The sequence below is a fragment of the Bos mutus genome, chromosome 21 (assembly GCF_027580195.1).
Source record: "Bos mutus isolate GX-2022 chromosome 21, NWIPB_WYAK_1.1, whole genome shotgun sequence".
NCBI lineage: Eukaryota > Metazoa > Chordata > Mammalia > Artiodactyla > Bovidae > Bos > Bos mutus.
The window spans coordinates 163,941-236,029 of NC_091637.1; the positions used below are offsets into that span (position 1 = coordinate 163,941).

Consider the following 72,089-nt stretch of genomic DNA (forward strand, 5'->3'; position numbering starts at 1 on the left):
AGAGGGAAGAGGGAATGAAGGATGAGAGAGGCAGAGGGTACAGGGAAGAAATGAAGAAAAGGAAGCACAGGTCTGTGGGGGAAGGGGGAAATAAGTAATGAAGGTCTTTAGATAAAGCAAGAGTATTTGACATGGATGGTGAATGTGAAGTGAGCTTCTGGCACCAAAACTTGTCAAAGAAAAACAGCAAAGTTCTCGCCTCTTCCTGTTTACTCGTTATTAGGAAGACGTTCAGAACTGTGGTCCCTGGGCATGCAGAGTGGTGTGTCATCCTCTGGGGGAGCGTGGGCATAGGTACTCAGCTGTAATGTGTGCAAATTGGTGTCCTATGAAATGTTGCTGCTTTCCAGCATGGTGTCACATGGGGCAAAACAAGAGAACTGAAAGGAGGATAGAGCAGGGGGTGTGATGGGGAGACTAAGGAACCCACAGCCTCATAGAGAGTCCACTGGAAGGTTTCCAACTTCTAATGCCATTTCAGTTTAGGGGGACATGTTCACGTGAGGAAACGGAGGCTGAGATTTCCAGAGAATGAATTAAATTGAAGTCATGTAGAAGTAGACTCCGTGTAAACCAGAGTTTCTCAAAATTTAATTAGTCACTTGGGGACCATGTGTGAAGTGCACATGCTGAGCAGGAGGTCTGAGATTCTGTGTTTCTAACAGGCTCTCTGAGTAGCAAGGGTGTAGCCTTGCATATAGAGAAATCTGGAAGAAGAGCATTGGATAGTGCAGGACATAACAGGATCAAGAAAAAGCATCATTTTGTGTTTCTTTCTGAGCGTGTTTATAGCCAGAGGGAAGCAAAGAGTTGAAGTAGCAGTTATAGGTGTAAGATACCATTGCTAAGCAAAGAGGGAGAAAGAAATTGTAGGTGTCAGGGAATGTTTAAGTTTAGGACTCCTGTGTGTTGTTTTCTGTTTCTCATGAACCCTCTGTTCCTTATCAGTTCCTGGTATACAAGAACAAGTGGAGCTGTATGCTGTTCCCAGGACTGAGGTCATGGGACAGAACATATACATGGATTTCCTTCAGTAACTTTTACCCTACAGTAAAACCGTTTAGTCACGACACTCTTACTCAAGATATGGATTGTCTTCTGGCCTTGTGGCGATTGTTATTCCTTGTTATTCCCTTGGTGACCGTTGTTATACATCTGGCTTTTGTTCTTTTCTTAACTTTATTTTTTTGCCTAAAGCTCCCTTGTATAACAATATATAAATTCACACAAACATGAAAAATGTACCCTTGTTCCACTAGAGACTTGGGTCTCCCATGTCCTTCTTTGTCTCTCTGGCTAGTTCTTTGGAGCATGGAGGCCTGCCGAACTCACTTTCCTGCCTGGGCTTCCAAGACCTCTTTGAGAGGATACCCTGTGCCTTAGTGAGCGGTACAAGCCCTATTCTAGGGCTTTATTGGTTTTCCATGTAACCCAGGGAATATGAGTCTCTCTCTTTTGCTTTCTTTTCTTCGACTCCGGTCCACCAGGCCCCAGTCTGTTAAGAAGACCACAGGTAGGGGTGATCCATAAAAGGATGTCAAGGGGGAAGATTTAAGTCCAAAGATCCAGAGATTATTACCCTTTGGATAGGAGAGAATCTAATGAAAGGACAAAGGCAGGAAAGGAAGGCCTTAGGGAGGTGAGTTTGGAGTTGATGAGGACACTTAAGAGAACTCCTTCTAGATGACTTCAGTGTATTTGCCCTGAAAAGAGATAAGATCATTATTGCTCCAGATAATCCTGGAGGTGGGAGGGGGTGCTAGAAGTGGGGAAACCACAACCCCTCCGAGTAACTCTTAGGCATCAAAGATATATGTTGTGCTGGTATTTGTTATTCAAATTAGATTAATTTGTAAAAGGAGGTATTGACTTTTTTTTAAAGATAGCTAATTCTTTGAAAGTTGTTTCATAGAAATCCTTTGAAGCATTAGCATGATGTACCAAACCAAACTAAATTTTGAGGCCAAACAGATTAATAGGGTTCATTCCCTAAATTCTAGAAATACTTTTAATAAATACTACACTGAATTTGAAATATGCAAGATTTTTAATTTCTAATAATTCTGTGGCAATTAAATGTAGTATTTCCTTTTCACTATCTTTAGTGGATTCCTATGTCTGTCTTACCAGTGTCCTAAGATCCCCCTAAAAACAAGACACTAAAACTGAATATATTCAGTGCCAAGGCTGAATGCGAGGATTCTGCTCAGTACCAACTCTGCATGAATGTACAACTGGCTTTCATATTTACATGTAATTAATTTTATGGCCCTTTTTCCTTTGAGATTCTCCTGGGAAATATCCTAACGTGAAGATAAACACGTTCATGATTTTACCCTGAATTCTGAACTGTGGATCGTCTCCTATGTATATTATTTAGTAATCAACTTGTTTCTAAACCCCATTCAGCCAGCAGTCAGAATGAAAGAGTCTGTTGCTAGTAAAACAGTTGGAATGAAGGATTTACAAACATCCAGTTCAGGTAAATTTTGCAATACACAGTTAACTCTGGAAAGAGGGACACTGAACTATTTGAAATGCTCAGTCTTCATACTTCTAATATTTTCTTTCCAATTTTAATTGAAGAATTGGACATACATAAAGCAAATGCTATTGTTGATACCTGTGTTTTTGAAACAAAAGATATTTACAAGCATAAGAACAAGAAAATTTTAAATTGTAGCTTAAACTCAACATGTTTCTGCATATGCTTTGACACTCTGAAGTTCTCACTTTGGAATCTCTATACTTCTCAGGAACACTCTGAGATTAAATTTTAGACTCTAAGTTTTTTCCAATGTCCAAAAGTGCTTGTTTGAACTCTAACCTTTCCTTAGAGTAAAACTTCACTTGCTAATGTGTCAGTTGTATTTCAGCTTATAATTGTTTCATTATAGTATTGTTACACAGATGAATGTAGGCCAATCAGGTGTTTTGATGAGCAGGCTGTGTGTGTGTGTGTGTGTGTGTGTGTGTGTTTGTGTGTGTGTGTTTGTATGTGCGTGTGTTTGTGTGTGTGTGTGAGTTTGTGATGTCTTTGATTATTAGAAGTAGGGGAAGTAATCATACTTTAATGACTATTGGATAGACCTAATCTTTTGAAACAGTGATTCTGAAAGTTGTTGGCTTTAGGATCTTATTATACTTCTAAAAATTACTGAGAATTCCAAGGAACTTTTGTTTATGTCTATTGATGTTTACTATATGGAAGTTCAGTTGAGTACAGTCGCTCAGTTGTGTCCGACTCTTTGCGACCCCATGGACTGCAGCACACCAGGCTTCACTGTCCATCAGAACTTCCAGAGTTTACTCAGACTCAAGTCCATCGAGTTGGTGATACCATCCAACCATCTCATCCTTTGTCTTCCCCTTCTCCTCCTGCCTTCAGTCTTTGCCAGCATCAGGGTCTTTTCCAGTGAGTCAGTTCTTCACATCAGGTTCCCAAAGTATTGGAGTTTCAGCTTCAGCATCAGTCCTTTCAATGAATATTCAGGACTGAATTCCCTTTGGATGAGTGGTTGGATATCCTTGCAGTCCAAGGGACTCTCAAGAGTCTTCTCCAACTGTACAATTCAAAACCATCAATTCTTCAGTGTGCAGATTTATGTACTGTCCAACTCTCACATCCATACATGACTACTGGAAAAACCATAGCTTGGACGAGACAGACTGATGTTGGCAGACTAATGTCTCTGCTTTTTAATATGCTGTCAATGTCAGTCACAGCTTTTCTTCCAAGCAGCAAACGTCTTTTAATTTCATGGGTGCAGTCACCATCTGCAGTGATTTTGGAGCCCCCCCAAATAAAGTATGTCAGTGTTTCTTTTCTTTCCCCTTCTATTTACATGAAGGGATGGGGCCGGATGCCATGATCTGAGTTTTTTGAATGTTGAATTTTAAACCAACCTTTTCATTCTCCTCTTTCACTTTTATCCAAAGGCTCTTTAGTTCTTCTTTGATTTCTGCTATAAGGGTGGTGTCATCTGCATATCTGTGGTTATTGATATTTCTTCCAGTTATCTTGATTTCAGCTTGTGCTTCATCCAGCCCGGAATTTTGCATGACGTACTCTGCATATAAGTTAAATAAGCAGGGTGACAATATACAGCCTTGACATACTCCTTTCACTATTTGAAATCAGTCTGTTATTCCATGTCCATTTCTAAGTGTTGCTTCTTGACCTGCATACAGATTTCTTAGGTCAGGTGGTCTGGTATTCCCGTGTCTTTAAGTATTTTCCAGTTTGTTGTGATCCACACAGTTAAAAGCTTTGCAGTGGTCAATAAAGCAGAAGTAGATATTTTGTCTGGAACTCCCTTGCTTTTTCGATGATCCAGTGGATGTTGTCACTTTGATCTCCGGTTCCTCTGCCTTTTCTAAGTCCACCTTAATGTCTGGAAGTTCACGTTTCATATTCTGTTGAGGCCTGGCCTGGAGAATTTTGAGTATTACTTTGCTAACGTGTGAGATGAGTGCAATTGTGCGGTAGTTTGAACATTCTTTGGCATTGCATTTCGTTGGGATTGGAATGAAAACTGACCATTTCCAGTCTTGTAGCCACTGCTGAGATTTCCAGATTTGCTGGCATATTGAGGGCAGCACTTTCATAGCATCATCTGTTAGGATTTGAAATAGCTCAACTGTAATTCCGTCACCTCCACTAGCTTTGTTCATAGTGATGCTTCCTGAGGCCCACTTGACTTCACACTCCAGAATGTCTGGCTCTAAGTAAAGGATTACACCATCATGCTTATCTGGATCATGAAGCTCTTTTCTATATAGTTTTTATGTGTGTGTTCTTACCACCTCTTCTTAATACCTTCTGCATCTGTTAGGTCCATACTATTTATCTCCTTTATTGTGTCCACTTTTGCATGAAATGGTCCCTTGGTATCTCTCACTCTCTTGAGGAGATCTCTAGTCTTTCCCGTTCTATTATTTTCCTCAATTTCTTTGCATTGACCACTGAGAAAGGCTTTCTTATCTCTCCTTGCTATTCTTTGGAACTCTCCATTCAAATGGGTATATCTTTCCTGTTCTCCCTTGCCTTTAGCTTCTCTTCTTTTCTCAGCTATTTGTAAGGCCTCGTCAGACAATCATTTTGCCTCTTTGAATTTCTTTTTCTCTGGGATGTTCTTTATCAATGTCTCCTGTACAATGTCACGAATCTCCGTCCATAGTTCTTCAGGCACCCTGTCTATCAAAACTAATCCCTTGAATCTATTTGTCACATCCACTGTATAATCCTAAGGGATTTGATTTAGGTCATACCTGGAAGGTCTAGTGGTTTTCCCTACTTTCTTCAATTTAAGTCTGAATTTGGCAATCAGGAGTTCATGATCTGAGCCACAGTCAGCTCCTGGTCTTGTCTTTGCTGACTGTATAGAGTGTCTTCATCTTTGGCTGCAAAGAATAGAATCATTCTGATTTCATCATTGACCATCTTGTGATGTCCATGTGTAGTAGAGTCTACTACACGTGTAGTAGAGTTTACTACTCTCTAAAAATAATTACTCTTGTGTTGTTGGAAGAGGGTGTTTGCTATGAAAAGTATGTTCTCTTGGCAAAGCTCTGTTTGCCTTTGTCCTGCTTCATTTTGTACTCCAAGGTCAAATTTACCTGTTACTCCAGGTATCTCGTGAATTCCTTCTTGTGCATTCCAGTCCCCTATATTGAAAAGAACATCTTTTTTTCAGTGTTAGTTCTAGAAGGTCTTGTAGGTCATCATAGAACTGTTCAACTTCAGCTTGTTCAGCATTACTGGTCAGAGCATAGACTTGCAATATTGTGATATTGAATGGTTTGCCATGGAAACGAACAGAGATCATTCTGTCATTTTTGAGATTGAATCCAAGTACTGCATTTGGGACTCTTGTTGACTGTGATGGCTACACCATTTGTTCTAAGGGGTTCTTGCCCACAGTGGTAGACATAATGGTCATCTGAGTTAAATTCACCCATTCCAGTCTGCCGGGAGCCAGCGTGAGTAACTCCTCCCATGGCAAAGCTCATGAGGAAGGAGGCTCGACATACGCAAAGGCGGGATTGAGCCTCAGGAGTCCTCCTGGAAATTCTTGAGCATCTACCCCCAAAACCAGAGTCTGCCTACTTTACTGCTTTGTGCTCTCACCTACACCTCTGACTTTACGGGGGGCTGTCCCCCACCACCATCTCTGTCTCTGAAAAAGAGTTAACTTACAGCTCCAGTTAATAAAGTTCCTGGGCGTGACAGGAGTGTTTTGGTTGACAGACCCCTCAGATGGCTCTCTAACTTGCCTGACAGGTTTACCCGGACTCCTACAGCTATGTATATGATTGTTTACAGTCTCCCAGCTGCGAAAGGCATGGGAAGCTTAAGATATTCAAATAGTATAGAGCCTCTCGGAGAGTTAGAAATTGTTAGGATAGAACTAGTAGAAGATTTCATTGTTGAGCCAATGCTTGCTGCCAAGTTTCCACATCCCCTTTATTGTATCCTTGGAAGTGTATTAATTAATATAGTTGGTATGCAGGAAAAATAAGTAGTAGCCTTGGTGTTAACAACTTTAGACCCTTAAGGTAATAAATTCTTTCCTTTGTTGTACACCCACTGCACCTTTGCCCTATAGGAATGCAACTTTATCAAACACCTTTGGAGGATGGTGCCAAACTTTAAAATAATTACTCTTAGAGAAAATAAGTCTTATGGTTGACAAACCTTTGTCAGAGTCATAAAATGTTAACAGGCCTTCTGGCCAGAAGATGATGTAAATCACTTAAACCATTTGTATACGATAAGTTTGCAGAAAAGAAACCCTGGTTTCGATAAGGATCAAAGACTGCTGACTTTTCATGATTTCACACCCCCTATTATCCTCTATGTGCAACTTACGGTATAAAAGCCCCTGTTGAAAATAAAGCTACGGGCCTTGCTCACCGAACTTGGTCTCCCCGTGTCGTGTTTTCTTGTTTCCTTTTCCTCCTTTTCTCTTCTGTTCTTCCTTCATGCCAAAATAATTTGGAGTGCAGGGTCCTCTGTGACCACTTGTTTGCCTGGGCTTCTAAGACCCACTTGAGAAGGTGCCTAAGGTAGGGCACCTTCTGCTGTTCGAGAGGGCGCCTGTGGCCTCCTTGGTCAGAGCAAGTTTGGTGTCATGAACTTTATTGATTTCCCATGTAAACCAGTTATTATTGAGAGTCTAATAAATCTCTCAGCCTTTGCTATCCCTTAATCACAATGCCATCATCCTGAGGGAATCCCTGGATCCAACCGGGGCTGGACCCTGGTAAGTGGCGCCCAAACCAGGCTTTCAGTCAGTTAATCCCCCTAATTGTGCAGTTTTTGGATGGCTAGGACCCCACTCAAGGGTGCCTGGGACCCCCTGCATAAGGTAGGGTAAAGAAGGGTGGGAAGTAGTGAAATCTTTTCAAAGAGAAAAGTAGAAAAGATGGCACACTTTCTGACATGGGTAACACTGAAACTAAAGAACGGCAACTCTATACGAGTAATCTTGAAGTTGTTAAGTAAAAAGAGGAATTAAGGTTAAGGAAACTAATACTCAATCCTTCTTTACATTTGTACAAGAGCAATGCCCTTGGTTTCCACAAGAGGGCACTGTTAACCTAGATATCTGGGAAAAAGTAGGTACACAGCTAAGAGCTTCTTGTGCTTAGCACGGCCCAGAGAAAATTTCTACTAACACCTTTCTCTGTGGAATATGATTAGAGATGCTTTAGATTCTGCTTTTGAATCTGGAAAGGGACTCACTAAAAAGGAAACTAAAAATGAAAAATACCAGATAGAAAAGAAAGTGGGCTTGAAAAGGTACCTGTAGAAAAAGGCAATGAAAATGAAACAGTACCTGATAAAAAAGAAAATGAAAATAAAGAGTCCATACATACCTATCAAGAACTAAGGACTGTATTAGCTGCTATGAAAACCAGCAGTCATAAAGATGAAAAGAAAGATCAGCTTTCCCCTCAAGATGAAACATCTTTAGAGTAGGCAGCAGCTCAGTATCATTCTGATGAGGATCAGCCTCTCCTAGCAGAAAACATCCCTGAAGAAGTAAGAGAAATATCCCCAGTCAGGCCATCCGCTTCTGAGAACTTTGGAAAAACATTCCCAATTAGGCCATCTGTAAGATCTGGGTATCAGACAGTCAGGGGATCTCCAGAACAGGAGAGGAGACGCTCCTGCTCTCCCATTCCTCCCCACCCTTATGGGAATAAAAGGCCCCTATCAGGAGTTCCCCAGAGGAGGGTCCTCTCGGGCCCTGACGAGGAGATTAATCCCTACATCGAAGCCTGTTTTCCAATAGTGTATGATGCACATGGTACGGGAAAATCCCCTTACTGGGAACACATTCCAGTGAAAATGATAAAAGAGCTTAAACAAGCTTGTGCTACATATGGGCCTACAGCCCCCTATACTATAACACTGTTAGAGGCCTTAGCGGCCAAATGGATGACACCTCATGATTGGAAATCAGTTGCTAAGGCTTGCCTATCTGGAGGGCAATTTATGCTTTGGAAAGCTGAATATTCTGATGCTTCCCAACAGCAGGCTGATGCCAACTGCAGACATGACCTGAGTCATATTACCAAAGATATGATAGCAGGAACTAATGCATTTGGAACACTGGGAGATCAAATGGCTCTAGACACAAGGATTCTAGATCAAGCGACAGGCTGTGCCCTTAAGTCCTGGCGATCACTGTATCAAGGAAAGGAATCAACATCTTCCTTTTCAAACATCAAACAAAAACCAGAGGAGCCATATGAGGACTTTGTAGCACGGCTTATGGAAGGAATTCACAGAGTAATTTCTAGTAATGAGGCAGCTGACATACTGATAAAACAATTAGCATTCGAAAGTGCTAACTCTACTTGCCAGGCTATCCTATGTCCTATAAAAAATATGGAACACTGTCAGATTTCATCAAGCAATGTGCAGATGTAGGGCCAGCAATGATGCAGGGTGCTGCCATAGCAGCAGCCATAAAAGGAGATTCTTATCAGCAAGCAGTTCAATCTTTTCTTACAGGCAGGAATTCCAATAATCAAGGCTGGAATGCTGGCTCGTCCAGAGCCTGCTTTTCTTGTGGTCAGGAGGGGCACTTTACACGTGCCTGCCCCTAAAGAACAGCTAACTCTTCTCAGCCACACCCTGCCTCCATGGCTATGACTCCTAATCTCCCTAAATCACTTTGTCCTCATTGCCAGAAGGGATATCATTGGGCTAAAGCCTGTAGATCAAGATTCCATAAAAACAGAACCTCGCTAGTTCCTGACCAGCAGTCGGGAAATGGGTTGAGGGGCCAGCCTCAGGCCCTGATAACGACTGGGGCAATGGCAACAACAATGAACCCATTCATACCTTTCGTCCCATCACAGAGCTCAACAGAGCAACCCCAGGCAGCGGAGGATTGGACCTCAGTTCCACCACCTCAGCAATATTGACACCAGATAGTCTCACTATAAAAATCCCTACTGGGATTAGAGGCCCATTACCGACAGGCTTGGTAGGAATCATAGTAGGCAGAAGCTCTTTAGCCATGCAAGGACTTACAATTGTCCCTGGAGTAATTGATTCAGACTCTACAGGAGAGGAGAAGGCGTTGGCACTCTTGCCTGGAAAATCCCATGGATGGAGGAGCCTGGTGGGCTGCAGTCCATGGGGTCGCAAAGAGTCGGACATGACTGAGCGACTTCATTTTCACTTTTCACTTTCATGCATTGGAGAAGGCAATGGCAACCCACTCCAGTGTTCTTACCTGGAGAATCCCAGGGACGGGGGAGCCTGGTGGGCTGCCATCTATGGGGTCGCACAGAGTCAGACACGACTGAAGCGACTTAGCAGCAGTAGCAGCTACAGGAGAAATTCAAATAATGATTTCACCCCCAACTAAAACTATACAAATTCATAAAGGACAAAGAATAGCTCAGCTTTTACTTTTACCTTATCACACTGCCATAGGGCATGCTGCTACTCAAAGTGAGAGACAAGAAAGAGGGTTTGGGTCTAGTGATATGGTCTTTTGGGTAACAGAGATTACTCAGAAATGCCCTATGAAAACTATCTTGGTTTATGGCAAGTCTGTTGTGGGGCTGTTAGATACAGGGGCAGATGTTTCCTGCATTGCTGGGAAAGACTAGCCTAGTTCCTGGCCAATGCATACAACTGAAAATGACTTGGTGGGAATAGGGAGAGCCCAGGCGGTAGCTAAAAGTGCAAAAATATTAGATTGGCAGTTTGAGAATACCTGTGGAACTTTCCAGCCTTATGTAGTTCCTTCACTCCCCTTTACTCTATGGGGGAGGGATGTGTTATCTCAAATAGGAGTGCTACTTTTCAGTCCCGATGAAAAAGTGACCTCTCAAATGCTCCATATGGGCTATGATCCATCCAAAGGATTAGGTAAACAACAGGAAGGAATAATTGAGCCAATTTGTCCAACCCCTCGACAGCTACATACTGGATTGGGATATCCTAATTTATAATGGAGGCCATTGTTTTTGCTGCTGATCCCATTACATGGAAATCTCAAGACCCAGTGTGGGTAGAACAATGGCCTCTGCCTCAGGAAAAATTACTGACAGCTAAAATGTTAATTTCTGAACAACTGCAACTGGGACATATTGAGCCCTCCACTAGTCCCTGGAACACTCCTATTTTTGTTATTAAGAAAAAATCTGGCAAGTGGCGACTTTTACAAGATTTAAGAGCTATTAATGCCACTATGGAAGATATCAGGGCCTTACAACCTGGGCTTCCTTCCCCAGTAGCCATCCCAGAAGGATATAATATTATTGTAATTGATTTGCGAGACTGTTTTTTCACCATCCCCTTAAATGCTGAGGATAAAAAGCGATTTGCCTTTAGTGTACCAGCAGAAAATTTTAAACAGCCTCATTTAAGGTTTCAATGGAAAGTGTTGCCCCAGGGAATGAAAAATAGCCCAACTTTGTGTCAAAAATTTGTTAATGCAGCTATAGAAGATATTAGGGCTAAATATGAACAACTGTATATGATTCACTATATGGATGATATTTTAATAGCTCATCCTGATAGAGCTCATTTACAAACTGTCCTCCAAGATTTGACCCAGGCATTGACAGCCAGAGGCTTAAAAATTGCCCCAGAAAAATTCAGGTCAATCCGCCTATAACTTACTTAGGCAGGGTTATCAACTCAGAAACAGTGACTCATGCTCCTTTACAATTAAGAAAAGATCACCTTGTTACTTTCAATGATTATCAAAAACTTTTAGGTGATATTAATTGGATTAGACCCTATTTAAAACTAACCACTGCTGAATTAAAGCCTCTTTTTAACATTTTACATGGGGATCCTGATCCAACTTCTAAAAGACAATTAACTGCTGAGGCTCAGGAGGCCTTAGACAAAGTAGAAGCAGGTTTATCTGATAGCTATGTAAAAAGAATTGATTTACAAACAAACTGGCAACTCCTCTGCCTGGCTACTCCAACAGCACCTACGGGAGTTTTATGGCAAAACGGCCCCCTAGAGTGGATCCATCTTCCTGCTCAAGTTAAAAAGATAGTGGCTTCTTATCCAGGTTTAGTGGCTACTTTAATATTAAAGGGAGAAAGCAGAGTATTGAATTATTTGGTAAAGAGCCAGAAGAAATTGTAATTCCATATAATAAAGAACAGCTTGATGTTCTTCTAATGTTTGATGAAAATTGGCAGATTGCTATAGGAAATTATTTTGGCCAAATTCTGCATCATTTACCTTCACATGTTTTGCTAAATTTTATGTCTGAACATCCAGTTATTTTCCCTGTTAGATGTAAATACTCCCCCATCTCAGACGCTCAAATGGATTTTATTGACGGGTCAGCTAACGGCAGAGCTTCTATAGTTACAAGAGATCAGCATAAAGTTTTCCATATGCAGGAGACTTTGGCCCAGAGAGCTGAATTCACAGCTGTTATAGAGGCTTTTGTTATATTTGCAGAGGAGGAATTTAAAGAAAATGAAAGTGGAGAGTGAAAAAGTTGGCTTAAAGCTCAACATTCAGAAAACATAGATCATGGCATCTGGCCCTATCACATCATGGGAAATAGATGGGGAAACAGTGGAAACAGTGTCAGACTTTATTTTTCTGGGCCCCCAAATCACTGCAGATGGTGACTGCAGCCATGAAATTAAAAGACGCTTACTCCTTGGAAGGAAAGTTATAACCAACCTAGATAGCATATTCAAAAGCAGAGACATTACTTTGCCAACAAAGGTCCATCTAGTCAAGGCTATGGTTTTTCCTGTGGTCATGTATGAATGTGAGAGTTGGACTATGAAGAAGGCTGAGCACCGAAGAATTGATGCTTTTGAACTGTGGTGTTGGAGAAGACTCTTGAGAGTCCCTTGGACTGCAAGGAGATCCAACCAGTCCATTCTGAAGGAGATCAGCCCTGGGATTTCTTTGGAAGGAATGATGCTAAAGCTGAAACACCAGTACCTTGGCCACCTCATGCACAGTTGACTCATTGTAAAAGACTCTAATGCTGGGAGGGATTGGGGGCAGGAGGAGAAGGGGAAGACAGAGGATGAGATGGCTGGATGGCATCACTGACTCGATGGACGTGAGTTTGAGTGAACTGAGGAAGTTGGTGATGGACAGGGAGGCCTGGCGTGCTGCGATTCATGGGGTCACAAAGAGTCAGACACGACTGAGTGACTGAACTGAACTGAACTGACTCTCAGTATGTGGTCAGGCTGTTTCCACACATTGAGACTGCGGTTCTGCCCAAGAACAAAACTGCAATATTTCACTTGTTAACTAAACTGCAGCAGCAAATTTGGAAACGAATTATTGGCCATATTCAGGCTCATTCTGGATTGCCTGGACCTTTAAATGCCTTAAATGATCTGGAAGATTCACTAACTAAAGTCACAGTGGCTTCTGCTTTTGAAGAAGCCCGAGCTTCTCATTCACTCCACCATCAAAATGCTACTGTGCTAAGATATCAATTTAAGATTCCTCAAGAATCTGCTCGGGAGATTGTTTGTTCTTGTTCTCATTGTCCCACTGCTTTGAATAGTTTACCTATGGGAGTTAACCCTCGTGGTCTTAAACCTAATGCACTCTGGCAGATGGATGTAACTCACATCTCTTCATTTGCAAAATTGGCTTTTGTTCATGTAACTGTGGATACCTTTTCTCATGTTATTATTGCAACTGCTCGTACAGGGGAAGCAGTTAAAGATGTAATACAACATCTCTTTACTTGTTTTTCATATTTGGGCCTGCCAAAAACTTTGAAAACTGACAATGCTCCTGCTTACACTTCTAAGTCTTTTCAGGAATTTTGTATAAAGTTTCAAATTAAACATAATACAGGCATCCCTTATAATCCACAGGACAAGCCATTGTGGAACAAGCACATCAAATATTAAAAATCCAAATTCAAAAAGTAAAAGAAGGGGAGTTTAAGTACAGCTCTCCCCATCAAATCTTGCAACATGCTCTTTTCGTAATAAATATTTTAAATGCTGATTCAGCCGGAACTACAGCAATGCTTCGCCATTGGTGCTGGGAGCAATTGAATGCAAAACCATTAGTTAAATGGAAGGACCTCCTCTCCGGACTATGGAAAGGTCCCAACCCATTGTTAACCAGCGGTCGAGGATATGCTTGTATTTTTCCACAGGACGCAGATTCTCCGATTTGGATACCGGACAGACTGATTCGTCATGTCACAGCTCCCCAGGCATCTCGTCCCTCCGCTGCCACGACCACAAAAAGGAAGGGACCTCCTCTACCTCCACTCCCTCCGCCAACACAGGAAGCCCAGTTGGTGTCCAGACGAATGACACCAGAGATTCCGGATGAACAGGAAGAGGAACCACCCACCAGACAGACGTCACAACTCCGTATAAGAGATATTGTTCCCCCTAATTCTTTACCCCGCAGGAAATGACCGGGATGTCCTACAAGGGGAAACTCAACAAGCTTCCATACCTACCTGGGGACAGATTAAGATGCTCTGTCACCAGGCACAAGGGATAGCTTCCCCGCAGGGCTCTCCTGCCTCCCCTGAGAAGGTGTTTATTGCTATGTTTGCCTTATTATCTTGCCAGGTAAGCACCTCCTCCCCCACTCCCGAAAAGTATTGGGCTTACTTCCCAGATCCTCCAACCTTTCAAGTAGTTACTTGGAACAGTGACCCCTTTTGGGTCCGCACAAACCGGCCTCAGTTACTAGAAGGGTCATATACTTCCCATACAACAGATAAATATCCTATTAATTTCGATTTTACCTTCAGGTGATTAACAGACGATCCTCCTGTTTGCTTCAACTTCCCCAACAATATAGAAAGCTTTATTACTCCCCCTAAGGAGGGATGTATTGGAGCCTCTAAAAAAGCAATTCTGACCCATTCTCCAGCCTCAAGTATTGAACTTAGAGGGCGTCTAGCGGTTTGGATGTTACAGGCTTGTATGCCCGGGGCCCTTGATCCCCACAAAACTGTATTCCATAGACCCCCTCCTGGATATCCAAGTTGTTATAATACCGAGCCTTCAGATATCATATGGAACACCATAGATGATTGTACAGGGTATCTGATTTGGAAATATTGTACTTATGATTCGAGAATTGATTATAGAATACCAGGAGGAGGAAATTACATGATTCAAGACTGGAGTAACCCAGACCCAGGTACAAGCCCATTGTTCCTTGGTGACTTTCTCAATAGATATTATAATTGGAAGAAAGACTTGGTTCCTTGGCCATTAAACATCACTAGATGGCATAATAATCAATTTGTTCCCCTACATTGTCTTATACAACTAAGAACAGAACCTTGTGGCAGCCAGAAATTTGGAGGGCCCTTGCTGTCACTGCTCCCATTTCCTTATTCCATCCAGATAGCAATTCTACTTATTCTGTTTTAGCTTGTCTACCCTCACTTTATGCTTTTTCTCTTTACTAATGACTCCAAGAGACTAAATGTATACAAGAATTATTCAGGTGAACTTAATATAGTAACTTGTGAACGATGTATGCTTTCATCTTGTTTGACCCCCCAATATAATGTTTGTTCTCTTGTGGTGTTAAAACACCCACCCTATCTCATGATACCTGTAACTGTGCCTAATTACTGGTATGATAATTACGGTTTGGCTGTATTACAACAACTACAGGATTTGATGTGAACACGACAATTTGTGGGTTTACTATCTTGGGAATAGCATCTTTAATAACTGCAATTACTTCTGTTATTGTGGCAGCAATATCATTGACTCAACAAGTACATACTGCTCAATATGTTGATACTATATCCAAAATGTTTCTTTAACAGTGGCAACACAGGAAGCTATACATAGGAAATTAGAAATGAGGGTAGACACCCTAGAGGAAGCAATAATACATATTGGGACTGAATTGCCATACATGTATAATATCATGTATGAAACGAGTTGCCAGTCCAGGTTCGATGCAGGGTACTGGATGCTTGGGGCTGGTGCACTGGGACGACCCAGAGGGAGGGTAGGGGAGGGAGGTGGGAGGAGGGTTCACGATGGGGAACGTGGGTATACCTGTGGTGGATTCATTTCGATATTTGGCAAAACTAATACAATATTGTAAAGTTTAAAAATAAAATAAAATAAAAAAAGTGAAAATGGCATTGTCCTGTCATGCCAACTACTAGTGGATATGTGTAACACCCTTGAAAGTAAATGAGACAGATTATGACTGGGAAAAAATTTAAAACCATATTTCAGGTGTCTGGAACAGCTCTGACATTGGTTTAGATTTAGGGAAACTTCACAATCAAACAGCAACCATGGAACAATCCCGATTAGATTTTACTGCCACTGGAACAGGAAATGACTTCTTCCACACTTTCTCTAACTTGACTTGAGGAAAGAATATTCTGTCTACTGTTTTTAGCTATGCTGCTGTGGCTGCTTTAATTCTGCTTCTTATAATCATTCTTCCTTGTATTGTCAGGATTCTTCAGCAGAACATTCCGAGGCTCGCGACTGAGCTGCATCTGACTGTTTTAAGAAATAAGAAAGGGGGAGATGCCAGGAGCCAGCGTGAGGAACTCTGCCCATGGCAAAGGGCATGAGGAAGGAGGCTCAACATACGCAAAGGCAGGATCAAGCCTCAGGAGTCCTCCTAGAAATTCTCGAGCATCTACCCCCAAAACCAGAGTCTGCCTACTTTACTGCTTTGTGCTCTCACCTACACCTCTGACTTTACGGGGGGCTGTCCCCCACCACCGTCTCTGTCTCTGAAAAAGAGTTAACTTACAGCTCCAGTTAATAAAGTTCCTGGGCGTGACAGGAGTGTTTTGGTTGACAGACCCCTCAGATGGCTCTCTAACTTGCCTGACAGGTTTACCCGGACTCCTACAGCTATGTATACGATTGTTTACAGTCTCCTAGCTGCGAAAGGCATGGGAAGCTTAAGATATTCAAATAGTATAGAGCCTCTCGGAGAGTTAGAAATTGTTAGGATAGAACTAGTAGAAGATTTCATTGTTGAGCCAATGCTTGCTGCCAAGTTTCCACATCCCCTTTATTGTATCCTTGGAAGTGTATTAATTAATATAGTTGGTATGTAGGAAAAATAAGTAGTAGCCTTGGTGTTAACAACTTTAGACCCTTAAAGTAATAAATTCTTTCCTTTGTTGTACACCCACTGCACCTTTGCCCTATAGGAATGCAACTTTATCTAACACCTTTGGAGGATGGCGCCAAACTTTAAAATAATTACTCTTAGAGAAAATAAGTCTTATGGTTGACAAACCTTTGTCAGAGTCATAAAATGTTAACAGGCCTTCTGGCCAGAAGATGATGTAAATCACCTAAACCATTTGTATACGATAAGTTTGCAGAAAAGAAACCCTGGTTTCGATAAGGATCAAAGACTGCTGACTTTTCATGATTTCACACCCCCTATTATCCTCTATGTGCAACTTACGGTATAAAAGCCCCTGTTGAAAATAAAGCTACGGGTCTTGCTCACCGAACTTGGTCTCCCCGTGTCGTGTTTTCTTGTTTCCTTTTCCTCCTTTTCTCTTCTGTTCTTCCTTCATGCCAAAATAATTTGGAGCGCAGGGGTCCTCTGTGACCACTTATTTGCCTGGGCTTCTAAGACCCACTTGAGAAGGTGCCTAAGGTAGGGCACCTTCTGCTGTTCAAGAGGGCGCCTGTGGCCTCCGTGGTCAGAGCAAGTTTGGTGTCGTGAACTTTGTTGATTTCCCATGTAAACCAGTTATTATTGAGAGTCTAATAAATCTCTCAGCCTTTGCTATCCCTTAATCGCCAATGCCGTCATCCTGAGGGAATCCCTGGAACCAACTGAGGCTGGACCCCAGCACCAGTCCATTTGGGGGCTTCCCTGGTAGCTCAGTTGGTAAAGAATCTACCTGCCATGCATAAGACCCAAGTTTGATGCCTGGGTCAGGAAGATCTCCTGAGGAAGGAAATGGCAACCCACCCCAGCATTCTTGCTTGGAAAATCCTATCACCACAGGAGTCTGGCGAGCTACAAATAGCCCATGGGGTCAGAAGCATTGGACACGACTTATGGCGTAAACCACAAACCAGTCCATTTTAGTTCACTGATTCCTAAAATGTCGATGTTCACTCTTGCCATTTCCTGCTTGACCGCTTCCAATTTGCCTTGATTCATGGACCTAACATTCCAGGTTCCTATGCAGTATTGCTCTTTACAGCCTTGGACTTGACTCCCATTACCAGTCACATCCACAGCTAGGTGTTGCTTTTGCTTTGGATCCATCTCTTCACTCTTTCTGGATTTATTTCTCCACTGATCTCTAGTAGCATATTGGACACCTATTGACCTGCTGATGGGGAGTTCATCTTTCAGTGTCCTATGTTATTTCCTGTTCATACTGTTCATGGGGTTCTCAAGGCAAGAATACTGAAGTGGTTTGCCATTCCCTTCTCCAGTGAACCATGTTTTGTCAGAACATTACAGCATAACCCGTCTGTCTCGGATGGCAGTTCATGGCATGGCTTGCTCATAATTTCATTGAGTTAGATAAGTCTGTGGTCCATGTGATCAGTTTGGTTTGTTTTCTGTGATTGAAGTTTTCAGTCTGCTTGCTCTCTGATGGCTAAGGATAAGAGGCTTATGGAAAATCCCTGATGGGAAAGACTGACTGAGGGGGAAACTAGAACCTGCTCTGATGGGCGGGGCCATGCTCAGTAAATCTTAAATCCAATTTTCTGTTGATGGATGGGGCTGTGTTCCCTCCCTGTTTTTTGACCTGAGGCCAAACTATGGTGTAGGTAATGAAGATAATGGCACCTCCTTCAACAGGTCCCATGCATGCACTGCTGCACTCAGTGACCCTGGCTGTGCAGCAGGCCACCTCCAACCCTTGCCTCAGCCAGAGACTCCTGGAAAATAAAACTAAAAAAGGTAAAAATACAGGCACACACAATCATAATGGCTAATTCCATTAGTCATTAGAGTTCTGATATCACATATCCTGTCTCTGGAGAACGTCCGTGTGCACTCAGAACATAATTGAACATGGAAGTAATGTTTAGAGTTGTTGTGAAAAGACTTTTGGTCTCTTGGACCCCCTTGCCCAGTGGGTCTCTGGACTTCAGGAATTCTCAGGGCACACTACAGAACCACCATTTTAAATCATTGGCATGGTTGGATGTGAAATGATAAAGGGACCCTTGTGTTGACACGGGGTTTAAAGTTTCACTTTTACATTTCTTGCTTGTTTCTTTGATTTCTCTTAAGAAATTTAGACCAGAGAGTTCCTTTTTTTTTTTTTTAAGCAAATATTTCTGTGTTGCGTTCATTCTTCCCTCATGGTGCTCTGTGCTCTTTGGATCCAGTGTGGTCCTAGACTTATCCTATTTTTATGTGGAAACAATTGGCCACCCATAAGACTATCTGTCTCATATAAGTTTATGATGTCTATCCAGGGCTTAAAAAAATCAGTTCTGAAGATATTGATAATCTGAGGAAAAACCATCTCATTGTAATTAAAGGTGTCATTGGTGGTGGTGTTCAGTCGCTAAGTCGGGTCCAACTCTTTGTGAGCCAATGGGCTGCAGCACGCTAGGCCTGCCTGTGCCTCACAATCTCCCAGAGTTTGCCCAAGTTTATATGCATTGCATCAGTGATGCTATCCCACCATCTCATCCTCTGACGTCTCCTTCTCCTCCTGCCCTCAATCTTTCCCAGCATCAGGGTCTTTTCCAGTGATTCAGCTCTTCACATGAGGTGCCCATATTATTGGAGCTTTAGTTTCAGCATCAGTCCTTCCAGTGAATATTCAGCATTGATTTCTCTTATGATTGACTGGTTTGATCTCTTTGCTGTCCAAGGGACTCTCAGATGTCTTCTCTAGCATCACTCTTTGAAAGCATCAATTCTTTGGCACTCAGCCTTCTGTATAGTCCAACTCTCACATCTGTACATGACTGCTGAAGAAACCATGGCTTTGCTGTATGGACCTTTGTCAGCAAAGTGATGTCTTTGCTTTTTAATGTTGTCTAGGTTTGTAATATTAATTAAAGTAGTAGCATTCATTAAAAGTGTTTTTAAAACCATGGTCTCTAGAGCACACAGTATTACAAGGCATAATTAAGTGTAAAATAAGGTAGATACACATTTTTTAAATAATATATTTGTATGTTGAAAAATAGTCATGTATGGATGAGAGAGGTGGACTATAAAGAAAGCTGAATGCAGAAAAATTGATGCTTTTGAACTGTAGTGTTGGAGAAGACTCTTGAGAGTCCCTTGGACTGCAACAAGATCCATCCAGTCCATCCTAAAGGAAATCAGTCCTGGGTGTTCATTGGAAGGACTGATGTTGAAGCTGAAACTCCAATAGTTTGGCCACCTGATGTGAAGAGCTGACTCATTTGAAAAGACCCTGATATTGGGAAAGATTGAGGGCAGAAGGAGAAGGGGACAACAGAGGATGAGATGGTTGGATGGCATCACTGACACAATGGATATGAGTTTGCGTAGACTCCAGGAATTGGTGATATATGGGGAAGCCTGGTGTGCTTCAGTTCACGAGGTCGCAAAGAGTCAGACACGACTGAGTAACTAAATTGAACTGATGTTGAAAAAATAATTATTGGTAAAGTTCTTATGGAATACAGAATATGTAATAGAAGTTAAGTGAATCAAAATCAGTAATCAGGCAGTCAGTTCAGTCGCTCAGTCGTGTCCGACTCTTTGTGATCCCATGAATCGCAGCATTCCAGGCCTCCCTGTCCATCACCAACTCCCGGAGTTCAATCAGACTCACGTCCATCGAGTCAGTGATGCCATCCAACCATCTCATCCTCTGTCATCCCCTTCTCCTGACCCCAAACCCTCCCAGCATCAGAGTCTTTCCCAATGAGTCAACTCTTCGCATGAGGTGGCCAAAGTACTGGAGTTTCAACTTTAGCATCATTCCTTCCAAAGAAATCCCAGGGCTGATCTCCTTCAGAATGGACTGGTTGGATCTCCAGTCCAGAAAGTCCAGAAAGTCAAAGGGACTTTCAAGAGTCTTCTCCAACAACGCAGTTCAACAGCATCAATTCTTTGGTGCTCAGCCTTCTTCACAGTCCAACTCTCACATCCATACATGACCACTGGAAAAACCATAGCCTTCACTAGACGGACCTTTGTTGGTAAAGTAATGGCTCTGCTTTTGAATATGCTATCTAGGTTGGACAAAACTTTCCTTCCAAGGAGTAAGCATCTTTTAATTTCATGACTGCAGTCACCATCTGCAGTGATTTTCGAGCCCCCAAAAATAAAGTCTGATACTGTTTCCACTGATTCCCCATCTATTTCCCATGAAGTGATGGGACCGGATGCTATGATCTTCATTTTCTGAATGTTGAGCTTTAAGCCAACTTTTTCACTCTCCACTTTCACTTTCATCAAGAGGCTTTTTAGCTCCTCTTCACTTTTTGCCATAAGGGTGGTGTCATCTGCATATCTGAGGTTATTGATATTTCTCCTGGCAATCTTGATTCCAGCTTGTGTTTCATCCAGTCCAGCGTTTCTCATGATGTACCCTGCATAGAAGTTAAATAAGCGGGGTGACAATATACAGCCTTGACATACTCCTTTTCCTATTTGGAACCAGTCTGTTGTTCCATGTCCAGTTCTAACTGTTGCTTCCTGACCTGCATACATATTTCTCAAGAGGTAGGTCAGGTGATCTGGTATTCCCATCTCTTTCAGAATTTCCCTCAGTTTATTGTGATGCACACAGTCAAAGGTTTTGGCATGGTCAATAAAGCAGAAATAGATGTTTTTATGGAACTCCCTTGCTTTTGATGATCCAGTGGATGTTGGAAATTTGATCTCTGGTTCCTCTGGCTTTTCTAAAATCAGCTTGAACATCAGGAAGTTCACGGTTCACATATTGCTGAAGCCTGTCTTGGAGAATTTTGAGCATTACTTCACTAGCATGTGAGATTAGTGCAATTGTTTGGTAGTTTGAGCATTCTTTGGCATTGCCTTTCTTTGGGATCAGAATGAAAACTGCCCTTTTCCAGTCCTGTGGCCACTGCTGAGTTTTCCATATTTGCTGGCATATTGAGTGCATCAGTTTCACAGCATTATCTTTCAGGATTTGAAATAGCTCAACTGGAATTCCATCACCTCCACTAGCTTTGTTCGTAGTGATCCTTTCTAAGGCCCACTTGACTTCACATTCCAGGATGTCTGGCTCTAGGTCAGTCATCACACCATCGTGATTATCTGGGACATGAAGATCTTTTTTGTACAGTTCTTCTGTGTATTTTTGCCATCTCTTCTTAATTTCTTCTGCTTGTTTTAGGTCCATGCCATTTCTGCCCTTTATCGAGCCCATCTTTGCATGAAATGTTCCCTTGATATCTCTAATTTTCTTGAAGAGATCTCTAGTCTTTCCCATTCTGTTGTTTTCCTCTATTTCTTTGCATTGATCACTGAGGAAGACTTTATTATCTCTTCTTGCTATTCTTGAAACTGTGCATTCAGATGTTTATATCTTTCCTTTTCTCCTTTGCTTTTAACTTCTCTTCTTTTCACAGCTATTGGTAAGGCCTCCCCAGACAGCTATTTTGCTTTTTTGCATTTCTTTTCCATGGGTATGGTCTTGATCCCTGTCTCCTGTACAATGTCACGAACCTCATTCCATAGTTCATCAGGCACTCTATCTATCAGATCTAGGCCCTTAAATCTATTTATCTCTTCCACTGTATAATCATAAGGGATTTGATTTATGTCATACCTGAATGGTCTAGTGGTTTTCCCTACTTTCTTCAATTTAAGTCTGAATTTCTTAATAAGGTAATAAATCAGTACTACTAGGCAATTAAAAAGTAGAAGAAATGAGACACACTAGTTTACGTCTCTTCTTGAATCATGGTGATGTGTGAGATACTGTAAGCTGTGAAGGACTAGTGAGTTTCAGGGGACAGGTGGGTATGGAACTGATTCTCTGAAGAAAGACTTTGTACAAGTTAGTCAGAGTTGTATTCTCACATTCTAATAAATGGAGACCTTGTTTTCACATTTTTCAAATTGGGCTTCTGCTGCTTTGACCCTCAGTAATGAGACTTGTCAACGAGCCAGGCATTTGAGAGTTGATGGTCAGTGTGCATTGGTGGCCCATTCAATGACAAAAATCAGTCAGCATCCACAGAATTTGGACAGAAGACTGTAATAGATAAAATGAAGATAGAGACTATATTGGTGTTCCTGGTAGGGAGTTACTTGCTCCGTCCTCTATGCAAATCGGAGCTGCCAGGAAACAGAGGAAGCAAAGAAGGTAATGCAGAAGCCCAGAGCACTCAGCTGTGGGCCACCTGGGCATGGCCTTACCATCCTTCTGATGGTTCCAAATTAAATTCTGTGGCAAAGTCTACCTTGTGCTAACTCCTTTTATACAACCTACAGCCAATCAGTAGCTCTTAGCAAGGTGTTTGTATTCTCCCTCTGACCATTTGTGAAGTTGTGAAATCTCTTAGTCGTGTCTGACTCTTTGCGACCCCATGGACTATAGTCCATCAGGCTCCTCCATCCATGGGATTCTCCAGGCAAGAATACTGGAGTGGGTTGCCATTTCCTTCTCCAGGGAATCTTCCCGACCCAGGGATCAAACCCAGGTCTCCGGCATTAGGCGGACGCTTTAATCTCTGAGCCACCAAGGAAGCCCCTCTGACCATAGTAATACAATAAATAACAAAGAGAGTTGGGAAAACGTAATTCGTTCAGGCTGGTGTTTAGCATACACCTAAGAGTGGGTAGCAGGATTATGTTTAGAACTCTGGGACTAGTTGGGAGACTAGGTAGCCATCTAGAGACTGCCTTCTCAAAATGGGACTTTGTAGCAATGTTTTTATATGGCTGTCAATTCATAAGTATTAATCATGATTATATTCACTATAACTGCAAAAGCAACCCTGATACCAAATACTAAAATACTTCTTGTGTTTTCTGTGACTTCATGTTTTTAGAATTGGCTTTCCCAGTGGGAATGGGAGTCATGGGAAATTTGCTATATAGTACCTCCTTCTCAGCTGTGTCCACATAGTATATCAACTTGTTTTAGTATTTGTAATGAATTAAGAGTTCACAAGGGAAGTTGGTATAAAGGAGTGGTGTATCACTTAAAAGCAGTATATAGAAAGTCAATTCTGATTCTACTAGGATGCCCAGTCTATTGAGTAACCACGTCTAAGAATGTGTTGTCCATAAATACTAATAAATTTGGTGCCCTTAATCAGTCATACGGTCAGGACTATGGTAAGAAATCATCCACTTTTTCTTTTTTCACTCCTGTACTTTTTTCTTTTCTATCTTCTCCTTGCATTTACAGAATATTATCAGTTATCTCCTAGTATAGTGACTACAGGCCCTAAACTCAACCTGTTTGTCTTTTTTTGTTTGTTTGTTTTTTGTTTTTCTTGTAATCTATACAACTGAGTCATTTGCTCTTGTCTCTCCATGAGCTTGGTAGGTCCAGGAAAAACAAGTTCAAAGAAATGCCTACATGAGTCCCTTCAACACTGGACGATGTGAGATAGGAAAACTACAAAATAGATAGAAGCCACTTCAGTCAGTTCATGTTGATCATTTTCTTCTCAGTCAATACACTTTATAAAATAATGAGCAGTTATTTTATCCTTAAGGGTCCCTGGATTTGTACATTCATTGGATTCTTAAAGATTTATTCTATACTGTACCCTGAAAGTTTTATATCCTAAATATTTCTGTAAACACTCCCTCAGTTCAGGCCTGCATCACCTTGTTATTCCCAGTATTAGTGCCCTCAGATTTGCCTTCCTCCAGTTATTCATATGCCCTTCAGATTCCTCCCTCCCGTGGTGTTTAGAGTCACCAATCTCAAAAGCACACGTTACCATGAGGCACTCTGAGTCACATTAATGTCTAGACCTCTTAAAGCACCATTGATGCTCTCATAATCTGACTTCTGCCTGATCCTCTATCTCTAGCCCTTTCAGTCCTTTGCTCTAGAATTCTGAACTGCTGCTGGTGCCCTCGTCACTTGTCCCTGTTGTTGTTCAGTCGCTCAGTCGTGTCTGATTCTACATGGCCCCATGGAGCGCAGCACACCAGTCTTCCCTGTCTTTCACCATCTCCTGGTGCTTGCTCAACTCAGGTTCATGGAGTCGGTGATGCCATCCAACCATCTCATCCTCGGTCATTCCCTTTTACTCCCGACTTCAACCTTTCCCAGGATCAGGGTCTTTTCTAATGAGTCAACTGTTCAAATCTGGTGGCCAAAGTACTGGAGCTTCAGCACCAGCGTCAGTCTTTCCAATGAATGTTCAGAACTGATTTTGTTCAGGATTGACTGGTTGGATCTCCTTGCAGTCCAAGGGACTGTCATGAGTCTTTCCGAACACCACAGTTGAAAGCATCAGTTCTTCAGTGCTCAATCTTCTTTTTGGTCCAACTTGCATATCCATACATGACTACTGGAAAAGCCTTTGCTTTGACTAGACGGACCTTTGTCAGCAAAGTAATGTCTCTGCTTTTTAATATGCTGTTTGTCACATCTTTTCTTCCAAGGAGCAGATGTCCTTTAATTTCATGACTGCAGTCACCATCTGCATTGATTTTGGAGCCCAAGAAAATAAAGTCTGTTTCTGTTCTCATTGTTTCCCCATCTGTTTGCCACGAAGTGATGGGACTGGATGCCATGATCTTCATCAGTCCATCCCTTCACTTTGGACAAATATCTACCCTGTGGTGTGTGTGCTTCTCTCCCCATCTTGCTACAACCTGAAATGCTCTCCCTCTCCTGCCCTCTGTTCCCTTGAACAGTGTAAGTCTGCACTCAGGCATTCTCTCTACAAAAGCCATCCCTGACACACTTTTCTACATTTTTCATGAAACTCCAGTATCTAGTACTGAGCAGAAACCCGATAAATAATTATTGAATAAGAGACATGGGGGCTCTGTATCAACCTAGAGGAGGTGGGATGGGATGAGAAAGAGGGGTGGGATGGAATGAGGGGAGGGAAGATGAGACGGAGGTTCAAAGGGGCTATATATGTGTACCTATGGCTGATTCATGTTGAGGTTTGACAGAAAACAACAAAATTCTGTAAAGCAGTTATCCTTCAATTAAAAAAAAAAAAGCTATATACAGGTGACTTTTAAGAGCATGTCCTCTGCAGTCTAGGAGCCAAGAGGATAGACATGTAAAGAAATGATTTACAGTTCAGATCTATATCTGTCACTAGGAAAATCTAGAAAGATACACCAGAAAAATCTTTAAAGTACTAAGGGAGCTACAAGGAAAGGCTACCTCTTTATCAGGTGAAAGATGGCAGTAATCAAAGACAACTTCACAAGCAGGTTGAGCTTTAAAAGATGAAAAGTAGTTTGTCAGAAGAGTAGAGGGAAGAATTTCAGATGAAGGAACTGACAAAAGCTAAAAAGTAAGAGGAATTTTGTAAACCATGAATAATGTTGCAGTTGATGCTTGGCTGCTGCTGCTAAGTTGCTTCAGTCGTGTCTGACTCTGTGTGACCCCATAGATCACAGCCCACCAGGCTCCCCCATCCCTGGGATTCTCCAGGCAAAAACACTGGAGTGGGTTGCCATTTCCTTCTCCAATGCATGAAAGTGAAAAGTGAAAGTGAAGTCACTCAGTCGTGTCCAACTCTTTGCACCCCCATGGGCTGCAGCCTATCAGGCTCCTCCACCCATGGGATTTTCCAGGCAAGAGTACTGGAGTGGGTTGCCATTGCCGTCTCCCTGATGCTTGGCATGTTGTTAAAAATGTCCTGTTATGAAGTAGAGAAGAGAATGTATGATGACTTTATATGTCTGTCCTGTATTTTGTTTGGTTTCTGATTGTTTTGTTCACTGCTGTTTGATCAATCTGTGACTGAATCTTTGAGCTGTTTGTGTGCTTGTAAGAAAATAAGAGACATTACTTTGCCAACAAAGGTCCATCTAGTCAAGGCTATGGTTTTTCCAGTGGTCATGTATGGATGTGAGAGTAGGACTGTGAAGAAATCTCAGTGCCGAAGAATTGATGCTTTTGAACTGTGGTGTGGGAGAAGACTCTTGTGAGTCCCTTGAACTTCAAGGAGATCCAACCTGTCCTTTCTGAAGGAGATCAGCCCTAGGATTTCTTTGGAAGGAATGATGCTAAAGCTGAAACTCCAGTACTTTGGCCACCTCATGTGAAGAGTTGGCTCATTGGAAAAGACTCTGATGCGGGGAGGGATTGGGGGCAGGAGGAGAAGGGGACAACAGAGGATTAGATGGCTGGATGGCATCACTGACTCGATGGATATGAGTCTGAGTGAACTCCTGGAGTTGGTGTTGGACAGGGAGGCCTGGCGTGCTGTGATTCATGGGGTCACAAAGAGTCGGACACGACTGAGCGACTGAACTGAACTGAACTGAAACTGGTGACGTCTGGTATTTCCCAAATGGTTTGTTGAAGTTTTCAGGTCATTGGAAGTAGTTCTTAAAGAAGTAAATATTCAGCTGAAGATTAAGATTGATTTAATCTGTGATTTCATGCAATGTTTTAGATCTCTGTTTTAAATGAGGATTATGTCTTTTATCTAAACATTCTAAGTAATTTTAACTAAACATGAAGATCTGTCGAGAGAACTAGACTTTGAAATGATAACAGAGAAAGAACAAGAAAAATTTGATGAATATGAGAGTAATCGTGCACAGTTATGTAAAACTTTAAATTTCATTATCTGGTGTAGTACTGTATGAGAAAATGTGTATCAAACAAGGCAAATTAGAATGGAAAGATAAGTTAACACCCATCACAAATGAGTTAAAGTGGAAGATCAGTTAAATTTTGTGAGGAATACCAATTACCATTTCTCCTCAGGAAGATCCACTATGTGATAGCCCTAAAGAAGGAGCAATCCAAAAGGAAATATCTCCTAATCTCACAAATAATATACTTGATTGTGAGGAAAAAGATGAATTTGGAGTATCTGTCTCTCTAGTATTCCAAGCATTTCCTGAACAAAAAGAACCTAGTCTCAAAAATGTTTTTCCGTGGTCTGTAAACTCTGGGTCCCTTGGATAGACTTGTCTGTCATCTTCAAAACTTTATTTCCCTGAAAATAAATAGACTTTGAAAATTGTCAACTAGACATTGAACATGTGTTTATGAAAATTGAGGAGAATTTTTATAATAATACAGAAAATAAAAAGTAGGGGAGCCAGTATTTATATTTGAAGTAAAAGACCAAGAGATTGATATGCAAATGTCACAAAATATGAGGCAAGATACCACTAATTGGAAATTTGACACGGGACAGGCGTGTCATTCTAGTCTGTGGCTTGTCTACTCTGGTAAGATGAAACATAGAATTCAAATAAAAATTCATGTTCCCCTTACTGTTGTTAAAATACTGTTCTGAAAAATAAAGCAATACAGGACTGGTTCCAGAAACCACTGCATGCAGATAATTGCAGTGCTAGTAGCAATAAAAGCATGGAACCCAAATTAGAAAATGGGAATACTTCACCTAATAGTCACAGCATATCTGAACTGTATGTAAATGAAGAATTAGAGAAGATATGCAGAGGTTTAAGAATGAAATAGACATGTTTCAAGTAGAGCTGCTGGCTCTGGAAAAAAAGAAAATCTAATTTCCAAAGAGTTTCTCATTTTCTCTTGCTTTGGTTTGTCTCTTTCTTGATGATGTGGTCCATTTTGATTTTCCATTTATGAATAAAGCAGGGTCATCCAAAGAGGTAATTGTGTAGAAATCGATTATTATTTCAATAACAGGAATTCAGGAAACTATTTTCATGGCTTTTGTCCTTCAATAAATTCTCATATCTAATTCTTCTCCATCCATCTTTATATGGACTGGGAAACTCATTTAGCTATGTACCATGTGGTCTTCTGAGCCAGAATAAGCACCAAGGAAATTGCTTAAGAAGAATAATCAGCTAGGGTTTTGTGTCTTTTTTCCCCCTTTAACTCTATTGGGTTAAATATGTTATATTTCTGTAGGATGGGAATAAAGCACTGACTGAGAGATGGGACATGCACATGTGTTCCCTCTAATCTCTTCATTGTGGCTGAATATGTGTGATCTTCTTTGCTTTCTGCAATCACTGGGCACTTAGATTTCCAGCATGGCCACTTCAGGATCTTTTTAATAACAAATATGTGTGCTCCCAATATGCTTTAATCAGCACTCTCAGATGTTTCTTTTGAGACAGACTTTTCCATTATGTTGTTTACTAAAATGTGGAAAGTTTTGACATGTGTGATTTTGTTACATAGATTGTGTGTGTGTGTGTGTGTGTGTGTGTGTGTGAAAGTTGCTCAGTCATGTCCAACTCTTTGTGAACCCTTGGACTGTAGCCTGCCAGGCTCCTCTGCCCATGGAATTCCCCAGGCCAGAAAGAATACCAGAGTGGCTAGTTGTTCCCTTCTCCAGAGGATCTTCCTAACCCAGGGATCGAACCCAGGTCTCCCCATTGAAGGTGGATTCTTTAATATTTGAGCCACCAGGGAAGCCCATAGGTAGTATAAACCCTGAGCAAAAAAGAAAAAGAAAATTAAGTGTTTATCTACAAAGGAGAAGACTGAGTTCTGAGATGCTGTGAGATTTTTCTTTCTTCAGTAATAGGTTTTTAAACTTGTTTGTTTGCTGTTTTGTGTTTTGACTTTGAATTTGAACAACAGATAAAAAAAAAAAAAAAAAAAAAAAAAAAAAAAAACTTTATGTATTCTCCTGTTTAAAAAAAAAAAAAAAAAAGGAGATGAGCCCTACCCCCAACTAAGGCATTGAGTTACTGTGCCAAAGTCACGCTTTTAACTTATCTGATTAATCTGATGAATTCATTTGATAATATATAACATTCAACGTTCCAGAATTGTATCATCTCTTTTGATGCCATAAAATGCTAGGGAGTGCCAGTTTAGGGGCCTTAAACAAAACCTTGAACATTTTTTTAATTTTATTGCTGTTTTTGGTAAATAGTGGGGCAATACTAGGTAATTATTTCTATACCCTCTAGCTGTAAGGTTTGATGGTTATTGAATGTGGAATTGGGAAGCATTACTTATATTCCAGAATTCCACACTAACTAACAACTCCTCAGTTTCATTCTGCTCCTTGTGTTTTGGTAAACTCTGGTTCATTTAATTTAGTGAACACTGTCACTTTTTTGCTACCTCCTGGATCCAAGTGAAAAAAGAATTGTAAAAGGCAGAGGGGAAAGAATAGCTTTAGTGCAGAGAGAAGAATGTTTCCTTTCTGAGGTCCGAAGGTGTCACATCCTCTATATCTGGCTGTTTAATGGAAAATCCAGGTAGTAAAGACCAAAGAGGACAGATTTTGTGTCTTTGTCTTTTTATCTCTCTGTCTCTGCCAGTCAGATGACTGGGAAGACTGAATATGAATAATTGCATCTTATTAAGAAAGCCATTTTTGAAATTTTGGGAATTTTGTTTCTTTTCTTCAAACAGAAAGGAGCAGATTTTACAAAAATTTCAGTGACTTGTAAGTGATAAAATTAAAATAAACACAAAAATATTTTTATCACTTAAATTCAGGGTGAGCACTGAGTCAAATAATAAAATTGAAAACAAAGATCTTTATAATCAATACATAGCAATTATTCTTAGTGTCAAACTTCCATTAAAGGTTGAAGAAGAAAAGAAGCACAAAAGTAGTGAAGTGGAAGTATCAGAGAACATATGCGATGCTGCTGATGAGAGTGGATTGTTTCAGCAGAGAAAGAGTGGAGGAAACAGCAACCAGGAGTTTCCTGCTATGCAGAATAAGGGTTCTGATAGGTAACCCTATATCAATATTTAACAGCACAGCCCTTGTTATGTTCCTATAAAATAATTTCTAACTTGAGCTAATGTTTGTGATGTACACATTTTATATTTTACTAGAGATATAGTTATTTTTAATACTCTTGTCCTTTAGCCTTATTACTAGAGTTCCTTTTTTAACATACCGCCATGTTACATATTAGAGTATTCTGGATTTGACTGCATATTTGCCTTAATCAGCGTGTTGTATATTTAAATTTGTTTTATCACTAATGAACATCCTTTCGTTTCAGTTTGAAGACTTCTTTCAGCATTTCTCATGAGGCGGGACTAGTGGTGATGAACTCCATCAGGTTTGCTTTGTTTGGGACAGTTTTTATTTCTCTTTCATTTCTGAAAGACAACTTTTCTGGAAAGAGTACTCTTGGCTGGCAGGTTTTTCTCTCCTAGCACTTTGAGTATGTCCATGGAGGGAGGCCAAATTGCTGATGGTGGCGGGAGAACCGATGAGGCATCAGTCTTTCAGCTGTGATGCTGCTGTCGCCGCATCATATGGATGGTTTAAAAGTGAGCTTTCCTCCCCTGGCCAAATATTTCCTTGGTTTCTTCTTTCGTGGTATATGTGCCTCATGTCTTTTAAAATACTACCTAAGTTAAGAGTGGCTTTTTTTTTCTGTGAATTCTCTTTTTCATTTATTTTTGGCTGTGCTGGATCTTTGCCACAGCAGTGCTTGGTCTTCTCAGTGTGGTGGCTTCTCTGGATGCTGAGCGTGGGCTCTAGGGTGCTGGTTTCAGTAGCTGTGGAGCACGGTTTAGTTGCACCATGGCATGCAGAATCTTCCCTGACCAGGAATGGAACACTTTCCTCCTTTATTGGTAGGTGAACTCCTAAGCACTGGACCACCAGGGAAGTCCTTAAATTCACCATTATTATATTTAGAAGCAAAACAAAAAATATAGTGTAAATCTACTTATGACTTCCATGTTTAAGAGTCAAGGTGCTTAGCCAGTGGACTCCAGGTTTTCAGTGTGGCCCTTGAGGTTTTTCTCAATGTCTTTCCAGATGCATCTCTCTACTGTCTTCCATGTATTTTGTGCTCTTCCTTCCAGGTTCCTCAGAAACAAGCCAGATGCCCTGTGCTTGATGGTTGTGCTCACATTAGAATCTCCAAGTAGAATGATTTTCTCCCTTTTCTGTTTCTCATGACCTCCTCTCTTCACTTCTTCTGCAAATCCTTCCTTATTTCACTTATCACTTTCATATGTCAAGTTTTATATATCATATTGTATCATAATCATATCTGTGTTTGAAGGAAGAATTTGTTTTCTTGCATATGGTTGGTACTCTATAACTGTCTTGTGAATTAATAAATGACTTAAGATGGGTAAGAGTTGGAATTTTATAAGAATTGGTTGTTTTTTATTCTTTATCAGTTGAATTATTGGAAAACATTGGCTTTTTTTGTGGACTTTTTAAAGTAGCGATCCTGGTGTGCATAGGAAGGAAGTAAAGAAAAAGAACGATGACAAATGGACACTGGAAGAACGTGTGATTGCACCAATATTTGAAAAGACCGATTCACTGACTGGTGGTCTGCTGCATGTGAATGATGACAGCATTTTAAGGGAAGTGGATCAGGGTGATGACAGGTACATTCTCCAGATTCCTTGTTTGTAGGGGAAGAAATATTAGCACTGAATACTTCTTCTGGAAATAGAGCAGCATTATACAGTGCTCAGGCCAAGACAAGAGATTGCTCAACTCTAGTGGACAAACACTGCTGAAAGGTTAAGGTGAGGACCAGTGCCTTTGGCCAGAAGTCATTTCAGTAAATAGTCCCCTTGGAAGCTGGACTGTAATGAATACATGTAAACATTCAGTAGGGAATGTTATTGGGACAGGCAATGAAGAACTGGATGGTAACTGAAGAGGAATGTGGAGTTCACAGGTGTTACTTGTTTTATGTTAAGAAGGGAGCTTTTAGAGTATGTATGCTATTGGAGGGAGAAGGCAATGGCAACCCACTCCAGTACTCTTGCCTGGCAAATCCCATGGAGGGAGGAGCCTGGTGGGCTGCAGTCCATGGGGTCCTTAAAGTCGGACACGACTGAGCGACTTCACTTTCACTTTTCACTTTCATGCATTGGAGAATGAAATGGCAACCCACTCCAGTGTTCTTGCCTGGAGAATCCCAGGGACAGGGGAACCTGGTGGGCTGCTGTCTATGGGGTAACACAGAGTCGGACACGACTGAAGTGACTTAGCAGTAGCAGCAGCATGCTATTGGAAATGAGCCAGCAGATGGCATATTTATTTAGTTTAGTCTTGTTTGCATTTCCAATACTAGAAAGCTTATTGATTGTATGACATTATCTTTAAACTATTACAGTGAACTAATTGTACATACTACTTCTATTCATGTATAGTTTTATGGTAAGGGCTTGTTCATTGGTTCTGAAGTGTAATATTTCTATGTAATGGAATATGCAGATGATTGCTTAAATTAATTCTATCATATATAGATTTTCAAAAATTACATAATTGTGAATTTACAAACACTTAGGCTATACTGAATAGGATATAGTCATTCCTTGATGATTCTAGTTGATAGTAACATGATGAGTAGCTATGATTTTGTAAGGTGCTCTGAAACATCACATCATATTAACTTCATAGTTGTTTATAGATTCCAGGAAAAGGGAAGATTTTGTTTATATTCAATAGAAAACCATTATTAGCAGTCTTTCAAATTATTCTTTTGCATGATAAAGATCTAAATGACAAAACCCATGATGATGGTGTCATTAACACATATTGTGTGCTCAATACATGTATGTCAGATGCATGAAGAAACAGCAGAATGGGTGAATGAATGCCTATTGATGAATTTCTTTACAGAAAACAAAACTTTATTGACAGTAGATTTGCAGGCTTGCCTACCTCTGAAGTCTTTTTAATTTTTGAGAAATATGTTTTAAGATTCAGAAATCATTATTTATAGCCATAGCTAGACCTGAAATAATACTATAGATTCATTTGCTGTCATATTACTTAAAAAGACTTTTCAATGAAGAGCAGTGTTGAAGCCAGACTTCCTGGGTTTGAATTCTGGGTCTGTTGGTGACATGCTGAATGGGCCTGGGCAAGTTCCTCAGCCTTTGTGTGCTCCATTTCTTCCTATACCTATCTCCCAGAATGACTGTGGGGATGAAAATGCCTTTAGGACATGTCAGGTGCTTCTAATAATGCATGGCTGATGCATAGGACGTCCTCAAAAAGCTAATATCTTGGTTATTCAAATGGATTTCTTTCTTAGAAGGACTGAAGGAATACCTCCCAGATAGGTCGTATTGCCATAAAAGTTAGTTCTTATGAAAAAGAACAGGTGCAAAAACACTGGTATACTGCAAATAACTTTATGTTTTTCTTTTCCTTGGATCTAACTTTAATACTTTATTAATATTACTGATATATTTTCTGTGTCCTTTAATGCTGCTCTTATTTATTTCTGCATCCTTTATAGACAATTACTTGCCAATGCAAAGAGTTTATATAAAAAAAAAAGTTTAGGTATTGTTTGTATTTTTGAATATTTAATATTAGCCTGAAAAGAATCATTTGTTCTTTTAGGCCTGCAAGAAAAAACACCATATGAAAAGAAGAAGGTATAGTAAAAAAAAAAAAAAAAAAAAAGAACTTTCAAAAATATTATCCTTGTCGAAAATACTTTGTCAAAGGAATAATGGTAAAATAGAAAATCTTCCTTTGTTGTAGAGAAGTTTACTTTGAACACATCATTTAGAAACACTGTTGATAAAGTTATCCTTTTGATAAAAATCTCTTCTTTTAAGAAATGTCTGTTTTTGTTTTGATACAGAGATTTATCACCTCTGTACACTTGGTGTATTTATACATATTTTAAGGACATTGTGAAACAGTATTGTTTACGTGTAGGTCAAAGAACAAATTAATTACGTGAACAAACTGGATGACTTAACTCAGTCATCCGAGACTATTTCTGAGGATGGTGACGTGCTTTACTCTGAATTCCATGTTCCAAGTAGAACCTCTCAACATGGGGTATAAAGGTAGGACCACAGTGTAAATGTTAATGGAAAGCCTGTCTGTGTATAGAGTAGTGATATATGCACACCTTGTCAGTACTGCTCTAGAGCCAGGGATATGCTACAGTGCTGTGCATCTCAGAAGTTTGTTTTGCATTAAAAGGACATGAAAGTGAGTGTATACTCTGAGCCACAGGCCTATGATACTCTCACTCACTGTACCTTCTGTTGACTCTTCTTCTTTCCTGTGCCTTCACCCATGGTCAGGTCAGCATCATTTTCCTCCTAGAGTAACTGAAATAATCTCAGGACTTCTTTCCCTGCCACTCCACCTGGCAGAACCTCGGTCTGCACAGCAACTGTAATTATTGCCTATTTTTAAACATTCAGGTCTCATCATGCTACCCTCTTGCTTCAAGCCCAACTGTTGCCTCTCTTTGCTGTGTGGTTAAAGGTCACAATTGTGTGGTTCCATCTGGTTTTAGTTTTCACCCTTCTTTCTACATGAATTCTAGAATCAGCTTGTCAGTTCCCTAAAATGTCTGCTGGTCTTAACCTTTTCATTTTCCTTCAGTTCAAAATACTTTGTACTTTCTCTTTTCATTACCTTTTTGATCCAAGGGTTATTTAGATCCATATGATTTAGTTTCCAAATATTGAGAGTTTTCCAGAGATCCTTCTGTGCTCTTGCTTCTCATGATTCATTAGGTGCATCCAGAGGGGCTCTGGGGCTAGGGCTGATTATTTCCTGCCTTGGAGGCAAGACCTTGCTGACTACCCTGTTCATTCTGCTGGTACCTAGGAATTTTCCAGCCTGGCTCATGAGAATAGATAGAATTCCTGGGACTGAGTGAGCACCAGTCACAGGTTCCTATAGTCTTTTCAGATGGTTTCTCCCTGGTCTCAGGTGGTTTCTCCCAGATGGGCTCTGTTCGTTCCTCTGCTGAATACCTGAGGGCTCCTCCTCAGATCTCCAGGGTCCTTTTTCTCTCTGTTCCACTCTCTCCTCTCCGCAGTTCTGATGTGTGATCTCTGCCCACTTTGGTTTCACCAGACTGTCAGCTTCATCACCTCCTGTCAGGGAGTCTGGCTAACTCAGCTTCCATTCCTTCTCCCTGTGTTGGGGCCTGAGAATTCTCTCAAGGCAGTGAGCTGGGGCATTCCTTAGGCTAACCTCATGTGTTTCCAGGATCATTGTCTTTCATTCCCTGAAGTCCTTTGTCATGAAAATCATTGTTTAATGTATTTTGTCGGCATTGTTTTTGCTCGGTCCACTCAGGAAGGTAAATCAGTAGCTGTTCACTCTGTCTTGGTTAAAAACATAATGGCAGCTGGAGACTGTCCACAGGGTTGTTCTTCCTACTCTACTTACTACTTCCTGCTCATCCATTTCTCAGTGTGACATCTCTTCCCCAGGGAAATCTTTCTTGGACCCAGTCTATGCCAAGTTCTGTTATGTGATCATAGAACTCTCTTTTCTTAGAGCATCTATCTAAGTTCATAATTATTTTATTTGTCTTTGTATTCTACTAGACTTCAAGCTAAACAAGACCCAGGGGCATCTGTTTTATTTGCAGAGCTTTAGAATAATGTCTTTCACATTATAGACCCTTAATACTTGTTCAGTGCGTGGATGAGTGAACATGAAAGGCACAGTCCTTTATGCTCAAAAATTACTCATATAATTTTTTTTGTTTGTTTCTATCTTTGTTTTCTTCATCATGCAGATTCTGTTAGCTTGTTGAAAATTCAGGATACAATTCTTTTGCAGGAAAGATTAGTAGATTTTCAAAGCCACTGTGAACTACTTAGAGGAGAATTTTACAGAAAGAAAAGTAAGGTTCATGGGCTACAAAAAGAGCTGTCAGAAACCAAAGAAGTGAAATCACAGTTAGAGCATCAGAAAGTGGAGTGGGAACGAGAGCTCAGCAGCTTGAGGTACTGTACACCTCGCTTTTAAAGAAATATTTGAACTATTGTTTCCTTTAATACTGCAGAGACATAGACATGTTATAAGGACTAACTTATCCTCTAGGATTTTACAGAGGAGAAAGTGTTACTAGTATTGTGGAGTGTGAAATTCTTGGAAATAATATAGCAGGTTCTTAACAGTGAATGCTTCTAATAACTTAATGTACATTTTTCCAAATCATCATTTTCATGAGTATACAGAGGTCCACCATAATGGAAACCCCATTAAATATTTACCAAATTGACTTTCAGTTGTTTTTCACTTTTCTGTATTCTATTTAATACTGCAAGGAACACCTTTTCTATAAATTCATTTCTACCTTTCTAATTATTTTAAATGCATTTTCTTTAATAATATCCTATAATTTGGTCAAAGTATGAGAACTTAAAAATGGTCTGTGATCTATATTTCTAAACTATTCTTAGGAAAGTTTATATTACTTTACACTCCCACCCACAGATTTATGAAGTAGCCATTTTTCTCAAGAGAAGATGAAAACAAAATTTATGCAGTTTTATTCTTAACCCTCTGTCTTAAAACAGTGACCATTATATTGTATTCCCCCCAAATTTACTATTTTAAACATTGTGAAGAGGGAACGAAAGTTATTGCAACAGTGAATAACCTCATGATTTTCTAAGAAGAGTTTTAAATTTTGCAGATTCACCTTAAGCAAGAAGAAGAGAACAGAAGAAATACCAAGATGTTGCATGAAAAAATGAGGGAGCATTTAAGAAGAAAAGAAGACCGATATAGTAAAGAAGTTGAAGTGAAACAGTACCTAGAACTCACTTTCCAAGCAGTAGAAGTGAAAGTGAAGACTGAGAGAAATAATCTGAATCAGGTAGAGTAATCTTTGGTGGAAATTTCAAATACGATTTTATCAATATTATTTATAATATCCCCTTTAAAAAAATATCATTTATTTAGTGTCATTTTGTTTAGTGTTATGGGAAATTTTAGGTAAATTGTTAAAAACAAAAGAAAAGAAATTCAAAGTTCCCAAAGTAACAAGGCCAGAAATAAGAATTGCATGATCCTGACGTGCTAGGTGCACTTTTTCTAGCAGAGGGATGAAGAGGTCACAGCAATAGCTCACACAATAGATCTTGAGAAACTACAGGGTTGAGAATGGTGTAGAAACCGGAGGTTAAGCTCTCAGCCCACCTCAGGCAACCGATCCTTCAGCCTTGACAGACCATTCGTGAGTGAATAGGTCTAGAAGAGAAGGGGTGCTGGGAGGGACCATCGTGCCTAATTTTACATCAAGTTGCCTCTGGTCTTCAATCTGGCAGGTGGCTGAGGGTCGTGGACCCCCCTCCCTCTGTGCCCATCAGCCCTCCAGTCCACCTGCCCCATGAACAGCTCAGAACAGGCTCCAGCTTTCTCAGCTGTGTTCTCCCTCACAGCAGAGTAATCAAGGACAGGTGTTAACTGGCATCCTTGAAAGGTGCAGGAATTTTTTTTCCAGCAGTTGGTAGAAACCAGACATTCTTGAAGTTGATTGTTCTTCCTTTGGCAGAGTTCTCGAGTGGCATCTCACAGCAGAGGAATTTGCTTCCACACCCGATGTCCCTCTCAAACATGGACTGGGTCCCATCCCCGAGGTCCTAGCAACAGATCTCCCACAATAAAACGTCTCGGGAAGAGCTCGGGAAAGTAGTATTTTTAATTCAAATCCATTTGTCTAGAGCAGTCAGGTGGTGACATACGATGGCCTCATCCAAGGAGAGGCCTTTAATATTTCCATAGGAATCAATCTCAAAATTTTTGTGACTATCTCAGAGGAACCGGCACCCTGATTGTGATTTAGGCAAGGAAGACCATGTGTGGTCTACCAAGTCCCTCTGCTTTGGAGTGAAGTTGTCAGTCACTCCACGCACATCATCACCTTCAGTGTCTGAATCAGAGTTCATTCTTGGCTCCACTGTCATTTCTTTAACCAATACCCTGTCAACGATCTTTTCACATCATTTACTGTTTTTCATTTTGTAAAAACTATGACATCAGTTGTAAAAACACTTTTGAACACTTTAAAAATTTGTTTCTTCAGAATAAACTTATAAAGTGCCTCCCCACACCAAGCTGGGGAGGAGGGGGACTCTTGCTACCAATTAAAGATATTCTGGGTTTTGGTAATGATTTCACTTCCTTGATTGATCATTAGGTTAGCTTATCACTTTCCCTAATGGTAAAGAGGTAACTATAGGCAGTTCAGAGACCACATTTTGGGTGTGATTCTTCTACTTGTGAGAAAATGAGCACTCTGCTCTGTGAGTGTCCTATTTCAGTACAAGGAACTTTTGAAAACAGTGATAGATATGACATAATATATATTTAGTGATAGTTATTAAGTGTTTTTCTTTGTATTTTCCCCATTTTACTATTTTAAACATTATGGAGAGATAATGAAAGTTATTGCAGCAGCAAATAATCTTATAGTTTTCTAAGAGCTTTCTAAATTTTAGCTTATTTACCATTAGTGTATGTACCATGAATGAAATAGGAAGCTTATTTTGTATTGATATGTTTGTACTAGAGACATGTGGTTTGATGTAAGAAGACTAGTAGAGTCCAAAGACCTGGAGAAAGGCTGCAGCTTACTCATATTTTTAACTTTTTCCTTTCCAGAATCATTACAGCTAATGAGTTAATTAATGTTTGTAGAAGTGCCTAGTACAGTTGTCAATAGGTATAATTCTTGTAATTGCCTATTAAAATGTTAGAAGGTAGCATATTCTCAAGGAAAAACTTTTGTACAAAATTTAGTCTATTTATAAAGAGTTAAGGCTCTTACTGTGAAGTAGATTTATAGGAGGTATCAAATGTAGTGTTTATAAACCTAGAAAGTGGTGTTGTTTATTGAATTATAGTTAATTAGCAATATTCTATTAGTTTCAGGTATACAGCACAGTGATTCAGATATATATGTATATGTGTGTGTATATTATATAAATGGGGCTTCCCTGTTGGCTCAGACTGTAAAGAATCTGCCTGCAATGCAGGAGACCTGGGTTCAGTCCTTGGGTTTGGAAGATCCCCTGGAGAAGGCGGAGAAGGCAATGGCACCCCACTCCAGTACTCTTGCCTGGAAAATCCCATGGGCGGAAGAGCCTGGTAGGCTGCAGTCCATGAGGTCGCTAAGAGTCAGACACGACCGAGCGACTTCACTTTCACTTTTCACTTTCATGCATTGGAGAAGGAAAAGACAACCCACTCCAGTGTTCTTGCCTGGAGAACCCCAGGGATGGGAGAGCCTGTTGGGCTAAAGTCTAAGGAGTCGCACCGAGTCAGACACGACTGAAGCAACTTAGCAGCAGTAGCAGCAGCAGCCTGGAGAAGGAAATGGCTACCCATTCCACTATTCTTGCCTGGGAAATTCCATGGACAGAGGAGCCTGGCAGGCTATATTCTATGGGGTCCCAAAGAGTTGGACATGACTGAGTGACTAATACACATACACACTCACTCACACATATCTTTGTCTGATTTACATCACTTAGGGTGATAATGTCTAGGCCCGTCCCTGTTGCTGCAAATAGCATTATTTCATTCTGTTTTATGGCTTACTAGTTTTCCATTATATAAATATTCCACATCAGATGCAATTTTTAAGTGTAGTCAGATCTATGAATCTTTTATTTTAAGCCTTCTGGGTTTGTTGTAGTTCAGAGAGAAGCCTTTCCAGTTCTGAGCTTCTTGAAAAGTCTCTTGGGATTTCTTTTTGACTTTCATGGATTCATTGTCTTCCATTAAATTTTTGAACCTTTGGGAATTTATGCTTGTATAAAGTCTGAGATTTGTATTGAACCTTATTTTTTTTCCTGTTGGAGACACACTTGGTGCAGTCTTCTCATTGTATAAACATACAAGTTAGTCTTTCATTTCAGAAGAAATCATAGAATGTCAGTTTACTGAGTACTAGCTAAACATCTCCTTTGTTTCACTTAGGTTTATGATAGTTGTGAAGAAACAAAAGACCTGTTGCACAAAAAGCACATGTTGCAAGAGGAAATTGCCATGCTAAGACTGGAGATAGATGCACTGAAAAATCAGCACCGGGAAAAGGAAGAGAACTATTTTGAGGACATTGACATTCTCAAAGTAAAGAATAATGATCTTCAAAAGGCAATAAAACTGAATGAGGAAATGTTAACAAAGACTATATCCTACTATACAGGCCAGCTTAATGCTCAGACAGCTGAGAATACAGTGCTAAACTCTAAGCTGGAGAATGAAAAAGAAAGCAAACAAAGACTGGAAACGGAAGTAAAATCCTACCGTTCTAGACTGGCTGCTGCCTTACATGATCATGATCAAGGTCAGACATCAAAAAGAGATCTGGAACTTGCCTTCTGGAGAGCAAGAGACGAGTGGTTATGTTTGCGGGAAAAAATGAAGTATGATGTGGCTAATCTAAAAGATAACATCAAGATGCTTTCCCAGCAACCACCTACAGTGGAAAGTATATTCAATAAGCTGAAAATCAAGCTGCATCACATGAGAGATGATCTTAGAGAAAAGACTTTGATGTTAGAATGTGTCCAGAGAGATCTAAGCCAATCAAAGTGTCAAAAGCAGGAAATTGAACACATGTATCAGAATGAACAAAGCAAAGTGAATACATACCTTGGAAAGCAGGAGTCCTTAGAGGATAGATTATCTCAACTCCAGAGTGAAAACATGTTGCTCTGACAGCAACTGGGTAATGCATGAAACAGAGCCAACAGTAAAGAGAAGACGGTCATTAGCATCCAAGACCAGTTTGAGCAGGTCATGAGAAAACTTCAGGCTGAATGTGAGAAACAAGGTCTGATGCTCAAGAAAAGAAACAAGGAGTTAATCAAGGAATGGAATCATTTAAAAGAGAGAATGTATTGGTATGAAAATAAGAAAGCAGAAGGAGAAATGAGTATCCAGAAGGAGAAATAATTCTCAGACTTCCTGAAAAAAGTTCAAAGTGATTCTTCATTCTGGCTAAGTGTTGAATCTGCTACTGCTGCTGCTGCTAAGTCGCTTCAGTCGTGTCCGACTCTGTGTGACCCCATAGACGGCAGCCCACCAGGCTCCCCTGTCCCTGGGATTCTCCAGGCAAGAACACTGGAGTGGGTTGCCATTTCCTTCTCCAATGCATGAAAGTGAAAAGTGAAAGTGAAGTTGCTCAGTTGTGTCTGACTCTTAGCGACCCCATGGACTGCAGCCTACCAGGCTCCTCCATCCATGGGATTTTCCAGGCAAGAGTACTGGAGTGGGGTGCCATTGCCTTCTCCGAAGTGTTGAATCTAGTTGAATACAAAAATACACAAGCTGTGAATCTATGGCCTCTCAACCAGCCTAAAAGCATACCTTGTATCCAGCAAATAAAAATTAGACCGAAGAAATCCTTTACTTCGAGTAGGGACATCGTGTCATTTATGAAATGTTAAGAGATTTAGTTCTAAATTGTTAACATAGACAGGTACTGGTAATTTACTCTTTATTAAGGTAATAATTTTAATCTTTATGTTACCACATTTCAGTATCATGACAAAGAAGATAAATGAAATGCTCAAACCTGAAATAAAAATTTTGAAATGAAGCTTCAGTTACCTGGATTATCTTGATAGTCAATTCCAGATTTCCCAGAGGCTGTATTTTATATATCGTACTTTGGCTTCAGTAGCTTATCATAGCTTTTTGTTATATTTGTTGGTACAATTTTATTTTTATTCAAGTCAGTTTGAGTTAATATGGGAAACACTTTAGCCTTGAATAATTTATTCTTTAAGCCTCCCAACTCTTCAAATGCATCTACTTATCATTAAATCATAATTTGGGACTCAGGTGTTGAGTTTTAGCAAAACTATTCTTGATTTAATTTTCCCACTGGTATTTATGATTTACTTAACATTTTTACAAACAATTTCCTCATAATTCTCATTTCAAGTATCAATTACTATCATTTGAATACAAGCTGGTCCTCTAAAAATGAAGGATGGTAGGATTCGTGAACAGCAGGAATGGAGTGAGTCAGGGAGAGGGTTGTAGGATGTGCAATCTGGAAGCAGGTAGAGGCCAGGTTATCAAGGCTCCTTGAAGGCCATGGGAGCAACCTCATTTTTTAGATTGCATTTTTCTTTTATATTGGAATAATCATGATGGTGTGATCACTGACCTATAGCCAGACATCCTGGAATGTGAAGTCAAGTGGGCCTTACAAAGCATCACTATGAACAAAGCTAGTGGAGGTGATGGAATTCCAGTTGAGCTCTTTCAAATCCTGAAAGATGATGCTGTGAAACTGCAGCACTCAATTTGCCAGCAAATATGGAAAACTCAGCAGTGGCCACTGGACTGGAAAAGGTCAATTTTCATTCCAATCCCAAAGAAAGGCAATGACAAAGAATGCTCAAACTACCACACAATTGCACTTATCTCACATGCTAGTAAAGAAATGCTTAAAATTCTCCAAGACAGGCTTCAGCAATACATGAACTGTGAACTTCCTGATGTTCAAGCTGGTTTTAGAAAAGGCAGAGGAACCAGAGATCAAATTTCCAACATCCACTGGATCATGGAAAAAGCAAGAGAATTCCAGAAAAACACCTATTTCTGCTTTATTGATTATGCCAAAACCTTTGACTGTGTGGATCACAATAAACTGTGGAAAATTCTGAAAGAGATGGGAATACCAGACCACCTGACCTGCCTCTTGAGAAATGTGTATGCAGGTCAGGAAGCAACAGTTAGAACTGAACATGGAACAACAGACTGGTTCCAAACAGGAAAAGGAGTACGTCAAGGCTGTATATTGTCACCCTGCTTATTTAACTTATATGCAGAGTACATCATGAGAAACACTGGGCTGGAGGAAGCACAAGCGGGAATCAAGATTGCCGGGAGAAATATCAATAACCTCAGATACGCAGATGACAACACCCTTATGGCAGAAAGTGAAGAAGAACTAAAAAGCCTCTTGATGAAAGTGAAAGTGGAGAGTGAAAAAGTTGGATTAAAGCTCAACATTCAGAAAACGAAGATCATGGCATCTGGTCCCATCACTTCATGGGAGATAGATGGGGAAACAGTGGAAACAATAAAGTCAGACTTTATTTTTTGGGGCTCCAAAATCACTGCAGATGGTGACTGCAGCCATGAAATTAAAAGACGCTTACTCCTTGGAAGGAAGGTTATGACCAACCTAGATAGCATATTCAAAAGCAGAGACATTACTTTGCCAACAAAGGTCAAGGCTATGGTTTTTCCTGTGGTCATGTATGGATGTGAGAGTTGGACTGTGAAGAAGGCTGAGCACGGAAGAATTTATGCTTTTGAACTGTGGTGTGGGTGAAGACTCTTGAGAGTCCCTTGGACTGCAAGGAGATCCAACCAGTCCATTCTGAAGGAGATGAGCCCTGGGATTTCTTTGGAAGGAATGACGCTAAAGCTGAAGCTCCAGTACTTTGGCCACCTCATGTGAAGAGTTGACTCATTGGAAAAGACTCTGATGCTGGGAGGGATTGGGGCAGGAGGAGAAGGGGAGGACAGAGGATGAGATGGCCGGATGGCATCACTGACTCAATGGACGTGAGTCTGATTGAACTCTGGGAGTTGATGATGGACAGGGAGGCCTGGTGTGCTGCAATTCATGGGGTTGCAAAGAGTTGGACATGATTGAGTGACTGAACTGAACTGAACTGATGGTTGATTATAATTTTGTGTTAGTTTCAGATGTACAGCAAGTTGATTCAGTTACTTGTACACTATATCCATTATTTTTCAGTTCCTTTTCCCAGGTAGGTGACTACAAAATATTGAGGAAAGCGGTTAGCTAAGGGCAAAGGTGGGGAGGAGTGATAAATTAAGAGTTTGGGATTAATATAGACACACTACTATATATAAAATAGATAAGCCACAAGGGAATGGCTTCATTTTTCTGCTGAGGTAGGAATCTATTGGAAAGATCTGAGCAACGGTTGGAATATGTGAAGATCTCTGAGTTAATCAAAGCTTCTAATAAAAAAGGAAAGGAAAATATTTCCACATTGTTTCCATAGTGTGGAATTTTCCATCACTTTTCCCACCTACACATTCATTTCTTTCTGGACGTGAGGTGGTGAAGCTCTGCAGATTTATTGGGAGGGGCAAGGTGTGGACAGTGGGGCCACATCCTTTGTCTGAGTAACTTAATATCAGGAAGGCTGGAGGGTGGCCCCTTCTGTGTCTATAACCAAAGTCAGTGAGGAGGAAAAATTAGGTGAGTTGCTGTCTGCGGTGATATTTTTCAAAGTCCATATGTTGGAGTTACCTATTATTAACATAACATAATAGTAAAGTGGTTTGATAAACTCAGTGAGAGAGCATCTTATTAGGCAGTTGTGAGACAACTTCAACAGGAACTGGATGACGCTGTAAAAAAGCAGTCTATGTTGGAGGCTTAACTGAAAGTCATGTCATGTTATTGTGCTAAGTTTTTGTGCTGAGGCTCAGGATTTGAAGAACAATTGTAAACTACTACAACTACGTCAACTCACAAGTCAAGTATGTATGAAATTGAACGTGTTAACAGTTAATATGTAGGATAAAGTGTTTTAGGATGCTCATTTTCATGGTCAGCTTTCTTCTGTATTTTTGTTACAAGTAACTTACTACAATTTTCTTATCTTTATAATGCACTCGTTCCTTAAACTCTGACTTTCATCCTACCATTTGCATTATATTACTTTTTCTTTATATTATTTACCCTTAGGAAAGTTGAGAATTGTGCCTCATTATTCACACAAGTTGAGAGCCTTTTTTTCCTTTGAAACAATACTTTTAAAAGTGATAGCTGTATTACCATGATGAGGCAAGCCAGATTAAAATCAGAGGATAATATAAATTTAATGGAATATTCAGAAAATTATCATTTCTCATCTTTCCTTTTGTGAATGGCTGTAGAGTTCTGTATATATTTATTTCATGGATTTCAGAATAACTTGTGCAGAAAGGGTATTATACAAACCAGTTGAAGTTTAGGCATTGCCTTCTTTCCTTTTCATTTTAAGGATGTTGTAAAAGCATGGAGGTACACCCACTCAACATGTGTAGTTCAGTATCTCTTAGGCTAGAAAGGTGTAACCGGTGACTACAGTCAATTTTAGAGCATTTCCATCACCCACTAAAAGAAACCCTGCATCCTTTAGCCACCACTCATGGCTTCCCATCTCCCTCAGCCCCAGGCAACCCCCAGTCTAATATCTGTCTCTGTAGACAGGCCTGTCCTCGGTGTTTTATATAAATGGAATTAGCTTTGCTCATTTGATTTCATGTTTTCACAGTTCATCCATGTGATAACAAGTATCAGTTTTTCCATTTCTGTTGGTTGTCAACAGTAAGCTAAGCCATGTATCCATCATCACTTGATGGAACTTTGGGTTGTTTCTGCTTTGGGACTATTAATAATGCTGTTTTGAACATTGATTTCCATGATTCTGTGTGCACATGGTTTTATTTCCCTGTGGTTGGATCTTATCCTCAAAGTTAGCTGGCTGATTTCACCTTTTCTTGGCCCTTGCTCAGACTGTCATTTCTGTCTTTACAGTTTCTTTTCCTCTTCGGTAGTCCTTCATTATTTGAGACCTGGAGCCCAGTCTCTCGTACTTCGTGGAGCTTTTGTGACTGTCCAGCTCTTTGAGCCTTTTCACATCAGCACTTGTTACCTAGTCTCTGAGGAAGAGTTTAGCCCCTAATTTTACACTGTTGACATTTCTTGCATGAGGGGGAATCTTGGCTAAGTATACATTGGTGTAATAGGGAATATTTATTGATATGCACATCACTTGTCTTGTATAAATGGACAGTAACAAAGGATTACAAGAATGAGGCATTTTTTATTGTTGCTGTTCAGAAAAATGTGTGGATCATCTCTGTAAACTGTTAGGAAATGGGATTTCTTTAACTTTGCAAATAATTCTCTTTGGAATGCAATTCAAATTAGCAAAAAGTCTTTGTACTTCAGAAAAAGGCTTATGGGATTAGAATCCATATTTACAAGATTTATTAATTAGAGTCTTATTCTCACAGTCTTCTTTTGGGAGGGACTTATTAACTTAGCCCTAGATAACTCAATACAGTATCCCTGAAACTTCTTTAAAATCCTGTGATATTAAAATGGGGGGAGGAGTAACAGACATTCTACTAAGAGGTGACTTGTAGTCATTTTATGAAGAAAGATAGAAAAACATTATTGTAGAACAATAAAAGAGTGTAAAATCAAGTGCAATTGTTGTGTGACAAAGATGACAGTGAAGAACATATTTTGTGACTCTTGGTTTGAACTTCTTTCTTGATTCTCTAAGTAATCCCTAGTCCTACATTCTATAATACAGATATCGTCATACTTATTTGATCCTGAATTTGAGTTAGGCTGTGCTCAGTCCACTTTCTTCACTAGCAAACAGTATCTTATTATTCTTGAAGACTGATGATTTTCCAGCAGAGCTGGAAACTGCATCTTCAAAATGTCTGCACCTGGATGCAAAAAATCAAGTTTTTCAACAGGAGTTATTATCTATGAAACTAATGCAAAAGAAATGTAAAAACTAGGGAAGAAGAAAAAGAAGTTGGAGTAAGAAGTAGTGAACCTCAGAAGTCATATAGAAATGAATATGATAGAACACACTCAAGGAGAGCAATATCAGCAGGAGACTGAAGAAAGAGTGAGACAGGATCTTGTAGAGAAATGAAAAGAATGCAACCTATTTTTTCAGGTTAATTTGTTGATCTGTCATATGCTTGAATTCACTTTCACTGTACATTACATTTTAGATCTATACAGCTTACATGTTTTCTCTACCTCCCTTAGAGCAGTTAGTTTTGTTGATTTCTGGAAGGAAGGGAGGCACTTGTTTTCCCTTTAAATATTTCAGTTTCCATCACAGTTATCACTAAATTGATCTTTCAGAATGATTCTCACTAGAGAATCCTTTTACTTATAAGACCAATTGGTAAAAAACAAGGTCATTAGGAAGAAAAGAAAATATTGTGGTTTAAAACTGGTACCATCCTCTTGAATTATTCTTAAGTCATCTTGTTCAATTTTTAAAATTTTAAGTTGATCCTCTTATTCTGTGAATTATCAGATTATATAAGTACTACTATAACAGTGATTCCACTTTAATTTTATAATTCAGATTTAATTCACTTCACATTAATGATAATTGTTTTAAACTTCTGCTTTTTTTTTTTTTTCACCTTTGAAATCACTCTCTGAATCACTGACTCAAAAGTAAAGGGAACAAGTATAATTTTCAAGGTTAATGATTATTTTAAAAATGTTATCTTTTTCAATTTGCCTTAGACACAAGCTGAATTTCAACAGATGAAACTCAGAATTAAAGACTTGGAATCTGAACTGTCCAAAATGAAAAATTTGCAAGAAGATTCTAACAAAGCAGAGTTGGAAAAATATAAGCAACTCTACCTAGTAGAATGTGAAGTTAGAAAGTCATTGGAAGATAAACTAGAAAAGCAAGTCAAAACACAGAATCACAGAAACTAAATTTAGTTCATTAATTTGTCTCTGAAGCCTAATTTTTATAGAGTGGGGTACATGAGATGAGTAGGAAGTGAAAGCTAACTACATGGTCACTGCTAAGCGGACGCTTTAAGACAAATTATTAGTACTGTATCAAGTTTTTCCACACTATGTAAAGGCATACTTATGAAATAGGGGGAAATGAACACATGGGTTAAAGGCAGGATAAATCACAAAGTGGCTAAAAGTAATATAGTGACCTGACTGAGGGGTCTGGAGAATGGAAAGGGCAGATCCCACCTGCTGTGCCTAGTCCAAGTTTCCCCAACTATCTGAAAGCAGAGCACTCCTAGGAAGCCTTTCATAAGCCAAAGCAGCATAAAGCAAAGAAGCAGGTACCCAAGGACACATTCTGCTAGTTGATACATAAAATGAATATGCACAAGTGAAGCACAGGTGCTCCCAGACAGGGCTTTGGGGACTTGATGCTGAGATGTGGGGTGTGGCTTCTGGGGAAAGAGCTCAGTGGGGCCAGTCTCCCTGCTGGGGGAGTGCAATGCCTCTCACTGTAAAACCGTACACTGAACACTGTTTAGAGTTTTGGCTTTTTAAATGAGACCAGAAATTGTCTTCAGATTTTTTATTTCTCTATCATCAAAAACAGGTACTGACATAGGTCCTTCGTAGAAGTGAAGTAACCTAAAGTGAACTGTGGAAAAGCACGGGGTACTTGTAACTGATCCTGGGGCTGTTTTAGCTCTTTTCAGCCTCATCCTTTGACTTTCTCAGCCTCACTTCAGAATGTGGCTCTAAGTGATACCTCAGAGCCAAAAGCTTAATTTCTCCAAGGTCATGAGTGAAACATGTATACAAGGGTGGTGAAAGCAAATGCTTGAAAGTGGCTTTGTGGGATGGGGTGTTTCTTCATCCCTGAACTGTTTCCTGGAGGCAGGTGTGTCCCAGACGGCAGCAGGTGTCACTGTGAAGCCACCTCCTTTTCTCTCTGATGCCCTTTCTCTCCTCTCCCAACTGTGATTTGTTGATTGAGGAGCCCTAGACACATGTGTAGTTCTTTAGAACAAGGTTACAACTATCATTGTTTATAGGAGGTCTGCTCTGTGTTTTCAGTGTTCAAACAGTTTATTGGGAATTCCATTTACTATATGGCAACTTTAAAATGCAGATAATTTGGGGAAACATGAGTAAAGTTGGTGTTTTCCATCTTCCCCAGGACTCATGAGAAGCTGGCGGTGATCAGCACCAAACTTGAGGTGAAGAAAGAGCAGAACAGATCTTTACTCAGTCCTCTTAGCACGAGGCCAGTCCTGGAGCCCTGTTGTGTTGGAAATTTCAATAATCCTTTAGTGCTCAACGGAAATCCTACTCCAAGAGCAAACATAGAGTTTTCTACCTCAATTCCACGCCCTTCGAAAAACAGCATGGAGACTTACTTGACCGACGTTAGTTCTATTATCTTTTGTTCATTGGGTTTCAGATTTCTGATATGAATGATCCTTGTTTTTAATTTGGTGAACTTATAAGTTGTTTATTTGACTTATGCACACTAAGTAAAAGCTGTCATTAACTGTGCTAATCAAGGAGACATTTAATGATTTTTTTTTTTGTCCTAGATCTCTGGTTTTAAGAGATACTTTTAAATTTCTTGAAAAGCTGCATTGATATTCTACTTTAGAAATGAAATCTTATTGCCTAGTAACTGAAAGTATACTTTAAGATGTTTGACTTACTTTCCAATTGATTTCACTTTGGCAGTGGTTCATAATCATTTCCAAGCTTTGCTGCACCCACCACAGTTTATCTACACCTAAGCATAAGCTCCTGATGCTGGGCCCTCCATCAGGGATGATCAGGGCTGGGACAGCAGAGGATCTGGAGGCCAAACTTGGGGCACTGGACTCCAACAACAGGGGCTGACAGCACCATGGTTAAGGCTCCTCCTGATGTCCAGGCTCCTGATCATCAGACCAGTCTGCACCACGCTGCTGGGTGTGAGAGCCTGGGCAGGGTGCCCGCCCTCGCTAAGCCTCAGTGTCTATGTCTGCTGAATGGGGATAGCAGCAGCCTGGACCTCACCTGGGGATGAGATGACAGACTTGGAAAGCACGTGCCGGCACACAGAGTCTCCTGCACACTGCTACCCACCATCATTAAATTGGCTTCCCGCAAATCTAACATCTATGGCTCTGATTCAGTCATTTTTACATGAAAACACTAAGTGGAAATTCCATGGTGGTCCAAAGGTTAAGACTTGGCACTTTCACTGCCGGGACACTGGTCTGATCCCTGCTTGGGGAACTAAGATCCCATAAGCTGTGCAGCATGGCCAAAAACATAAGTACAGAAATTTTTAAAAATAATAAATAATACTATGTCTATTATAAACAAGCATGAGATGATCAGAAGGCAAACAAGTGGGAGAAAGGCAAACTGTTACAATTGTCCCAACGAATGACCTATTTCCAACAGAACCATCAGCACATTTTAAGTGGTGGGTGAGTTTCATCACTTCCATTAAAACATTAATTATTCACCAGGACATAACCACACAGTGTTCATTCACGTTAAATGATAAGGACTCTTTAATACTTCACAGAGAAACAAAGGCGTGCTACATTACTAAATAGTTTACCTTTCGACACTGCTTCCTTAAATCACTAGGCTGATAGATGCATGCAAAGAAATGAAGAGAAACCAGATTCATTGCGACTTTGAAGCTAAAATTTCAAGAATCCGTAGAGGCAAATACAGTAAAGCAAAAATGATGGCAAACATGTAAGTGACATGAAGATTTACAGAACATGTGACTGGAAACAGAACATTTTTTTTGACCACAGAAGTTAAATAAGCTATTCGAGATTTACTAGAGAAACACTATAAATTATTACTCAAGAAGATACCATTCTATTACAACATCATGATTTATTAAAGCATAGCATTCTGTACAACAAAGGGCCTTAACAGGTGTCTATTCTCAGCCAAATTTCTCTATAAGTTAGTTTCTCTTAATCAAAAACATGTTATATTTTAAATTAGTAATTTAACTGATGAGGAAGTTACCATAATATCTATTTTAACACTGAATAAATCTAACCACCTATTGGACATTAATGTAAAATCCTGACACAGAATTTGATTTAAAACTTCTCACAATAAATTCATTAAAGCAAGTTCCCTGTGAAAATATGTAAGAATGAAAGCTAGCATAATAGCAGGTGCAGTCTTTACATTTTATTAACCATAGAAGATACGTTTTTAACGAGTCTAATAGAGACATTAACTGTGTAAAAGCTGATGAGATTTACAGTCTTAAATACAAGCACCAACACAGAAAGGATATTGTGTCAGTTCAGTTCAGTTCAGTTGCTCAGTCGTGTCTGACTCTTTGTGACCCCATGAATCGCAGCATGCCAGGACCCCTGTCCATCACCAACTCTTGAGTTCACCCAAACTCATGTCCATTGAGTTGGTGATGCCATCCAGCCATCTCATCCTCATGTCTGTCGTCCCCTTCTCCTCCTTCCCCATCCCTCCCAGCATGAGAGTCTTTTCCAATGCGTCAACTCTTCACTTGAGGTGGCCAAAGTGCTGAGTTTCAGCTTTAGCATCAGTCCTTCCAATGAACACCCAGGACTGATCTCCTTTAGAATGGACTGGTTGACCTCCTTGCAGTCCAAGGGACTCACACTCAAGAGTCTTCTCCAACACCACAGCTCAAAAGCATCAATTCTTTTGATGCTCAGCTTTCTTCACAGTCCAACTTTCATATCCATACATGACAACTGGAAAACCATAGCCTTGACTAGATGGACGTTTGTTGGCAAAGTAATGTCTCTGCTTTTGAATACGCCTATCTATGTTGGTCATAACTTTGCTTCCAAGGAGTAAGCGCCTTTTAATTTCATGGCTGCAGTCACCATCTGCAGTGATTTTGGAGCCCCAAAAAATAAAGTCTGACACTGTTTCCCCATCTATTTCCTATGAAGTGATGGGACCAGATACCATGATCTTAGTTTTCTGAATGGTGAGCTTTAAGCCAACTTTTTCACTCTCCTCTTTCACTTTCATCAAGAGGCTTTCTAGTTCCTCTCATTTTCTGCCTTAAGGGTGATGTCATCTGCATGTCTAAAAGTCCATTAATTCTACACTTAAGAGGATCATTTCTTCATGTAAGCACAATCTCATTTATGAATTACACATGATATATAGTTTAGGATCCATCTACATATATTATGCTTATAACTGCATGCTGCTGCTGAGAAGTCCCTTCAGTCGTGTCCGACTCTGTGCGACCCCATGGACTGCAGCCTACCAGGTTCCTCTATCCATGGGATTTTCCAGGCAAGAGTACTGGAGTGGGTTGCCATTGCCTTCTCCTGTAACTGCACAGTGATACACCAATTCAACTTACTGCTATGGGGGAAAAACACCATTTAATGACACATGAAGACAAAGCACAAACCCGACTAAGGGGACACACGCTGTGGACCACAGAACGGCTATGACCAGAGCAAGTGAGGGGACGGGGGACGGGAGATGGATGGGTAAACTACAGCCTCGGGGGCTGGGGGGGATCTGGATTCATGATGACTAAGCAGACAACAGGATGAGAGAGGGAATCAAAACCAATGATGAAAGCAGACACACTGTCAGAGAACTCCAACAGCAAGGAAAACATACAGAACTGTTTTTTTCCAAATATTTGGAAAGAAATCAAGCATGAAACCACAGAGAAATCATCAAAGAATTTTAAATATCAACTAATTAGCCAATGATGCCAATTATAAAAAACAGTGTCAAAAGACCACAAAATGGACTGGTTACCACTTTACAGGCCGCTAAAATGATTCACGGTTAATTTAATTATAAGCTGACTAACAATGCAGCTAACATGAAATGGGTGGTAACAGAAAAAAGAGACAATACAAGTCCAGTTACAAAGCAGAATGTTGTACACGTGATTTCATGGGGTAAACAGCAATACACTCACAACACCTAAGCTAAACACACAAGAAAGCTGGAACATGTGCTTTAGAGCCGCACACTCTGTCACCAAAAGCCCTAGGTCGTCATCCCAGTTTTAGACTCAGAAAACTGAGGCAGCCCGACGTCTTCCCTGGGGCCCTGGGGCCCTGGGGCCCTGGGCTTTTAACCTGGTTTCACACGCAGAGCTGGACTGAGCGCATGGCCAGGTCCATCAGCAAGCAGACCAGTGTAGATTCTGGTTTTGTTCCCACCGCATGCCCTGCACCCTGCAGCCAGGCATCCCCAATGGAGAATGTGCTGTACGGCTTTCCCATGCCATGAGAGCTGCCTATGGCTACTTTCACGAAGCTGTCTGCTCCCTGAGAACAGAAACTTCCCTGCAGCTGCTGTGCCAAGCACAGGCCAGGCCCAACGTTACAGAGGCAGGCTCTGGCTGAGTTCATGATGACGTGCTAAGTAGTGGTCCAAATATCAAGACTAATTTGTCGCTGTGCCATTGTGCAATGATTAAAGACTAGGCAGTTTAAAAACTTTTAGACCTCTGAGAGTAGCAAATGTACCTAATTTTCTTCTGGGTATAAAGAGAAAAAACAAAAAACAAACAGAAAACAGCATGCTGGGGGAGGGATGCGGCAGGGAGGAGGCAGACACATACCAGAGTCATGATGCCCAGCTGGTCTCCCTCCTGCGCCAGGCTGTGCCTCCTCCTTCTGGGCTTGGGCAGGGGTGGGCAGGAGCCAGCATGCGAGGAGGTGGGAAGCAGGTTGAGGGAGCTCACTGATTTAAAACGACGGAGGCTGCCTAAGCTCCCCCTGCCCTCCCTGCTCTCAGTCTCCTCGGCCCACTGCTCCGTGTTCTCCTTCTCTTCTTCGATCAACCTAAAATACAATAAAATACGTCACCTGCCTTTGTCAGCAGAGGAACCTGTCTGGACAATAAATTTGGGCTGGCATTCTGTGTCATGATTAGCAAATTCCAGAAACAGTTGCTCAATGAACATCTCAGCCAAAAGGTTCTACGTTTCCTATTTTGAATATTCTCAAACTTAGAATAACTTAGCGTTGAGTCTTACAAACTGGCCCTGATCATTCACGCTGGATTTCACTTATTTACTCTAACATTCTGAAGGGGCCCTGGTGGCAACTCTCTTTCCTGTGAAGAGATACCGCAAGTTGACAACCCTTACCTCCCCTGCTCTCAGGGCAGAGATGCACATCAGTGCCTCAAGTCTTTTCCACTGGGAATCAGGAACTCTGTATAATCAAAACAGCAATTCACAAACAAGCTGCAGTTTCTAAACACAAGTCTCCAGACCAGATGAAGTGCTGAGTTGATCTTTTTTTTTTTTTTTTTTTTTTAAGGTTGTATATATACAAACGCATCACTTGATGAGGTTCTCCACCAGCTTTGTTGAGTTTCTGGATTCATGTCAATGTGCTGCATTAACCTAGAATTCACAGTTTCTGCTCTTCTCCCCTAATGTGTGGTGGATGTTTTTATATAGCAGTTTAAATACACGATTATGCAAATAAAATGATTTTCAAATTAAAATACAAGATTCTTACAGGAAGTAAACTCTCCAGCTTCACTTCTACACATACATCTGGAAAGTTTTTCACTGTTGATAACAAGTTGATGGACAGAATTGACCATTTACATCAAGTCAACTTGTCGCATAAGGAAAAATCACTTTTACCTGACAACTTGCTGTAAAAATAAAAATATTAATCTATAACCGTTCCATACTTCCTGCAGGGACGTGGAAAGACCATCTTTCTGAGCTCATCTGTGCTCAAACACGGCCCACAAAGCTGTCTGTCTTGGCGTCAAATGGGCAGGTGACACCACTTGCGTTTGCTGGTTGTCCCATACACCCCCTGCCTTTCCCCCGGAGCATCCCGCTCGGCCGACAGGAATGGGCACCTCGCCTGGGCTGACGTGATGAGAACAGTCTGAGCAGCAGCTCTGCCTGGTCCTGTGTAGGGTCACCGCCCGCGCCACTCTGAACATGGACTCGGGACACGGGCATAGCTGTGCGGGTGTGGCACCAGGCAGGCCTCGGGGCCCCAGCCACCTGGCTGCACTCCAGACCCAAGGCCCCCCACACCACCACGAGGCAGGCCTTTGGATTCTATCCTGTTTTGAAAATTGTTATAACTGCCAAGACGGTGTCTAAAGAAAACATCTTAAATATACTGATGAGATGAGAAAACTCAAACACATGTCCCTGGACCACTGTCTTACAACAAGCCAATCTTCACACTGCATTGTTAAAAAGGAAAATGCAGATCTGAGTGGGAATTTGCCAACCGCAAAACCCCAGCTTTCACCAGGTGGCTTTTCACCAGAACATGGGGGCTCTGAGGGACACAGGAGGGTCCACGGGCCACAGGGGGGGACACCGCCGGCACTCACCCACCTTGGGGCTCAGAGCTGAGGGACACACCCACAACGCCCCCCCCTGCCCCCACAGAGTGCTGACACCACACCACGGACAGAATGCCCTGGCTGACCGAGCTCTGTAATCAAGGGCCATCTCAAAACTGAAAATTTTTGAAGCAGACCTGAGGTCAGGTTTTTTACTATGGAACACTCAGACGTCCCTAGGAGAGAGACAGCCTCAGAGAAACCGAGTTTCTGGGGAGCTGAGTTCAGGATCACCCACCGGATCTCTTCATTGATGGCGCCCAGCTGCTCCTGCATCATCACGGTCAGAGTCTTGGCATCAGCCTGCCTGCCGGGCGACAGCTGAGTGGCCGAGCTGAAGAGGGTGACCCTGTCGCCTCGTCATCAGACACGCCGCCACTCTCAAATGCCTGGGCCACGCCGCCAGCATGCTGGCTTGCTGCGCGCGCCCCAGTCCTGCTCCTTTGGGGTCTGCACCTGGGCATGAGAGGACCACGTCTCATCAGCAACATTCAGGGCAGCTCAAGTCTATCAGAACTGAACCCAATTTTACATGGAAGCCCTGACTCTGGATAAATGGGCCATGCTCATGAGACACTGCCATCTCTGCTTAACAGGACTCAAGAAACAGGCAGGGGAGAATCCAGTTCCTAGATGGCCTGGTGACACTCAGGTCTCAGCGTGGACGGCAGGCAATCCTATGAGGTTATTCACAAGGGTGGGCTGATGGAGTCAGAGACAGAAACTGAAAATTACAAAATACATCCATGCCTCCATCAGCCAGGCTGAGGAAAATAAGAAAAAGAACCTTCAGCTTGGCAGCCGCTGGGTCCCTATCAGCGGTCATCACTGGTACCAGTTCACCAGAGTGTGCCATCCTCGCAGGCTCCCAGTCCTCCGTTTCCCAGGCTGGTCTGAACACCCACAGAGAGGCGCAAGCAGGGGCAGCCAGGAGACGGGAGGGCCAGCCCCTCCGTGGCTCTCCTCTCGGGACACAGGCCTCGGGCTGTTCTGGGGATGGCTCGCACTGCAAGGGTGGCTCTGTCATCAGAGACATGGGATAGTGCCAGCGGGCCCCGTGCCGCCTCCCGCCTCACACCTCACACCCTTCTCTCTGAAAATGTCCCCTGCCACACTGTCACCCAGGTCCTGCCTTCTTTCCCAGACAGGACCTCAAAGGAACTGAGGGGCAGCCTCGAGGTGCTGGCTTGCTGGGCCCTGCCCCTGTGTCCAGTGCCCTAGCCTCCTGTCTTCATCACGACCCTGCCCCAGGGCCGGGCTACCCCATTTGCTGGCTCTGGGACCGCCTGCCATCATTCCTCCTCTGCTCCAGCGAACCAGCTGCCTATGGGTTCACCCCCATCAGCCCGGTCAGCATGTCCTCTCCCTTCTCTCGCCTTCCAATCGCACAAGGGGAACCAGCAGATTCCTTCTCCAGGGCTCCCTGCAGCGCCCACTGAGGGTCTCTGAAAGCTCCTTGGGAGTGGCCTCTATGGTCCCCCTCCCCGCCAGGTCTCCACTTCTCTGCCAGCAGGCGGTGAGCCCCGCCTTGCAGGGCAATTCCCCGGGGGCTCGAGGAACCCGTGTTACCAAGCCCCCCCCTTCCCTTCCTTGCCCTCCCCCACGCCACCCCCCGCCCCCAGCATGTCTCTCCCTGGGCTCCAGGCCCTGCCCTCCCTGCGGTTATTCCTCAGTCCCTTGCGCCCCTTCTCAACCTTGGAATGCAGGATGCCCCACAGCCCTACCCTTGCACCCCATCTCTCTCCACCGGCACCCGCCTGGTGACTTTACTGTGCTCGTGCCTTTAAATGCCATCTGTATGCCCATGACCCGAAGTCCACCCTGAGCTGAATGAGTTCTCTCCCGGATGCAGGCCGCAACACTCAGCTGTTCTCCTGACACGTCCCTGGGACACCCAATGGGCTCGTCCACCTCAACAGGGCTGAGGCCCGGCTCTTAGCTCCCCGCCCCAGCAGCCCTCCTCACCTCAGGAAACAGGCTCTGGCCTCGAGCTGCTCAGGCCTGAGCCCAGGCTCCTCCCTGATGTGGCCTGCTCTCTCCCTTGTCCCCGCTGGTTGACATGACCCTTTTTCTATCTCCGAGTGGCTACTTCTCTTCCTGCCTCTGGGTCTCTGGTTCAAGGTCACCCTCCTGGTGTCACCTCACTGGCCACCCTGTTTACACACGATCATCCCCTCCTCCTTGGACAACTCAGGCACTCTGGTCTCCTTTCCCTGCTCATTACTGTTCAACAGGCTGCACGGGTTTAAAAAGGGGTCCACAAATTCTTCCATCCTCCTCCCTTCAAGAGGCAGAAGGGGCAACTCCTGCTCAGCCCCTGAGCGAGGCAGGACTTCGCAGCTCACTCTCGCAAACAGAAGTGAAGGTGTGCGGCCTTGAGACCAGGGCGTGAAAGGCCCCGGGCTAAACCCCGCACTCTCGCTCTCAGAGGGTGTTCCGAGGAGCGCCAGGCCATGGGAAAGCCACACGGCAGGGACCTCGGCCTGTCCCCAGCAGCCAGGTGAGTCTGAAAGCCTGCCATCCAGCCCTGGGGGGCCTTCCCTTGCCCTCAGGAGGCCCTGAACCAGGCCTGCCTGCTAGAATGCACAGGCACTGGGGACTGTGAGCTGCTCCCTGGGAAGTCACTAAGCTTTGCAATGATTGTTACGAGCAGTGGATAAAGGACACACACGGTTTTTAATTCACTGCTGGAGTCCTACTTCTGACCATGTCTGGCCCAAACTAACTGCTCACTGAATGTGGAAGCTCAAAACACAGACATGTATGAACAAATACATGGCATGAATGAGGCGAAAAGATAAAGGCACTTAAACTCCCAATGAGAATTCTTCTCACTATAAGCTGATGGATATGTGTATCCATTTACTCGTAGGACGATTTCAAAACTGTGCTAATTAGTACCATGCTGGGCCCACAGTAGGCCACAAATAATCAAAATTGGTTAAGGAAAAAAAGCATGCCTTCAAAGTAAACTCTTAGCCAGAAAAAGGAAAATGGGGAGACGTAAAGCAATCTATCAGCGCTTTGTTCCAAACCCACCTCAGGACCACAGTGTGAGGGGGCAGGTGCCTCACAAGGTGCCCACCAGGGATGGGAAGGGGGTGGCGGGGTCCTTGCCTCGGATGGCTCATCGTGCAGCGCTGCCAGCCGGCCTTTCTGGGGGCACCGCAGCACCGCCCCATTGCCCAAGGAGTCTGCCGGCCGGTCCGCCACAGGGAACCTGAGGTCCGGGGCGCTGCCCAAGTGGGGTCGGCTGAAACACACGGGGAAGAAGGGTGCTGTTAGAAGAAAAGAGAGCTCACTCTGTCAGACGAGCCAAAGCCTGTCCATTTGGAAGATCGGCAATTTCACAGCAAAAGGGCCCCCGGGAGGGCACTGCCCTCCTGGCTCCAATAGCAACCGGCCGCCCGCTGCTCTGCAGACACTCAGGGCTCATCCCCAGCAGCTGGAAAACTCCCGTATGTGGGGAAGGCAGTGCTGACGCGAGGGTGTGGAGCTGACTAGGACAGGATCGGCTGTCTGGGGTTGGGGCGTCCAGGGTCCCCCTGGAGCCCGCTCTCAAGTTCCAGGGCAGGGCGTGCACCTGCTTTGCTTTCCCCTTGGCACCCCACCTCCCCTTTGGCCCACGCCTGCTCTGACCTCCCTTTCCCACGGGAAGTCTGTGGATCACAATCACCGGTCTGCCTGGAACACTGTCTGCACCGCTCTCAGTGTTTTTAAAGGCGCCTCAGACAACCCGCAGCAGAAAAGCCTCGGACCCACAGCTCGGAGCTGAGCACCACTGGTGTCTCCCATTAAAGCAGAGGTGAGCGTGTCACCAGATTCTGGGCTGAACAAGGCCCAGCACAGATGCTCAGGCCCTGAGCACTAAGGCCTGGGCCTGCAGGTGCCAGGAGCTCACTCAGCAGGGGCCTGCTGGGAGGCAGGGCAGCCCCGCCTTGACTGTGAGCCGCCTGCACTGCAGGACCACCCAGGCTCTGCTCAGTCTTGTCTCTGAGATGAGGGTGGTGCCTTCATGTGCAAGATTCCCTAAACCCAGGAGACAGGGCCTTCCTCCGAGGACAGGACACCCCATACGTCTGCAGAGTGGCCAGGGCCAACCACCAGCTCAGCCTGCTCAGGGTCACACGCTGCTCTGCTCGACGGATTTGCGAACACTGTGCTGCACAGGAGATGGAAGTCTGGAATCTCCCGGAGCCACACCTGTCTTCCCTCCCACCTCCCCTCCCTCCTGACAGAACTGTTCCCTTCTCTGCTCCACTTCCACCCAACCGCCTGGGGCTAGAGCACACTTGGGAACTGAGTGGGGGGTACGACACAGTCCCGCTGTGGACTAGGGAACCCTCGAGGGTCCTCTGAGGGCCACAGAGGCCTCCAGGTTGGGTCGACCCCCAACCATCACCTCCCAGTCCCCTCGCAGGGTGCAGCCTCCATCTCTCTCCCCCTTCTCACCCGAAGCTCTTTCCTCCGGGAGAAGGTCTCAGAGACAAGGTGACCAATTCCTCTGGGAGGTCCCACCAAATACGCCGTGCCTGCCCTGCCTGTGAGCCAGTTTTCAGTCCCCACTCCCTCCCTCCTGAGGCAGCACAGTGCCCCCCACCCAGCCCACACTGCCCACAAGCCCCACTCTGAGGCCCCACCTGTGCTGCTAAGTCACTGCTGTGACCCCTCCAGAGCTGCCTCCTGGAGACACCCCTCCCTCGCACCAGCCGCTGTGGCCCACTGTCTTCAGAGCACAGCGGCTCCTCCTGCCCCGCGGCTGCTTCCTCTTCTCGTCTCTCACTCTCACTGACACACACGGGACTGGTGACCAGGCCCCAGGCTTCTCCATCTGAAGCCCCCAATTGTGTCAGGCCTTGGTTCCTGGCACCAGGTCCCTCCTCGTTACCCAAAAACCCCCAAGAGGAGGAGGCCGTGTCCACCTCCTCTTCCTCCACTGTCTACGCAGTCCTCCTCACACTCACCTCGTCCACCCTGGGAGCAGGGGTTCCCCACCTCTGACAGCCCCAGCCCCTCACCCTGGAGGAGCTCTGCCACCAAGTCCGGCCACGTCCCCTCCTGTTCTACAGGGCACGTGCTCTCCTTGAACTCCACCCACCATGGTTTCAGACACAGGACCAGTTTCTGGCTCTGCCTTTGTCTCAAACGACATCTCCTTTTCTCTAGAAGAAGGCTGGGTGGGGGCTCTGGACTGCGAGGATCCCCTAAGCACACAAACACAGAAATATGCGTATGGGCTCCAAACTGTCTCCTAAGTCAGGATTCAAGCAGTAGTCCATTTCCTACAGATGAATGAATGTCACCAGTAAGCACTTAATAACCTTTGCTAAAGTTTATCTCTCATTTGTGACCATTTTCCGTGAAGAAGCCAAAGAAACATTTAAATACTTAATAAGAATTACCACCCCTATAACAACGAGGAAGAAAAAATCAGGATGCTCAGTAATCTGCTCTCCTCATTCACAAGCCAGGTGATTCCTCCCACCGCAGTCAGAAGACTACAGGTCATTAACCTTCTGCGACTCTTCAGAAACATCAGGGTCACAGTCTGTCAGGCCCCTCAGATGAATACGCCCAAATATCAACTGGTCGGCCCCCTACTTCCAAACCTCTGCCTGTGGTTTTGAGTGTTGTCAATCCTGTGACGACCACTCCGTGGTACCAAGTTTGACCCTAAGGAATGATGCTTGTCTCTTCCCTCTCACTGGCCACGAAGCTACAGGCTCCTTGAGGTGCGACCATGAGCAACACCCAGTCATACTGTCCACACACCAGACAGGCCCTTGTCACACTCGACAGCGCTGAGGGGAGCTGCCCGGGGGAGCAGCCTACCTGTGGTGGAAGGGAGCCCCTCGCAGTCTCGTCTGGTCCACTTCGGCTCTCAGGGTTTCCAGGTTTAGAATCAGCTGGTCCTACGAAACAGCAAATGACACAGCCTGCACCACTTGCTTTCTGGATGTAAAGTGACTTGCACCAAAATGTGCAGAACAGGTTACATCAGTAGGTATCAACTCCCAACATTGTAATTCTGAGAAAATGTTCTCTAAGAGTCCCTAGCAAATAGAAACACTCAGAACAATATTAACCCTTATAAACCATAATGAAGAGGAAGTTCCATCTCAGGTGTAGAAAAGGTTTCTCTGGAGGAAACATGGCAAGCCATTAACAACGATGAAGTCTGTAGAGAGAAGCTGGACTTCAGGTGGGGGTTTCGGGTCAGGGGGACACGACTCACTCTATTGCCCTCCCCTCTCACTGCTTTAAACTGTCTCCATGGAGCTCACCTGCATTCCTCACATTCATTCCTCTACAGCCCACTTCACTTGCTCATGGGGTAAAACAAGTCAAACGGGCCAAGTTTGTGAGTCACCAACTCAACCTGAAGTTCTGTGCTGTCGGCCACGGCAGTCAGTCGCCGCCTGCAGCCCCTGAGCACGTGAGACAGGCTGGTGCAAAGCCCGATGTGGAAATCACACAGAGGATTTCAAGACTCTGTGGTGAAAGAAGGACGTTGAGTAGCCCGTTGGTTTTTAGGAAATTTTAGATTGTGTAGGTGGCTCGTATTATCTTTCTGACGCACAGCACAGTCCACGTGAAGGGCTCACGCTTTGTCTGAGCTTTTGGGTGATCCCTGAAAGGACTACTCAGAATTCTGAACCACACACAACAGCCACACACTCTAAATCCATCTATAATGCAAACACATTCAGTGTTCAAAACCAGAAGTGCTATACGTGTTATAGCAGTGGATTAGCCATAAGGAAAATGGAACTCGACTTCTGCTAAGCATCTGCTCAAACTCATGTCCACTGAGTTGGTGATGCCGTCCAACCATCTCATCCTCTGTCATCCACTCTTCCTGACTTCAATCTTTCCCAGCATCAGGTCTTTTCCAATATGAAAATTCATATTAAAAACTGGAAATAATTACTCAAGCAATTTTTAAATGCACAACAAAGTTGCCAAGTCTGTGTTTTGTAAGATGAGCATCAATTTCAAGGTTTAAAAAGCTGTTTTAGGACCTACTGTATTAAAAAAAAATGGAGAGAAGACAAAAGAATGATCTATTTGAGATTGGCTCTGTATGAGAAATTGCTGAGACTAATTGACGGACGGGTCATGGGTATTTATTATACTACTCCATCCACTTTTGTGCATGTTTGCAATTCTCCATCGTAATACATTTAAAAAGTTTATTTTCTGTTAAAGCAGAGTCTTCCAGCAACACATTGAAAGCATCAATTCTTCAGTGCTCAGCCTTCTTTATGGTCCCAACTCACACCCATACGTTACTACCGGAAAACCATAGTTTTGAGTATATGGTTTGTCATATATGGTTTGAGTATATGGTTTGTCGGCAAAGTGATGTCTCTACTTTTCAATATGCTGTCTATGTTTGTCATAGCTTTCCAAGGAGCAAGCATTTTTTAATCTCATGGCTGCAGTCACCGTCTGCAGTGATTTTTGAGCCCAAGGAAACAAAACCTGTCACAGCTTCCACAATAAGGCATCGGCATTCAAAGATTTTTAAAGCAAAACAAAAGTTGACTTTGAATTGGCTTAGTCTAGTCATAAACAGCATCCCGATCTCAACAGCCTCTGAGCAGCAGTTATGAAAGTAAGAAGTGCACACCTGATCGGGAGATATTGAGCTCTCTGCCTGCGGGGGGGGGCGCCACCGCTGGTCTCACGATGGGAGTCAGAACCACTGCCCCTGAAGTCCGCCTGTGAGGCTCTGCAGTCCCAGGCCAAAAAACACAGGTATGGTGGGGACAGTACTGACACGTGAGGCTGGACCCGGGATCCCCACTCCATTTCCTGGATGGCCTGTATTGCCGTGTGGCCAACCTTTCCAGGAAACCTCTCTCAGGACCCGGTGATGCGAGCCTCCACCATCACCCTTTCCTGATGCGCCTTCTGTTGCAGGGCAACTGCGGTTCTCCTGTCTAGAGGCAGCCATCCTACACACACACCGTGTCTGGACCAGCGGTTTGGCATGTGGGACTCCAGCGCCACGTCCGAGGCAAGCAGGCTCCACACCTGGGTGCCATGCCTTCCGTTTCATGGGCCCCAGGCTGGCACCCCTAGGTTTGTCTGAGGGGCAGTTGGGAGGTCCACCTGTATCCCAAGCAGCTCCCCGGACTGGCTGGTCAGAGCAACAAGCAGCCTCTTTGAATGTGGGGAAGCCCTGGCTCCTACCCACTGCCTATGGGCGACCACCTCTGGCCCTGCTCCCAAGGAGGTGGGTGCCCGGATCAGCAGATGGGGCCACACAGGCACACACTCGATGCCAGAGACGGGACTGGTGGAGAAAGGCAGTGCTGGCCCCCGCCCAAGCCACGTCTCCTGCCCAGACGCCGCCTCCCTGTCAGCACAGGCACCCGCTGCAGCTCCTTGTTCTTTGCCTCCAGTTGGGCCTCCATCTGGCGCAGCCTATCCTCAATGCTGCTGTGTCTCTCTCTCCTGCCTGTCGGCCAAGAACAGCGTCAGCTCCGCTCACAACAACCCTGTCCTGACAGCACGCGGGCTGTGATCGCAGGGGCGGCAAGCGGGCCATGCTCTGTGCGAACCACGGGCCCTGGGTTCGCCGGGGGCATGCCCGCATGCCTGCTCACACAGCCTGCGCGGCTTCGTGTGTGACACATGGCTCACGGAGGATGCTGGTGACCAGCTCGTGAGAGGAGACGTGCTCCCCGTGCCCCAGGCCCCACACCCACGGCCGCTGCGCTCCCTCCTCGGACTGCCTGTGGCAAGCCCGCGTGAGCAGCAGACAGCGGCAAACGCGAGGCACACGTTCTACCTTCCTAAGCTGGGAAGGAAGTTCGAACCGTTTAGCCTCCTGAGTGGTAGAGCTTCCGGAAGACAAAAGGTCGGACTACAAGGCCGACTGGGGATGGACAGCAGAGACGCCAGGGGAGAGGAGAAACCAAGCCTGGAGAGGAAGATCACAGGCAGAAGGGTGCCCCCTGGCGGCTGTTAGTGACCCTGCTCTGGGAGGGTCTGTGAGCACCGGACACCGGCGGCCTCCCGCGACGTGATGGCCCCTCGGGCACTCACTGAGCTCCTGGCAAGGCTTCCGACAGCCGTGTCAGCACAGACCCGGCCCGACTCTCTATGTTCAGCCAGTGCACACCGGCAGCGCAGGGCAACACCTTTCCCATCAGAAGGACAGGGTGGGCTGGCTGGCTGGCAATGGGGTCGGTGCCCCAGCAGCCACATCCCAAGGACATGGCCTCTCACCCACGGGCTCCTGGGGACGGCGAGTGGGGAGGGGGCTCGGGTCTGCACGTGCCCTGCTGGGACTTCTTTAACAAGTGTATGGATAAAAACTTAAAACTGTGTTCATTACAGAGTTATTTTGGCCATCTCTTAAACGAGAATGGGATTTTTCTAGGTCTCTATCCTGCTAGGCTTTGAGTGGCTGACTGAACTCTGAGCAGCAGTGACTGGAGCTGAAGCGCCCTAGGCACACACACAACTTGGGACAAAACTGGAGGGAAATTAACGAGGGATGATGCAGAAGTGGGGGCGTGCCTGACACTCAGGGAGCGCCCCATCTCAGACGGGCAGCACGACCCCATGTCTGCGCCCCTGTGTGGACTGAGCAGCACGGGCAGGGGGCGGTGGGAGAGCAGGGGAACAGGCCTCCCTGTGCCCGCCCCAGGGACCCAGAGCAGCACCTTGAGAGCGAGGCCACCCTCTGCGCCTGCTGCCTCCACTCCACCGGGCAGCGCCTCTGCCCTCCGCAGTCTCTGCTGCAGCAGCTTTCTACCAGCTCCAGGCGCCCTGCAACTGGCGGTTCTTATCCTCTGTCTACAAAGGAGAGCAGAGGATCAACACAGGCCGAGAGGTGTAGCCACTGTCGCTTTAAGTAAGCTGAGACAAAACCTAAATGCACGTGTCTAGTGGATTCATTCTGTTTCGAAGCCCTCAGGTAAATTTTTCTCAGTGTTCCTGGGCTTGGTCTCAGTGAGCAGAACACCTCCTGCCAGAGTATTTGCTTTTCCTAAACATTCCCAAGGACATCTTAAAAAAAAAAAAAAAAAAAGTTCTTCTATATTAAAGAAGATCTGTAGAATCTTATTCATTCTTATTGATTAAGTTAAGGGAAGAAGGGTTCACTACAGACCCTTCTTAAAATATCACCAGAATCATCATTTAGAGGGAACCCTACTGACCGCAGATGGCTACGGGCGTGTAAGCCAAAATATGGCTTTCATCTCCTCTGAAATACAGACCTGATAAGAGCATGCCTGTGAAATGCCAGTCAACTAGTATTTGTAAATGCACGATTATTTTTTTAACAGATCTTCTTACACTGAAAAACTTTCAATGTAGAACATTTAGACAGAGATTTTTTTAAAAAAAAAAAAAAAATTAAACTATCTATAAGCTCAGGTTCCTGAGAGGTTAGCATTTGTTTCTAAGCAGCTTTTTTTTTTTTTTCTGTGTGCGATTCTATGTATGTACGCACACAAACAATATGCTATGCTTTAAAACCCGCAAAAAAACAATAGCATATGGTACATAGTATTTTCTGATCTGCTTTTTACAGCCATTATTTTGTATATCGTGATGCTTTTAATTAGCATTCCCCATCATACTTTTCAATGGCTTTCTAGTATTTTATTTTTGGGGTGGGGACAATGATACACTTTGGCACACACCAGACTGACTCACTTTGTTTTGGAGAAGCCAGATTTGGTTTTCCTGGTTAAGTCCTGATTATCTGAGACCACTCGGGAACAGGAGCGAGTAAGGCTCACCACACCACAGGAAGTACAAACCCTAATCAGACCGGAGCTCTAACCCTGCCTTTTGTCACAGTGACCCCAGTTCCCAACAGGCAGCCAGCTGCCGTGAAGTTCCCTGCTGCTCTCTACTCTTTCGGTAACAACTCTAACAAGCCAACAGATTCACCTTCAAGTAAAACAAAAGAGTCAGGAATGGAATTCCACAAAATGGTTAAACCAAGTCCCAAATAATTCAAACCTGTAAGTTGCAGTCACCCGCAATTTTTTAAAAATGTATTTCCTTCCAGTACAGCTGATTTACCATGATGTACATCCACACTTTTGAACACAGTATTTTAGGGTCATAAGAACTTTACACTGGGACTTGATTTCCAATGTGGGAGTCACATGAAAAGATCTTTACCTTCCTTCCTCAGTAATTCACTACTATAAAAGTCAGACACGGTTCATAAAAGCCATTACCTGTCGATGCCTAGAATCCTTATTTGCAACTTCATTTTCAAGTTTATTACTGATGTCGTCCTAAGTTTCAAATCAAACATAAAGTTAACATCCTCAGAATAAAAGTCCTAGACACGGCAGTTTTCTCGGACGTGAGCAAAAATGCGCCTATCCCAAAGGTCACGATTGGCACCCATCTGTCTTAACGTTCTGTCCAGCCACTTGGTTTACCAAGCTTCTTTTCTACATCATAAACCCAAACAGCAAACGAAAAGTATACTAAACTACCCTGTTATTGCAAGAATTCCAGGAGGGAAGGTATCTGGCATGAAGTCAGGACCTCTGTCTGCTACACCATACAGGCGGGCTTGACCCAGAACAGGGAGGGACCTTCAACAGATCCAACGGGGAGCTCTGAGGCCTGTTTCTCGAGTGAAAGTTGGAAAAGTCTCATGCAATTTCTCAGAATTAAAGTAGAATATTAACGAGTGGAAACAGAAGTCAAATTGTACACAACTGGGAGCAGCCTTCTCAAGCCTAGTTCTTCAAAAGCAGAGTTACACCACATGGATGAAACGCTCAAACCAGGACCAGAACTTGCTGCTGGTGCAACTCCTGTCCGCCACTTCAAAATCCACTTCAGGTCCCTCCCTGGTCACTAAGTAAACAAATGAGGGCAAAGTCCTAACTTTAAAAGTGAAAGGTCTTGAAAACGCATTGCTTAGAATTCTATACGATTAAACTCTGCCACCTAATCTCCTGTTGCCAAAGAGTAGTGTGAATAGCTTATGCAAACCTGTGCAAATATTTCTGTTTTGAGTTCTCACACAGAATTACTCACACCAAGCTACTAAACAAGTACACCTGCTGTACCACATGTTGAGGGGGGTTCTCTCTGAGACGGTCTCACGGGGGAGGGGTGGGCCGGGTGGGTGCTGTCTGTCTGTGCACAGAGGAGAGGCGAGGCTCACAGGAAGAGGCCTGAGTCCCCAGCACTCTCTGTTTTCACAGTGACCGCTAGGGAGTTTCTCATAAATCAGGACACCCGCAGACATGACCGCCAGAGACATCACGATTCCACATGGTTACACAGCTCGGGCCTGAGGATCTGAGGGTGAGCAAACACCACTCGACTTGTCTGACCGCCGGTATCACTGTCACACATCCCTTCAAGGAGCGGAACCTCAGAAAACTCGAGAAGATGGCCAGGCAAGCTGCCTCAGCAGAGCCCACACAGCATGCTCCCATCTCTCCGAGAGAACAGGCTCCACAGGTGTCACCAGACTCGCCTGAGTGAATCAGAAGCAAATTTCAGCATCATCAGGAACACATTGACAGACAGGCAGTTACGGGGGGCGGGGGGCGGGATGAACCGGGAGACTCGGGTTGACATATATACAGCACTGATACTACACATAAAGTCAACGAGTGAGGACCTAGTGTACAGCACAGGGAAGTCCGCTCAGTGCTCTGTGGTGAAGCAAATGGGCAGGAAATCTAAAAGAGAGACAGATACGTAAATAGATAGATAGATAGATAGATGACTGATTCACTTTGCTGTACAGCAGAAATTGACACAGCAGTGTAAAGCAACTATACGCCAATAAATGAATGAATGGATGAATGAATTTTTAAAAAAGGAACACAGTGGGCCCCCTAGAACTTGTGGAAATGAGGAGTCCACACCCAGGGTGCGGCACAGCGTCAGGGCTGCCCTCATGTTGGTCCACTGCCAACGGACCGCCTGGACCAGGCCTCTTCTACCCCAGAGACCTCGATGCAGAGGCAGGGAGGCAGCCAGTTGTGGTCTCTCCAGTGCTCTGCTCTTACTCACGCAGCCATCCCAAGGCTGAGATCCCCGGGAGAACAAGAAACCCACATTCCACCTCAGGACAACAGACACAGCTGCAGTCACTCACTTCGCGGACGTCCTGCTCAAGTTTTCTGTTCACGTCCTGACTTGAGGAGGTCCTTCCTGGCCGTGTCCAGGTCCTCCTCCAGATGTTTCACGTGGGCAGAGAGGGCTGCCAGGCGCTCCTCCATCTGGCTCTGCCCCGCAACTGCCCTCTATGATTTCCTGAGCTCCATCTTCTTAACCATGTCTTCCTTGTGGCTTAGAGAGCCGCCGGAGGGTCTCTAAGGGGGAAAGGAAGCCTTACACAGCCTGGTTTTGGGAGGAGGGAACACAGTACTTCCGGGCATCTGTGAGGTCAAACTGCCTTCTGCGCCTGGGAGCTCACAGGACCCTCGTGGCCACTCAGACCTACATGGTGCATCGGGTGAGAGGTCCCAACAGCCCCGCACAGACTGGATGGTAAGACGAGAACCAGACAGAGAGCGAGACCAAGGACTTGCCTTTCCATTGGCGCTTGGCATGTTTTTTTGCTCATGATGTACATCAAGCACCCTGTCCGTTAGTATCTTTTTTCCTGGTTATTCTCCTCTGAAAGAATCATCTGCTAAAAAAAAAAAAAATTGAATCAGAGTAAAGAAATAAGTAAAGACAGCAAAACTCCACCTGGAAAACTCAACTCTAAACTGAAAACACAACATAAAAAGAAAATACATGGTGATGCTATCCATCCCGAATACCACCAGGTGATTAGAGTCAGAATTTGTCTTCTACTGACAAAGGGGTACTTAAGAGATCCTGCAACTCTGAGCCACAAGTCTAGTTTACTAGTCATTAAAATAACCCTGGTGGGCGGGTCCTCAATCAGAAAGATAAATAACATCTGATGCCCACCACTACAGCCTTCATTCTTTTTAAAATGAAAGGATTCAAATGACAAACCCTTCACGGAAATTACACAAAGACTGATCAAACTTACTCTTTATGTGTGGCACCTAATTCTTCTTCTAACAAACTACACCTTCGAGTGCTACTCAGAATCACGCCTCAACTCAAATAAAAGGGGCTGAGTCACTGTGTGTTGATGTGTGTATATACGTTAGTACACTTCTTAGTGTATACTCACCCTAATACATGGATACTGTCACAGAATACCTTGAATGTCTCTCATTGATCTTAACATCAAGAGAATCTGCTTGTTAACAGCTTTAAATTTAAGTTTGAGAGAACAAAAATGTCCTCCTAAATTAATTATTACCCAGTTTTTAACTGCAAATTGATATACAGAATATAATAAATCTTGAGACATTCATGCCAACTAATACTTTTTAACTGGGGGCTTCCCAGGTGGCTCAGTGGTAAAGAATCCGCCTGCCAATGCACGAGGGCAGGTTCGATCCCTGGGTCAGGAAGATTCCTGAGTAGAAGATGGCCACCCACTCCAGTATTCATGACTGGGAAGCCCCATGAAGAGAGGAGCATGGTGGGCTACAGTCCACAGGGTTGCAAAGATTCGGACACGACTGAGCATGTATGCAGGCAACGCTTTTTAACCATATAAAACTCTGAATTCTTACAGAAAAAAAATGTATATACAAGAATTCAAGACGCTCAAAAGTCAACTAGTTACATAAATATGTGCATCATCCGCCTAACAAGGCAGCAAGTGTACAAATCCAGGACGGCCGGATGGCTGGTACCTTCTCGCCCAGGGCCTTGTGGTGTTCAAAGAGCCATTTCAGCGCCCTGAGCACCTCCACCTCACACCTCATGCCGGCTGGGGACTGCGCCTGCCGCTTGCCTGCTGTCATCCCGACGGGTGGAATATATCGCAAACCAGGCACTCCAGGTGCTCCAGCAGCAGCTGCAGGGCAGGGCCAAAGGAACACCTTCAACCTCATGCTTGAATTCCGGGCCGATAACCTCTCAGCCTCACGCTATAGCCGGAAACATGCTAAGGCACGCCGGAATCCTGCCAGTTCAGTCGAAAGTTAGAGTGGACTTCCCAGGGGTCCAGTAGTTAAGACTCCACACTTCTTCAAGGATCATGGGTTTTAACCCTGGTCGGGAACTAAGATCCCACACAAAGTGTAGCGTGGACAAAAATGTGTTAAGAGAACTCCCCTCATATGTACTAAAATTACATTAGCTCATCAGAAATTTGAAGCAAGGTATGAGAACCCAGAACTGATCCACCCTGGTCTGTCAGTGGGAAGATGTGGAAAATGACTTGAAAATCAGACAAAGTTTAAAGACAGCACACGGAGGCCAGCGTGTGACCACCAGGGGCAAATGTCAACACGTGAGAATCCCCTACTGACCCTGGTGTTGTTTCTTTCAGCTTTCAGCTGAGCGATTTCTTTTGGCTTTACAAAGCTGCTCCCTGTAGGTGTATCCTTCGGGAGTTGGAAATTCCTAGAAAACAGTTAAATGAGAAACTAAATGCAAACATAAATTAAAAAGAGAGCGAGATCAGAAGACTGACCCTGTCAAGTCTCTCCAGGCTCCACACAAAGGATCTCCATGCCCTCCAGAGAAGAGGGGTCCACTGACCCCAAGACCACACAGACCACCACAACTCAGACTGGCCTTCAGCCTCCACCTCGACCTGGCAGGCACGTGGCAGGAGAGAACCTGAATCCAAGCCTGCCTTCTCAAGACCCAGGGACATTTGAGAAACTTTCCAAAACGTAAACCTAACAACAAAGTGGATATAAAGATTCTTAAACGACACACAGACCTGGAGCCACTGGGGAAAGTGAAGAAAAAAAGAAGGTCTACAAGGCCACGAGGCTTTGGAGTGTTCCTCTGGGAAAAAGGCGGATGGCACCTCAAAGCCATCTGTTAGCCTGACTCCACAGAAGCCACCCAGTCATTCAATCAACTGGTTAAAATGTTAAATTTATGTTATATGTACTTTACCACAATTTATGCATGCGGGCCATCCACGTGGTGAACTTGCTCAAACTGAACCACACGGAGTCTTTCGCTCTTCTATTTTTTTTTGCAGAAATTAAAAATCCTGGGCCACGTATCCACTACTACATACTGAGTGTTCAGCACCCAGAACAGTGCCCAGCACTTGTAAGAGGCATGCAGTAGACATGTGTAGCTATGAGGGTGTATGTCATACACGTAAGCAGTAGGTACCTGTCATTAAAATACTGGACACACTGGTCTGTGCTTTGTAACATGGGAGACATTAACGGGCTTAGCTGTTCTGCTTCAGGACTGACTGACTCTAGCTCGATCCTCATGCCCCAGAGATTCCTCCAGCCCAGATATCCTTTCTTTTTGCAAGAAGGGAGACATTAAGGGCCTTACCTTTCTGCTTCAAGGACTGACTCTATAGCTCAGTCCATGTGCCCCAGTGACTTCTCCAGCCAGTGTTTCCTCTTGTGGGGGCCCCGCCCATCCTCCATGCAGCAACTGCACAACCTCTTACAAGGTAAACCTGCTGGGGTCGATCCTGCCCACTAAGGCCAGAATGCCCTGACGGGCAGGGCCCACAACCATGCTAACAAAATGAAACACAACCCCAATGCTTCGCCGGGTGAGGGGCCAATCTGACGGGCCCAGCCCCGGCTGCTCTCACCTCAGGCTGCTCTGCTTCCAGGACGGGCCGAGGCCAAGTCCTTCCTAGTCTTCGCTTTGCCTTGGGGTTGCAGCGCTGAATAACGCCCAAAGGCGGGCCCTTCTGACCCATCCATCCTCGGATAGGGGCAGCCCCACCGGGGCAACCGCTGTTTCACGGTAGGATACCCGCCACCGAGCTATCATCACCACCAATCTCACACTA

At 43.3% G+C, this 72,089-nt stretch overlaps 1 protein-coding gene and 1 pseudogene across 1 annotated transcript; both read left to right on the top strand.

Annotated features, from left to right (window-relative positions):
• The first annotated feature begins 13,594 nt into the window (after nt 1-13,594).
• Nucleotides 13,595-37,168, top strand: LOC102265741 (ankyrin repeat domain-containing protein 26). Its single transcript, XM_070358718.1, is given in 6 exon segments — nt 13,595-13,802; nt 13,919-14,085; nt 34,234-34,322; nt 34,324-34,367; nt 36,071-36,283; nt 36,978-37,168. Coding segments are annotated over 6 exon segments (912 nt in total).
• Nucleotides 37,169-38,858: 1,690 nt separating this feature from the next.
• Nucleotides 38,859-52,348, top strand: LOC102265830 (ankyrin repeat domain-containing protein 26-like; annotated as a pseudogene).
• The last annotated feature ends 19,741 nt before the right edge of the window (nt 52,349-72,089 follow it).